Consider the following 72089-nt stretch of genomic DNA (forward strand, 5'->3'; position numbering starts at 1 on the left):
AAACAAGCAGGGGTAGCCATCCTGATATCCAACAAAATAGACTTCAAACTAAAATCAATCAAAAGAGATCAAGAAGGACATTACATCCTCGTCACAGGAAAGATCGACCAAGATGAAGTTTCAATTCTGAATATATATGCCCCAAACACAAGGGCAACCACATATGTAAAAGAAACATTACTAAAGCTTAAACCACATATAAAACCCCACACATTAATAGTGGGAGATCTCAACACCCCACTTTCACCACTGGACAGATCTCCCAAATCGAAACTTAACAGAGAAATAAAGGACTTAACTGATGTCATGACCCAATTGGACCTAATAGATATCTACAGAACATTCCATCCTAACAAGAAAGAATATACTTTCTTCTCAGCACCCCATGGAACTTTCTCTAAAATCGACCACATACTTGGCCACAAAGCAAATCTCAACAGATACAAAACAATCAGAATAACCTCCTGTGTTCTATCAGACCATCATGGTTTAAAGCTAGATTTCAACAACAACAAAAACTACAGAAAACCTACAATCTCATGGAAACTGAATATTGGTATTGGTATTGGCATAAAAACCGACATGTGGACCAATGGAATCGAATTGAAGACCCTGACATTAACCCACACACCTATGGACATATAATTTTTGACAAAGAAGCCGAAAGTGTACAATGGAAAAAAGAAAGCATCTTCAACAAATGGTGCTGGCATAACTGGATATCAGCGTGTAGAAGGCTGCAAATAGATCCATATCTGTCACCGTGCACAAAACTTAAGTCCAAGTGGATCAAAGACCTCAACATAAATCCAGCTACTCTGAACCTGCTAGAAGAGAAAGTAGGAAATAGTCTTGAACGCCTTGGCATAGGAGATCACTTCCTAAATATAACACCAGTAGGACAGACACTGAGACAAACAATCAATCAATGGGACCTCTTGAAACTGAGAAGCTTTTGTAGAGCAAAGGATACGGTCAACAAGGCAAAGCGACAGCCTACAGAATGGGAAAAGATCTTTACCAACCCCACATCTGACAGAGGACTGATATCCAGAATATATAAGGAACTCAAGAAATTAGACATCAAAAGGACCAACAGTCCAATTGAGAAATGGGCTTTAGAACTAAACAGAGAATTCTCAACAGAGGAATCCCAAATGGCTGAAAGACATTTAAGGAATTGCTCAACTTCCCTAATCATCAGGGAAATGCAAATCAAGACAACTCTGAGATACCACCTTACGCCTGTCAGAGTGGCTAAGATCAAAAACACTGAAGACACTTTATGCTATAGAGGATGTGGTACTAGGGGAACTCTCCTCCACTGCTGGTGGGAATGCAAGCTTGTACAACCACTTTGGAAATCAATATGGCTCTTTCTTAGAAAATTAGGAATCAATCTCCCCCAAGATCCAGCTATACCACTCCTGGGCATATACCCAAGAAATGCTCAATCATACCACAAGTGCACTTGCTCAGCTATGTTCATATCAGCATTGTTTGTAATAGCCAAAACCTGGAAACAACCTAGATGCCCTTCAACTGAAGAATGCATAAATAAATTGTGGCATATATACACAATGGAATACTACTCAGCAGAGAAAAACAATGACATCACACGGTTTGCAGGCAAATGATTGGATCTAGAAAAAATCATCCTAAGTGAGGTAACCCAGACTCAGAAAGACAAATATGGTATGTACTCACTCATAGGAAGATGCTAGATGTGGAACAAGGATGACTGGACTGCTACTCACATCACCAGTGAGGCTACCTGGAAAACGGGACCCCAAAAAAAGACACGGAGAAATGGACGAGATCTACATGAACAGCCTGGTCATGAGTGGGAACAATGAAGGGTGACAGTCGAGGGAAAGAGAGTGGGAGATCCTAACTGGATCAAGAAAAGAGAGGGAGAACAAGGAATAGGAGACCATGGTAAATGAAGACCACATGAGAAGGTGAGAAGGGGAGGAAGCAGAGAGCTAGGGAGGCCCACGGAGATCCACAAAGATACCCCCGCAAAAGACTGCTGGCAATGGTCGCGAGACGGCAGGAACTGACCTACTCTGGTGATGGTATGGCCAGACACCCAGATAGTGTTGCCATAAACCCCATCCAAGGACTCAGGAATCTGAAGGCAGACATCCACGGCTGGGCCCCTGGTGGAGCACTGGGAGTCTAATTAGTGAGAAAGAAGAGGGTTTATATGAGCGAGAATTGTTGAAGCCAAGGTCGGATAAACCACCGGGACAAATAACCAAATGAATGGAAGCACAGGATCTATGAACCAAAGGCTGAGGGGCCCCCAACTGGATCAGGCCCCCTGAACGGGTGAGACAGTCATTTGGCTTGATCTGTTTGGGAGGCAGCTGTGCATTGGTGCCGGGTCCTGGGCTCGTTGCATGAGTTGGCTGTTTGAATCCTGGGACTTATGCAGGGACACTTGGCTCAGTCTGGGAGGGGAGAATGGACCTGCCTGGACTGAGTCTACCAGGTCATCCCCGGTCCTCGGGGGAGACCTTGATCTGGAGGAGGTGGGAGTGGGGGGTGGGCTGGGGGGAGGGCTGGGCGAGAGGGGGAGAACAGGGGAATCTGTGGCTATTATGTTGAACTGAATGGTGTTGTAAAATAATAATAATAAAAAAATTCCTTGAATTATTGAAATGACATTGTCGAACACCTGTAGAGCATTTGTCAAGCATATACAGAGCTCTAGATACCAGTATCCAGAAGTATAAGGGAAAACAATCACAACAAAAATGGCAAGAACAATAAAACACACTTAAGCCTCCTAAAAAATGACATTCTTTCTTTTACAGTTAAATTTCATTCAGGATTGTAGAAACTTATTTTAGGATATCTGTGATTGTTCACATAAAATTCTATCTTAACAAGAGACATTTGTATGGTGCAAGTATGCACCAGCCTGCACATTGGAATATGCTTCTCATCCCTCCCCATTTTCAAAATGATGTCTTATCACTTTGATCTTTCTTGAGCCAGATTCTTCTTCAGTACTTAATAGTTTTCCATCTGTTGGTCCTTCCCCTGTTTCTTGGCTATAATGAATTTCCAGAACCTCTAATATACTCTGATATAGCCTCCATCTCCCTAACAAGAAGACAATTTTGAAGTTTATTTTCCTATCATAATGAAGATTTACAGACATATTAAAAATAGTATTGTTTTTAGAAACTAGCACACAATTGCTCAAAATAACTGAGACTACACACACACACACACACACACACACACACATAGACACACACACATGCACGCACTCACATACACACACACACATACACACAGTGGCTTGATACTTGAAGATAAATTATGTGGCACTGAAGAATATATCTCCTATGAAACTTTGTCTCCTATTTTTCTATTTGGAGAAATATTGGTAGAATTATCATGGAACGGTAGAATTAAAACCAATTCATGCTGTGAATATTGCTCTGTATAAATAAAATGCTGATTGGCCAGTAGCCAGGCAGGAAGTATAGGAGGGACAAGCAGAGAGGAGAATTCTGGGAAGTGGAAGGCTGAGGCAGAGAGATGCTGCCAGTTGCCACCATGACAAGCAAGATGTAAGGTACCGGTAAGCTATGAGCTACTTGGCAAATTATAGACTAATAGAAATGTGTTAATTCAAGATAACAGAACAGCTATCAAGAAGCCTGAGCCATTAGGCCAAACAGTTTAAATAATATAAGTGTCCATGTGTTTATTTTATAAGTGGGCTGTTGGACTCCCGGGGCTTGATGGGACCTGGAGAGTAAACTCCAGCTAGAAATTCATGTGTTAGATATCCACATTGCATTTAAGGAATCACATGTAAGTTAATGGAAAAGAAAGGAAAGGAAGGAAGGAAGGAAAGAAGAAAGAGAGGAAGGAAGGAAGGAAGGAAGGAAGGAAGGAAGGAAGGAAGGAAGGAAGGAAGGTAGGAAGGAAGGAAGGAAGGAAGGAAGGGAGCAAGGAAGGAAGGAAGGAAGGAAGGAAAGAAGGAAGGAAGGAAATAGATGGAAAAGAAGAAGCCCACAAAGTTGTTGAAAATTCCATGCAACAATTTTATTAAAACTAGAAGGCCTACTGACCTATATGATTACCTCTCTAACCCCAGAATTAACAATGAATGCTTCGTTTCATTACTTATAAAACCAAAACTTTCTTTAGGACATATTAGTGTATCTATAGCTAAAGAAAGCATGCTTAAGAGAACAGGGAGGCACTTGTAAAATCCGTATGACTGCAAATTTATCATTAAGACAATGAATTCCTAAACTTGAAATAGAAGAAGCAATGCGCTTGAGAGGATGACAAGTTTGCAGCTATCTTAGAGAAGGTCAGACTAGGGGCAGCAGGCCTTGGGAAACTCACCAGAGGATGGACTGCCCCTTCACCCCAAGCCCTGGGAAACCCACCAGAGGATGTGCTGTCCCTCCAACCCAAGCCCTGGGAAACTCACCAAAGGATTAGGCTGGGCAAAGCAGGCCCTGGGAAACCCAGCAGAGGATGTGCTCTTCCTAGTCTCAGACAATTAAGAGTCACATAAAAAATGAATTCCAATTATTTCCTGCCATAAACTAAAGAATATGATAGATTATATACCATAGCTCTCAGAGGTAGCAAGTTTCCTGCAAATAAGAAATGGGGTGTCTTATTATCAGAGAAAATGGGTCTGCTGATGATATAGATTTCTAGAGGATATAGTATTTCCTTGCAGCTGAAACTCTCTGATCAGTTCAAACCAAGCATCTCTAAACTAAAGCAAGCTTGTAACTATATAGAATTAGAATTCCTCCAGATACTCTACCCATACTGCTATAAAAACCCTGCTTGATTGCTAAACAGGGCCTTCCCTGCTCAGTTGGTAAGTCAGACTGATGGACAGATCCAGGTTTAAACTGGTAAATAAAAAGACTCTTTCCTTTTGCATTTGGGTTGTCTCTTTGTGGTCTCTGGGGGACTCTGGATACCACATGCTCAAGGTTACTCTCCAGCAAACAGAGGAATTTAACTCAAGCCAGTGTTGCTTCCATGTTTGGCATTAGAGGAAGTTGCAAACCAAAAAGAACTTTGGTCCTTGTAGTTTTGCTAGGTTTCCTTTCACCAGAGACTGGTCAGCATCCAAGGTCCCTGTTGTACTTCCTGTCACCCATCATCCCATGGTGGCCTGACACTGCCTTAAGCATTTAGAGGTGGTAGAGAGTACTGAAAGGAAAAGGGTGTGATCAGCTTTAATGTGTGTTTTCCACTGTCAATATTGCCTAGGAAGTATCTTTTGTGATTTGGTAGATTTCTAAATCTAGTCATCAGAAATTTAAAAATAATTGTTGAACATACCAGCTACCATAAAGAACCCTTTCAAGAAGTAGTTCATCCAGAAACAATTAAATGAGAGCTGGAGTGGCTTGGACCTGCCTCAACTGAATGCCCCAGACTCTGCTGACTCCCCATGAAAGGCATTATAATTTTGGAGGAGGGAATGAGAGGTGTGTTGTGGGGTGAAGCTGGGGGAGGGCAGGAAAAGGGAAGAGAGGGGGATCTGTGATTGGTATGTAAAATGAATACAAAATTTCTTAATTAAAAAAATCACCTGTGGATTATAAAATTGATACAAAATATAACACCAGAAATTATTTTTGTATTTTGTATGTATGTATGTATGCATTTATTTAAATGAATTAGTTAATTAAATTATTTATTATGAAACCATAAACACTTTCTTGTTTTTAATTTTTAAATTCATTTAACATATCAACTACAGATCTCCCTCTCATCCCTCCTCCCACTCACCACTGCACCTCCCCTTCCCTCCCTAGTTTCCTCCTCCAACAGAGTGAGTTCTCCCATGGTGGGACAGCTAAGCCTGGTACATTCAGTTGAGGCAAGACCAAACCCCTCCTCCCTGCATCAAGGTTGAGCAATGTTTCCAACCATAGGTAATGGGATCCAGAAAGTGAAGTCATGTACCAGGGATAGATTCTGATCATGTTGCCAGGGGGCCTTTAAACAGACACAGCTACAGAACTGTCTCCCATACGTAGAGGGTCTAGTCAGGTCACATGTAGGTTCCACAGCTATTGGTCTAAAGTTTGTGATTTTCTGTGAGCTTGGATCAGTTGTCTCTGTAGATTTCCCCATTGTGATCTTGACCCCACTTGCTCATATAATACCTCTTTCCTTCCTTTGTCTGGACTCCCTGTTACTTGGCCTTGAATTCTGATTCTTGCTTCTGTTTCTATCAGTTACTTGATGAAGGATCTATATGACAGTTAAGATATTCACCTATGTGATTACCAGGGTAGGCCAGTTCAGGCACCCTCATCACTATTGCTAGTAGTCTAATTTGGGATCATCATTGTGGGTGCCTGGGAATTTCCTTAGGACCAGATTTCTTTCCTACCTCATAATGTCTCCCTCTATCTATCTAATACATTGTTCTTCCCAGTTCAGCTCTCCCAGTGTGGTCGAACAGACAAGAGCCCCCATGTTAACTTCCTTCAGCTTTTCCTTGTTTGAAAAAATTCAGCCATAAAAGAAAACATGAAAGACAAAAAAATCACAGTTAAATGAAAGTAAGTAGAAAAAAATCATTCAGAATTCAGTAACTCAGATGCCAAAAGACAGATATGACATGTATTTTCTTATATGTATATATGTGCAGTTAAGTCAATGATAACTCTCTTAGGTAGGGTTTCTGTGCCATGAAGAGACATCATCACCATGACAACTGTTATTAGGAAAATATTTAATAGGTATTGCTTGTTGTTTAGAGGTTCAGTCCATTATCATCCTGGTAGGACATGGAGGCATGTAAGCAGACATGGTACTGGAGGATTAGCTCAGAGTCCTGTATCTTACAGGCAACAAGAAATGGTTTTAGACACTGGGCAATATCTTGAGCATATCTGAGACCTCAAAGCCCTCCTCAACAGTGACATTCTTTTTTTTTTTTCTTTTTTGAGACAGGGTTTCTCTGTGTAGCTTTGTGCCTTTCCTGGAACTCGCCTTGTAGACCAGGCTGGCCTCGAACTCACAGAGATCCGCCTGCCTCTGCCTTCCGAGTGCTGGGATTAAAGGCGTGCGCCACCACCGCCCGGCAACAGTGACATTCTTACTCCAATAAGATTATAACTACTCCAACAATGCCACACCTCCTAATAGTGCCATGTACTTTGGAGGCCATTTTCTTACAAACCACCACATTCTACTTCCTAGTCCACAATCTTATCAATGTTTAAAGCCCAAAGTTAAAAATCTCTTCTGATATTCATGCAGTCTCTTAACTGTAATTCCCTGTAATCAAACAGATAACATACATCCAGCATATAATGGCAGAGTATATACATTACCATTCCAAAATGTAGGAAAGAGGGCATAATGAGGAAATACTGGACAAAAGCAAAATGTAAAACCGGTTGAAAAAACTTTAAACTCTGTATTTCCATGTCTGATGTTAATGTCTTCAGATCTTCAACTCCTTTCAACTTTGTTGACAACAACACACATCTTTTCTTAGGATGGTTCCACTCCCTGTTAACAGGTCCCACGTATCTGCCATCTCTAACATCTTGTGGTCTGCAAGCCAACCCAGGCTTCCCCTTCACAGCTTCACAAAATGGTAGCTCTAGGCCTCCATTCGGGGACACCCCTGACACATGTCTGGCAATTTTTCCTTAGGCATGGAGGCAAATTCCATAACCCCCTTTTTCTATTCCTGAATCTAAAGACAGTACAGTGCAAGGTCAACAAAATGAAAGGAATCAATCAATACCCACATTCAATAATAACTGGAAATATTGAAGGTCTTACTTGCCTATAGTAAGACCCACAGTAATGAAAATGATCAACTAGTGGGGTGTATCAATATTTTTTTCCAAGAAATGAAGCTAATCACATACACAAAAAAAACAGATACTACTTTAAAATGCTGGAATGGAAAGGGTACTCAATGGCAATGGAACAATGAAACGAGCAATTCCTTCTGTTCAAAACAGATATCAGACCAAAGTTAATGAGAAAAGACAAAGAATTTAATTGTATACTCATTAAAGTAACAATACCTAAAGAAGATATTATTTTTCTATATATATCACAAAAGAAAAGAGAGGAGAATAGAGGGTTCAAGAGAGCTGGTATAGGCACCAGGTGCAGAATAGAATTTTTGAGTGACAGTGTACATGGTGTCCAGGAGAAAATTGCAGTGTCTTTCTGCAGGAGATTTTTTTTGGTCAGGGAATATGTTTCAGCTAACAGGGTCCTGAATAAGTCCTTCCTGTGTCTCTCAAGGGGAACATAAATTAGATATTCCTGTAGAAGTCAGGAGATAGGTTTTGACTTTGAGATGACTGTTTAAATCCTTTTGAAATGAGCAATCATTACATGTTCTTGGGTCCCTCTACAATATTTTTGAACTTTTTTTGTGGTTTCTATCAACCTCCGCATTTTGTCAAAAGTTAGCGGGTACTGTGGGCACAGAGGTAATTATTCTTTCAGGCATAGCTTGTCATGTAGTTTTAAGGGCAAGAATGAAATATGTGTTTCTGATGACTTGTCACATTCCAATATTATTTTAAGGACTATGAGGACTAAATGGAGTTACTGATCATTTACCTTTGCAGTAGGCAATTTGCCTTTCCTGCCTCCATTTTTTACTTTCCCTGTCTAAAATCTGATCCTAAACTCCATGGATTCCCATCCCCCACTTATCAATTATAGAGGTACTTTAAATTCCTTAATAAAGGTGAATTCTTAAGTTGACTTCATTTTTGATGATGAAACCATCAAATTGTATTATATTTATATACTAACAGGAAGTAAATTTTTTAGTATCCCTTTGTGACGTATGTCAGAAATATTTTGGCTGCCTTACTTATGATGGTTTCTCTCTGAATACTAATCCCTCCATTGTGTTCCCTACCTGTAATTTCCATGGCTTCCACCTATTTATCTTTGTTTTTCAGTTATAAAGTGCTTCATCTAATGACTCATTAGTGGCCATCCAAATACTGGTTTTATTTAAAGAAAAGTTCACATCCCCAGTCATTAGGTATATGCATATAAAAAACACTTTGAGATTTCATTTTCCACAATCAAGATGGCCAAGAGGAATAAGAAAATTCACAACACATGCTAGTGAGGATATGGAGTAAATGAAATACTTTTTCATTGCTGGTAGAATGCAAACATATAACATATAGTGTAGAAATCATTTTTGGGGCTCTCTAGGTAGCTGGGAATAGATCTACTTCAATATCTAGGTGTACCACTCTGCACAAATACCAAAAAAACCCCCTCTACATTCTATTACATAGACACCTGTTTCATATTAGTCAGAAATACGAAATAGCCTATATGTCCATAAAATGGGTAATGAACATGTACTATATTTACACAATAACTCAGATTTAAAAACAAAACATGAAATCGGGGAACTCATATTTAAATAGATGGAACTTGAAAAGCATGATCCTTAGTGGGAAAACCAGTACCCCAAAGACAAATATAGTATGTAATCACTTAAATTTATCCAAATTTAACATTTAAGTGCTATAAAGGCATATAAAAATGCTGTGGAATGGTCCTTGTATACACTCTGTGAATATGTGTCTCTATGATTTTCTTAATAAACAAGCTGACTGTCCAACAGCTGAACAGAATAAAGTTAGGTGGGAAAGCCGTCTAAAAATGATGGGATGAGGAAGGGTGGAGTCAGAGGGGTTGCTAGCCAGACACAGAGGGATTAGGAGATGAATGTGCCATGCTAATTAAAGTATTTACATGTGACAGAGCATAAACAAGGAATATAGGTTAATTTAAAATATAAGAGCTAGTTAATAATAAGCCTGAGCTATTGACCGAATATTTGTAGTTAATATAAAAGTTTCTGTATGATTATTTGGGACTGAATGGTCAGGACAGGAAATGTCTGTTTATGTAAGAATCTTAAAATCCACAGAGATAATGCGTGGAGTAAGAGACTAGGAGTTAGGTAATGTTTCCTTGAGGAAATGGAAATAGTATAAGTAATTCTGGAGACAAATAGTGAAGTGATACTAGAATAGAATATTAAATATAGATGGGGAGAGAAGAGTGTGGAAGATATAACATGGTAAGAGAGATTGCTAAAACTATGGACCATATGCAAGGCGGTTGAGAAACCTATACCAGTAGACTTCTTAATGTATAATATATCAATAAAAGAAATGTTGATTAGTTTGAACTGTTTGGTAGGCACCCAGGCAGTGGAGCTGAGAGCTGTCCTTGGTGCTCAGGCTGGCTTTTTGGAGCTTGGGTCCTATGCTGGGACACTTTGTATGGTGATATTTTATTTTGTACTAAAATGTTATTTGTATGTTAATAAATAAAGTTGCCTGGGTGTCAGAGCAATTAGCAAGCCATAGGAAAGCTGGGCAGTGGTGGCACACGACTTTAATCCCAGCACTAGGTAGGCAGAGTTAGGTAGATCTCTGTGTGTTCAGGGAAACAGCCAGCATTGGAGACACATGCCTTTAATCTCAATACCAATCATAGAAAACCTGCAGGTCTGTACAGATAGGCAGTCACGAGGCAGTCATATGGTTGGGTTTACATTCAATGAGAAGGCAGAACCAAAAGTCTTTATAAAAACTTTAACACAGGAAGTAGCTCTCTTCCGGGGAGGTATGATCACTGCAGGAGGAAGGATAAGGTTTTAGCTCTTTGCTCTTACCTCTTACCTCTTGGCTTTCTTCTTTGCATTGGTTCTTTGTTTCTTATTTAATAAGATGGTTGGTTACATCTACATTTGGTGCCCAACGTGACAAGAATCCATTAAAAATCACTTGGCTTGGCTTGGTGGCAGGTCCAGTTTCCGGCCTGGGCGGCTCAGCTCCCTAGCTTAGGCCCAGGTTTGACTGACCCACAGCTGGAGCTACTTGTATAAAGCTGGTGCTACAAACAACACAGGCCTGCCCTGCTGAACAGGGCCCCTGCCTGTAAAGTCAAGGAACGTGTTCGGGCCTTAAGGAAGCTGGAGTCCAGGCTTGACTTGGCTCAAGTGGGAAAAACATGGCTGGATTTAAGCTTCTAGTCAGAACTTGTAGCTACGCTTTCTTGCTCTCTCTCTCTCTCTCTCTCTCTCTCTCTCTCTCTCTCTCTCTCTGTGTGTGTGTGTGTGTGTGTGTGTGTGTGTGTCTCAATTCACACCTCAGACACCAGGTGGCTGTTTTGATATTCCCTCAGATTTGTACTGTTCTATGCAGACTTGGTAAGTCAATTAAGATATCTATTTAAAGAGATTATTTTTCTGCATTAAAAAATGGGCTTTATGTGTACATTTGAAGAAAATTGGGCTTTGTTTGAAATTTTAGGCACTCTGACAATGGAACAACTATATGAGAATAATATTGATCTAATTATTCAGTTTACTACTTTTCTTATCCTCATTTTACTATTTAAAAAGATAGTCAATTTAAGTGCCAGGATAACATTCTTAGAAAAACCTGTTTAAACTTGTAAATTGAATTATAGAGAAATTTAAATTCAGACAGAAAAATTAATAGTAAAGTTGCTTCAAAATTTGATCATAATATTACAGAAAGAAAACCTGTTTTCACACAATCACCCTTAATTTATCTGGTAGCCATACAGCAGCTACCTGGAGAAGAGAATGGACAAAATACTTGGATTCCAATTGAAATGTTAGACTTATGAGGTAATAACATCTTATGGCATGTATTCCCCATATGTAAAGGAAATGTTAAACACCTGGTCAACTTGTAATAGGATTCTACCACAGGACTGGTGGGAGCTGACACAGGCTGTTCTTGAACCTGGAAAAAAATCTCCAGTGGAAAATGTGGTTCAAGGAGGAAACTAAAAATATAGAAAAACAATGGAAGAATAAAGGAATACAAGTCTTCCAGGATCAGCTTATTGGAGAAGGCCAATATGCTTCAGTACAAACACAATGTTTATATGATGTCCAAACCCTAATTCTATGTCGAACAGCAGCAGCCTTGGATGTATGGGACAGAATTGAGGAACCAGGAAAAAAAACTGAGTCATTTACAAAGGATATACAGGGCCCAAAAGAATCTTTCACAGATTTCTTACAAAGATTGACTTCAGCAGTATAGAGAATGGTCCCAAATTCAGAGGCTCGTCAGATAATAATTGAATCTTTGGCCCTTGAGAATGTAAATGCAGCATGCAAAAGAATAATCAGGTCATTAAAGCAGGATCTGCACCCTTGGAAGATTGGATTAGAAAGACGGTTAATGTTGAGGGTCATGAGCATGATGATATGTGGGTAGGAGAAGCAATTTCAAAAGGTTTGAGAAATGTTAGATGTTTTGAATGTGGAAAGCAAGGATATTGAAAAGAGACTGTAAACAGGTCATTCCTAGAAACAATGTTTCTTCAAGGAACACTGGCAACAGAATGCCCTTTCCTTCTGGAGTATGCAGAAGGAGTGGTAAGGGAAATCACTGGACCAACAAATGTAGATCAACAAGGGACAGACAGGGTAATCCTTTGCATTGGGCTTCAGGGAAACTCCCAGAGGGGCCTCAGGCAGGCCCTCACAGTAAATCCAGTTCAAACATTTCCTGCAGTTGTAGAGGAAACCCCTACTCAAAGCAACCAAATAACCAAATGCCTCTTGGAATAAATCATGCTGGTCGGGATGATGAAACAAAGAAAATAGAAAATTCAGGAAAAAACATAAAGGAAAATATTTGGCAAACTACTATTAATGAACAAAGACCAAAATTAACAATAAAAATAAATGGTGTTTTGTTGTGTGGTCTGGTAGACACAGGTGTGGACATTACCATACTTGCACCAGAATTTTGGCATCCAGCTTGGCCTTTTCAGGAGGTAAACGTTCAATTGTTAGGAACTGGGACATTATCTTGAGTCAAACAGAGTGCAAGATGGCTCGAATATATAGGTCCAGAAGGCCAGAGAGGAAAATTAAAACCATATGTGACTAGCATAGCTATGAAACTGTGGGGTCAAGACTTGTTACAACAGTGGAATACTCAGATTAACATCCTTCCAATCTCAGAAACAAATCATAAACTAGTACATGTTTCTGAGAGAAATATTAGAAGATATTATTCTAATGAGTGGTCACCAGCCATCTATGTTATACAAGAACAGGGTACAACAATTTATAATCTTCCATAAAACAACAACAGCTCTACCTTTAAAATGGTCAACAGACAAGTATATATGGGTTCAGCAATGGCCTTTAACAACAGAGAAACTCCAGGCTTTAGAAGAGCTGGTAGAAGAACAGTTAAATGCTCAGCATATTGAAGAATCAACCAGCCCTTGAAATTCTCCTGTATTTGTTATTAAAAAGAAATCTGGTAATGGAGAATGATAACAGAACTTAGAGCAATTAACAAAGTAATTCAGCCAATGGGCTCTTTACAACCTGGAATTCCTTTGCATACTCTGTTACCAAAAGGATGGCCTCTCATAGGTATTGTTTTAAAAGACTGTTTCTTTTCAATACCCTTACAAGGAAAAGACAGAGAAAGATTTGTTTTCACAGTCCCTACTTATAATAATTCTCAACCGGTTAAAGGATATCAATGGAGGGTCCTCCCACAGGGAATGTTGAATAGCCCAACTCTGTGCCAATATTTTGTACAACAGCCATTGGAAGTGATACGTAAAAAATTTCCTAAATCTATAATTTATCATTATATGGATGATATTTTACTAGCTGACTCAAATGCAGATACTTTAGAAAGAATGTTTAAAGAAGTAAAGAAAATTTTGCCTTGCTGTGGATTACAAATTGCTCCTAAAAAGATACAAAGAGGAGATTCTATTAATTATTTAGGATATAAAATAGAGCTACAAAAAATACTCCAAAAGGTGCAAATTAGGAGAGATAGACTACAGACTCTTAATGACTTTCAAAGATTATTTAGAGATATTTCTCATCTATAATCTATTGTTGGGGTAAAAAATGATGAACTAAATAATTTGTTCAAAATCTTAGAAGGTACAAGGACTTATATAGTCCAAGAGAATTTGTGGTGGTATTCTAATTGTACTGAAATGTGATTTTGATTGTATGTTAATAAATAAAGTTGCCCGGGGGTCAGAGGAGCTATTAGAGCCATAGACAGAGTGTGACGGTGGTGGCACACACCTTTAACCCCCTAGGTCTCTGTGTGTTCAGGGATACAGACAGCATTGGAGACATATGCCTTTAAGACCTGGGGGGCTGTACATACAGACAGTGACGAGGCAATCATGTGTTTGGGTTTACAACCAATGAGAAGGCAGAATGACTATGAAACGACTGACACACAGGGAAATAGCTCTCTTTCGGGAAGCTAAGACCACCACAGGAGGAAGGGTGAGATTTTAGCGCTGAGCTCTGATCTCTTGGCTTTCTCTTTTACATTGGTTCTGTGTTTCTTATTTAATAAGATGGTTGGTTACATGTACAAGAATTATCACCTGAAGCTGAGGAAGAATTAGCCTTGGTAGAAATGAAAGTACCTCAAGGACACATGGATCATATTGATCCAAAGCTGGATTGCATTTTGGTTATTTTACCTTCTAGGCATTCTACAACAGGAATATTAGTGCGGAGGGAAGATATTATATTGGAATGGATATTTTTGCCAAATAAACCAAATAAAAAATTAAAAACATATGTGGAATCAAATCTCTGACTTGATTTGGAAAGGAAAATTGAGACTTGTCAATGAGCAGGAATAGACCCTGCAGAAATTGTAGTACCTTTAACTAAGGAGGACATTGGAAAATTATGGACAGAAAGTGAACCCTGGCAAAACGCTTGCAGTAACTTTTTGGGAGCAATTAACAGCAAATATTCCAAAAGCGATAGAATTAATCTTATAGAGAGCTGATTGGATCTTGCCTCGAATTGTATGGGAAAAACCCATATCTGGAGTTTGTACATTTTATACAGATGCCAACAAACAAGGAATGGCAGGTTACAAATCTGAAAATTTAAGTAAAGTAGTTCAAAGTCCTTATAATTCAGTTCAAAAATCAAAATTGTATGCTATTTTGTTGGTATTAATGGAATTTTCAGAACCTCTCAGCGTAATAACTGACTCTCAGTATGCTGAAAGAGTGGTATTCCATATTGAGACTGCAGAATTTATCCCTGATGCTTCAGAATTGACTTCACTATTCATTAAATTACAAGATACAATCAGGAAAAGTAGTCATCCTTTATATATAACTCACATCTGATCCCATACTGGACTGCCAGGCCATCTAGCACAAGGCAATGGTAAGATTGATAAATTATTGATAGGAAATGTCCTGGAGGCCTCAGAATTTCATAAAGAAAACATCATGCCAATAGAAAAGGTTTAAAAAAAGACAGACATACAGACTGGCACACACACCTCAATTCACTCTGTCCACCACTCTAATTTACAGTAACTTTGGACACCCCCTTCCTTTATTATAACTAACCTATCATCAGAAATCATACTTACTTGATCATTCTAACCATTCATAAACTTTTAGGTGCAAACCACCATGGTCTGTGGTGTTGCCACTATGCTGTTAATGTGTATGCTAATTCTCAAGTATTTCATCCCTTAACATCCTTCCTTGCATGGCAGACACCAAATTTAATTCCTCTCAGAATGTTGACTTTGTGTAATATCCCTGTACCAGAACAAATATCCATTTCTGTTTTGTCAATAACCCGTACTCCCAAAGAGCAACAATCCACAATACTGCCTGGGATTTGAAATGTTAATGTTCACCCTGGAAGAGGACAGAGATAAAGTGACAGGACAGATTGAGGGAACAAGAGGAGGGGCACTATGTGGCCAGGGCAATACAGGGTAAAACAAAGGAAGGATGGTCTTGATCTGATAGCTTTCTGATCTGATTCCTCAGAGTCAAAGACTATAGATCGATATAACAATGTTCTAATCCATACAGATTTCCAATAATTAATGGGCAAAGATTATGTCTGTCTATGAAACACACAACAGGGCCCAGAGGGAGCTGACCTTGGTTGCTGCATTGTCCTGCTGACCATTCCTCAGGTGGATGTGACAGGCATTTTTGGCTCCTTCTTCTCTGAGCAGGACCTGCTGCTGCACTGACTTAACTCATCACATTCCCAACCCTCAGCCTGTACTAGTGAGCCATCAGCTCCCTGCAATCACTCGTGCGTGCATGTTTGCCAGGCTGTAAGGTCTCAATAATCTTTTCTGAACCTAATGACATAAAGCGGGCATCCATGAGCTTTAAGCTTTTCTTTTGCTATTATGGAAAAGGAGGATCTTCATAAATACCTGTATAAATTGATCAGGATCAAATTCAAGATGTTTTTGTGGGCAATATGGACTACATAGTCTTAATTTATATCCCACTTTAGATCTGCTTACGAATGGCTGCTTAGGAAAAATGTAACTCAAACTAGAGAAGGTACAAAATGCTAGACATTGAAGCAATGGCAGGAGAAATCACTAACAAATAAAAGATGCTGCATTTAAAACATTCTGCATTAGTCAGGTTCAATTATTTTTATTTATTTTTTTTATATTTAAGGTATTAAGTTGTTCAAGTAAAGTTAAATCCTTACCATGGACATAATAATTGTTGGTTTCATGAAAGTGTTGGGTTGCCATTCAGTGATGAAATTTCTTTATTCACTTTTTAAAAAATCCTTGCTGTGATGTAGATTTTATGTTAATTATTTATTTTTGAGACAGTCTCACTTATTATAGCTTGCTGGTCTGGGGATGCAGTTTGTAGACCAAATTGGGGTTATACTCCAAGATGTCTACCAGCTTCTGCCTCTTGAAGGCTGAAAGTAAAATTATGTACCATCAGGATTAGCTGGATTTTATTGTTTTAATTATGTATGTGTTCTCTCTCTCTCTCTGTATGTGTGTGTTTTTCTCTCTGTCTCTGTCTTTGTCTCTCTCTCTCTCTGTGAGTGTGTGTGTGTGTGAGAGTGTGTGTGTGTGTGTGTGAGTGTGTGTGTGTGTGTGTGTGTGTGTGTGTGTGAAGAAAACACACATGTAGAGGTGTTAATGGAGTGCAGTGGCTCTGTGTGCTCTCAAAGCTAGAGTTATAATGAGGTTCCTGACTTTGGGCTGGGACTGGACTCGAGCCCTCTTGCAGGGTATGAGCTGCTTTTAACAGCTGAATCATCTCTTCAGCTCTCCTATTCACTTTTATGACTTGGTAAGTCAGATCCCTTCTAAAAATGCAAACAAACAAATGAACAAAATCTAGATAACCTCCTGAATTTTAAATATGTACACATTCCACTTTTTAAGTCTCTGTAACATGATATTCACCTAATACTACATGATCAAAAACTAAATGGGAAAAAGAAATTCATAGGGAAATATTGAATCACCTTTGAAATTAGAAACCTGAACTGTGCACTATTAAATAATTGAAGGGAAATATCGGCAAAAATACAAATGTGACTTTGAAAGAAAACATATTTTCCATCAGTAATGTTGGATACTCCAAATAGACATAATGTACTCCTTTGGAAGTACTGTCCCTGTTAAGGGTTTCCACTCCAATTTGAAGAGGAAGACATAAGAAGAACACAGGGATTCTTCTAGGGAATATTTCATTGCTGATACTTGGGTAAACAAAGCCCTAGTGTTTTCGTTATTCAGCTCCAACTTCCACATAGTCATTGTAGGGAGAGTGCCTTTAAGAACCTCATTAACTTGTGCTGTGGAAATAGGGGAAAGAGAAAAGAGCAGCTGCTGTAGCAGCCAAGTGAAAAACAGCTGCCATTTTCCTAGGTCAGAGGTGCACAGTCTCTTACAATCTAATCTTACAATAGGAAGGACAGCTGTCTCAGCTCCTGTGCATACATATCCTTCTTCCTGTCCGATGGCAGCACTTTCAGGAGTTCTCCTGGTGTGGCTGAATTTGCTGCAATGTAGGAATGAACAGATAAGGATGTTTGTATCTTTATTCATGCAATACTGTGAGGAGGGGATGGCCAGCCTGAAACCACCATGCTCTGGACAGTCAGTCCCTCTGTAGCTAGTGCCAGGTTTAAGATCTTTAAAGTATGTTGAAAAGATACTCCTGTCATCTTGCATTGTCAATATACCTTTCAAATATTGATTCCTAACATGAGAAAAGCCAGGGAAACTATAATGCAGTAGAGCTTTCTTTTGTAAATTTGAGAGGATGCCTGGCAGCAAGTTTTCACTAAGACTTAGCTATTCTGTTATTAGTAGCCTTCAATAGCACTACCAGACCAGGAAGTGGCTTTGTAGAATAGGCTGGCCTTGAATTTATAGCTTCCCACCTGCATCTTCCTCCTAACACTGACATTAAAAGCTGTTCTATTATGACTGATCTGATTTCCAGATTTTGTACAGTAGTCACAAAAGTCAAGGATTAGCTAGAAGCTAGCAAAACAGAAAACCAAATGATTTTCCTTTGTATCTACTTACACATTGTAGGTGACGGTGGCATTAGCACTCTGAAAACACCTAATGAAATCCCTGTATTTTAAAATAAAATACAGTTTCAATCCTACAAGTTATGAGTAATTGTGGATATAAATGTAAAATTGTAAATATGTTGATTTTGGAGGCACTGTGTTGTAGACTTCTTGACTAGGACACAGAAAGTCAATTGTTTAGTGTAAAGGCCTGTACTAAGGATCCTCATTTGGCAAAAAAAGGTCTAGAATATAGCAGCTTGGTTTTACAGTGTTTTTTCAAAGTATTATAATTTGTTTTCACACATATCTATGAAGTATAATCAAAACATGATTCTTTTTTTTTTTTGATGTTGAATTTTCTTTGAGACATGGTTTCACTGGGTAGCCTCAGCTGTCCTGGTACTAGCTGTATAAACCAAGTTGGCCTTTGTCTCAGAGAGATCCTAGATTTCATCAAGTTGGAAATAGAGAATAACCATGTTAATAGTATCTAAGAATTAAATTAACTGTATGAGGTGTGTGAATGAATCTATAATGTGAAACTCTATTGGTAAAAACCACGCCTTTGTAATGTGTGTCTGTGATTTCAGTTCTACCATTGTCAATAGTTTTAGCTCAGTGAGTTACTTAACTTTCTGTGTATTGCTTATCACATCTGTATAATGAAGAGTGTTTATGCTGACCTAATTCATTTGTTAGTAGATATGTTATTATCTTTTGATATGTTAGATATGTTATTCATTTGTTAGTATGTAGATATTTAGAATAGTCCTTGCAGTATGGAATTAACAGATCTTAAAATTCAACCAAAGGATACAGGGTACACTATCTGGGAATATAAAGAAATGCATAGTTACTGTTTTAGTCATTCCTGACCGAAGTCATATTTGTTTAGAATCATTTTCTCCAAAATCCCTGTTTTTATTGCACATAATTCTAGTTTACATGCGACAGTTATTTTATGCATATCTCTTGCCTTTTCCTTGGCTCTGAATATTGGAGTCCTCTCTTTTCTTTTCTCCTATATGTAATTTTTCTGTCCTCCATCCTTTCTTTATTTTGGAACTTTGAGAAAGAGTCTTATTCTGTAACATAGGGTGTCCTCAAAGTTGTAGCAATCCTTTGGCTTTTATCTCTTAAATGATAGGACTATATGTGTGAGCTAATATGCCCAAAATATTCCCCGCCCCATTTTAAATGTGCTTTTTGCTTTTATCATTGATTAGTTTTACAATTAAAATTTTAGAATCAAATTCCAGGCATGGTGACACATGCATTTAATTGGAATTCTTTAAATGCAGAGGCACATAGTTCATTTTGAGTTTAACTCCAGCCAGGTCCAAGGAGTACATTCCAGGTCATCTAGGATTACATATTGAGATCTGTCTAGATAATAACAAAAGTAAATAAAAAATTAAAATAATGGTATCAAATATTATTTTTGTCTTTCTACATATTGAGTGGGAACAGCAGGTGTCTGGTGCAGCAGGTTATATCTCAAATGACAGAAAAGAAGCAGAGAGAGCTAACTTGAAATATGAGCTTTTTGAAAGATCAATGACACATAAAGTTTTTGCCTTATAATTGTCAGCTACAATGTAGGAAATAGTAAAGATGCTTCAATGTCATTGTATTTGAGAACAAAGTTCTCTGAAGAAAGCCTGATAAAAGTATATCCCATGAAATCCGGGAAAAGATTACTAAATGAGTCCTTAAAAGTCTGTACTATATATAGATAGATCTTAAACAAGGAACCATGGATAACTTCCAAGGGAGGGGAGAGAGACCAGGGTGATAAGAAGTGTGAAAGAGGAATTGTGGATCAGAAAGTATTACTTGTTGGGGAGAATGGGAGAATAAGCCAGAGTTGGAAACATGTGAAGGGATTAATAGTGAGAAAAACCTCCTGAAAAAGTACTTTTGCAGAGCTTCCTAATAATAATAATGATAATAATAATAATAATATATACAAATGCACACACAAATATAAAGAGTTTAAATGGATCAACATGTCAGTTCTAATGCCAATACCATGCAGTTTTTATTACTATAACTCTGTACCACAGCCTGAAATCAGGTATGTGATAGCTACAGCAGTTCTTTTATTGTTTAGCATTGTTTCAGGAATCCTCCATTTTTTTCCATTGAAGTTAGGTATTGTTTTTTTAATGTCTCTAAAGTATTGTGTTGGAATTTTGATTGGAAATGCAATGAATCTTTAGATTGCTTTTGATAGGATGACAATTTTACTATGTTGATCATACTGGGTGTCCTCACTAAGCATTTTAGTATGATGATTTGTACCTAGTCTTATTGTATCTTGTAAAGCAGTGTTCAGCTAATATGCTAGGGAAGCCTGCTTTTTTCTGAAGTGAAACAGAGGAAGAACAGATATGGGCAAATAGAGTGGAGACTGGGAGGAGTGGAGGGAGGGGAAATTGCCTTAGGGTGTATTGAAAACTGAAAGCTAAAAAATACAAACAAAAAATATTGAATTTAAAAACAAAAAAAAGTTTAAATGACATTTCCATAATGGGTGCCCAAACCCCATTTAGACACCACAGTAGAGCAAATAGAGTTCAGTTCAAAAAATGATTAACCTTGTTGGTGTTGTCCGCTAATGAAATTCCAAAGAACTACAGATGGCTTTTTCATTGTTTATGATTATCCTTTAATATTAGTCACTGACCCCAGTGAATAAAATACCACATACCTGAGTCAGAGATCAGGGAGAAGCAATTTGTACCTAATTGGGACCTTTGTCCTCAGTGGCTGGCCTTCTTACTGATAAAAGATGCTATGCATGCTACCAGAGGAGAAAAGCATTCATCACTCTAACACAGCTATGAACTTTGCAAACTACACTGATGACTGGCCTGATAACACATGTTCAGCGTTGTAAAAGTGGCATAACTTTAAAGGGAATAAGAAGCCCCTTTCTGATTTAAAATACTGAAAGTGTTGTTAATTGGTTTGCCACCACTATTTTGCTCAGCCAGCTTTCTCACAGAGCCTAGTACCTTAGACCTAGGATGGGAACACCCACAATTGCATGTTCCCTCCCCAAACAATCAGCAATTAAGAAAATGCTCCACATGCTTGCCTACAGCCTGATTTATGGAGGCATTTATTTTTAAATTGGGGTTCCTTCCTCTCAGATATCTTCAGGTTGTGTGAAGATGACAGAACACTATCCCATACATTTTAACCCTTGTCAAGTTGACACATAATATATCTCACTTGTAAGCCACTATTTTTTCTTTTTAGGTCTTCCTCATATTCCCACATTAATAAACATCTCACAATATAAATCATTTAAAAGCCTCAAAGGCTCATGCCTTATAAATTCAGTATTTTAAAAAATATCCAGTGTCTGTATAAGTCCCAGGTTTCAAACAGCTATCTCATGCAGCAAGCCCAGGACCTGGTACCACTGCCTAGATGCCTCCCAAACAGATCAAGCCAATCAACTATCTCATCTATTCAGAGGGCCTGATCCAGTTGGGGGCCCCTCAGCCTTTGGTTCATAGTTCATGTGTTTCCATTCGACAGGGACGCTTGGCTCAATCTGGGAGGAGGGGACTGGACCTGCCTGGACTGAGTCTATCAGGTCGATCTCAGTCCTTGGTGGTGGCCTTGATCTGGAGTTGGTGGGAATGGGGGATGTGCTGGGGGGAAGGGGAGGGGGACAGGAAGGGGGAGAACAAGAGAATCTGTGGTTGTTATGTAGAACTGAATAGTATTGTAAAATAAAATTAAAAAAAAAAGAAAAAAAAATATCCAGTGTCTTTTAAAATAAAAATTCTCTATGAGGCTCCCAAATTTCAATTTTTTTTAAAAAAAAAGTTTGAAATATCTCAAATGTGGGAACCTGTAAAATTAAAAAAAAAAACAAAACTCTTTCTTCAAGAGGGAAGAAACAAGGAACAATCTGAACAAAGCAAAGTCAAACTTCTATGTGTAAAAACTCAAAATATGATGTCTGAAATCAACTCACTATCTTCAGGGGTCCTCCCTAGAATCTGGGTCACTTCTTCAGCTCTCTTCTCTGTAACATACACATAGCTTGTCTTCTAGGTTCTCACTAGCTCCACTACACTGCTGCTACTGATCTTGGTGGTCATCACCTGGTATTCATAGCCTCAAAACCCTGGGCAGCCTTGCTGAAACTGGGTTGCACTTTCACTAATAGCCTCTCCTGGGCTCTCTTCAGAGCCTCCACCACAGCCATACAATGCCAAGTCTCAGCTACTCTCCATGACTCCTCCATGCCTCCAAAACCAGTGCCACTTAGGTTAATCTTAAATTAGTAAGATCAGTAGCCAACAGGAGGTTCAAACATGTTCAGTTCTGGAGCACAACTTTTGTCTGCTGGCCAGGAGGAAACACTTCCCAGAATAATTCACTTTTATGATGCTGCAGGTCACTCATTGATGAAAACTGCTTGTTTAGCCCCATGTGGCCAGCATCCACTATCCAGCAAAGCAAATGGTTCACTTTAGTACTTCTGATATCTCCTTAATTACAGCTGATTCTTCATCCCCAGCTAACCAGAACTACCAATTCTTAGAGCAAATGGCCAGGTATCATCTTTGCTTCCATCTGACACTTCACAAGCCAGGACAACATTGTCTTCACTGCTCTCAATATTCTTATATCCCAAACTCCAATACAATAGTTCACTGAGCTCTTAAAACCAATATCTTTTATAGCCAAGTTAGAAAATCTTTCTAAACACTTCCCCAAACAATACAGTCTGGTTTGTCACAGCATTAGTACACTATCCTGGTACAAACTTGTCATAGTTAGGCTATTGCCTATAGCCCAATCATGGTGACATTTCTTTAAAATACAGAAATTTTCCTCATGATGACTTTAGGTTTTGTGATGTTGACCTGAGTCTATCCATCAAAGTATGTACTCCTCAATAATTTGATAAAAATACATATTAGACCTTTCAAAGAAAAAATATTTATGATTATTGTGCATGAATAATGTAGTGGAGTGTGGGTATGCACATGTCATAATGTGAATATGGATGACAGAGGAAACCTTGTGGAATTAGTTTTTCTTTCAAAAGCTACATGAGTCCTGAAACCAAACTGAGGTGGTCAAGCTTCTACAAGAAGCACTTTATACACTGGATCATCTTACTGTCCACAAAGATAGGTCTTAATCCTAGCAATCAACAGGCAGGGGCAGAATTGACTCTATGAGTTCCAGGACAGTATGGCTCTGAAAATTACAATAGACAAGATAATGATTAAGAGGGTAGTCAGAAATCATTTCTTGGAACCCAGCATTTTCCTCTATGTAATTCTCTATCAGATTCAATGTCTTGCTGACAAAGGTTTTCTCTCCTCCTTGTGCTTCCCCTTCAATAGATATTTGTTCCTTTCTTGTTCTGAACATTCTATGTCATGCCATTTGTTCATTGCTGGTCTTTATTTCTAAGCTAATGGAGTCTTATTCAAAAAGTTCATCAAAACAGCTATGTCTTTTAGAGTATTAAGTATATTTTCTTCTAACAGCTTTGACATTTCAGGTAAGACATTGAGGTCTTTGATCCATTGGGGTTTTGGAACTCAGATTAAGGGTTATTTCTTTACATGTGAGTGCTGGAACCTGAACCCAGGTCCCCTGAAACAGCAATCACTGCTTGAATTCCAGTGCTACATTTCCATTAGCAACATAATTTGTTTAAACACCTTTATTTGCTTTGAAAATATTTGTTGAGGATATTTTTTGCTTCTATAAATGTCAAAAATGTTGGCCTGCCAATTTCTCTTTTTGTTTTATGGTTCACTGGTTTTGAAATTAGAGTAATACTGTCTTTTTATAAGAAGTTTAGTGGTGCAACTACTTGTTATTAAATAATATTGAATAAGCATCACCTATTTGGGTTATATCCTTGACTATGTCTATAATTAACTAAAACTTAATGGTGGCACACACTTGTGAAGACTTATTTTCTTGGTTGAGTCATTTGAAGTGAGAAGACCCAACTTAAATCTAAAACTTTTGAGCTGGGGTATCCACCTTAAGAACAGATGATAACAGCTGCTGGCAGCTTATCTAAAGGTCATGGAATAAAGAAGTTCTTGTTCTTTGCCTACTTGCCCTTATTGACAAGTTCATTCCTTTACTGGCATTAGAACCTACTCTTGTGAGATTCATACATATACTGAAAACAAGCTGAGATATTCAGCTTCACAGAATTAAGTGTTTTCCTTAGAAGATTTGCTGTGGTCATAGTGTCTCTTTATAGCAATAAAAATTCTAACTATGATACACATTGCAACAAGGGACTGGGGTATTGTTGAGATAAGCCTGTATGGTGATATTTTGATTTTATTTGTATGTTAAAAAACTTGCCTGGAGATCAGAGGTCATAGCCATTAAGCAGAAGTCCAGCAGTGGTAGCACACACTCTTGACCTGTTCACATGTCAGGTAGAGTCCCTGTGTGGTCAAGGACATAGCAAAGCAAAGTGACCTGGACTTTTAATCCCATAGAAAACTGGAGTTCTGTATATATAGGCAGTGATGAGGAAGTCATGTGGCTGGATTAGAGTCAATGAGAAAGCAGAAAAGAAAGGCAATAAAAAGATAATCACATAAGAAGAAGGTCTCTCTCTCTGGGGGAAGCAATGGCACAAGGTGGTCAGATAAGATAGTGCTCTGATCTTGCTCTGCTCTGATCTCTTGTCTTTTACTCTGTATTTGGCTCTGTGCTTCTTATTTCATAAGACCATTTAGAATTTGTCTACAGGCCTGTCCATGCTTTTGTTTAGGGTAAGATAATCTTTGAATTTGGGTAAGGAAAGCAGTTGAATGCTTTCAGTGCTGCATAAAGGGCCATCCTTGTAGGAGCATAGAAGACAGTGGTGCTGAATGTGATTTGATGAACTTGGAGGACCAAAAGGTTTTGAAGGAGAAGAATGTTAGAATGTCTTAGAGACTGGTCTTGTAATATTTTGGTGAAGAAAGAGTCTGTTTTTGCTCTTGTTCAAAGAATCTGCCTGAGGCTAAAGGAAAATAATTTGTATTAACTCTGTTGACAGAGTAAATCTCAAAACAGCCTACTATAGACACTATAGTGTGGTTATTAGTGATTATAACCACATGAAGATTTATAAGGAAAAGGAGCAAGCTGTGCAAGATAAATTACAAAATGTAATTTTTGAGGTGAAAAAGAGCACCAGGAAGTGAAATGGAGTTAAATCCCATGTTCTAGCAGATAAATAGATTAAAGAATGTGATATGTCTTTTAGATATATTTTACCTTAGACTACTAGCAATAGTGGAGAGGGTGACTGAGCTGGCATACACTGGTAATCAGATTGGTGAATACCCTGTCATCATAGAGCCTTAATCTAGTACCCAATGGAAGCACATGTAGAGATCTATAGACAAGCAAAAGGATGAACTCCAGGAGTCTAGTCGAAGAGTGATAAGAGGAATTCAGTAAGCAAGGGGCTTCAAGATTATGATGTGGAAACCTACAGAGACAAACAAACCAAGCTAGTGGGAACTCATGAACTTTAGACCAACATCTGTAGAGCCTGCATGGGACTGGAAAAGGCCCTCTGCATAATTGAGACAGTTGTGTAGCTTGGTGTGCTTAAGTGGCCCCTGGCAGTATGATCAGGATCTAATCCTTGGTGTATGAGCTGGCTTTTTGGAGCCATTACCTATGATGAGATATCTTATATAGACATGATATAGGGTGGGAGAAGGCTTGGACCTGCCTCAACTGAAAGTATCAGGCTTTGCTAAGTCCTCATGGGAGGTCTTACCTTTTTGGAGGCGCAATAGAGGGTAAGGTGAAAAGGGAAGGCTGGGGGAGGGAGGCAGGAAGAGTGAAGAGGGAGGGATCTGTGTTTGATATGTAAAATGAATTAAAATTTCTTAATAAAGAAAAAATAAGAAATGGAATATAGATAGTGATGACCTCAGAGCAACATCTCAGCCAGCTATGTCTCCTAATTGTGAAAAGGAACTAAGGAAAAGCTTAGAGACAGGTGAGGCAGTTCATACCTTTTATCCTAGCACTGTGAATGCAGAGACTTGTGGATATTTGTGTTTGAGGCCAGCCTGGTCTACAGAGCAAGTTTCAGGACAGCCAAGCTTAGGCAGTAAAGAAAACAATGGAAAACAGAGATCTGGTGAAGATGTAATTGAATGAGGGGGCCATGTTCCATCCTCAACAAGCAGCATAACTTGGCATCTTTGGTCATGTGTTTCTGGCTTTAGAGTTAAGCATAGATGAAAGTGGTTATGGGGTTTGCCTGCACACATAAGAAAAGTACTGAGGCCAGGCATGTGTCAGGGGGTGTCCCTGAATGCAGCCAAGAGGTATCATTTGGTGAAGCTGTGGAAATGAAGCCTGTATTGCCTTGGAAAACCCATAATGTTAGAAATGTGCGAGTTATATGATACCTGCTGAGGAGCACTGATAACTGGGAATAGAAGAAGCCCAAGAGAACAAGAGTGTTGCAGTCAACAAAGCTGAAAGGAGCTGCAGATCTGAAATGGTTCAGACATCAGATATGGAGAAGCAGAGTTTGGAATTTGTGCAGATGATTTTCAGTGAGCCACTTCAATTAAATGATTTCTGTATAAAAGTTACTGTGTTCATGATGTCTTCTTATAGCAATAGAAATCCTAACTAAGACACCAGAAGATTTAAAAAAAATACAAACACTCCTTTTCTGTTTCACTTAAAAGAAATTTAAAATCAGGTAAGTGGAATGAAAGGAAATTGTTCCTTGAGTAAACCGACTCCAGCAGCTGGCAGAATCTTCTATCTTTTCTCTCCATTTAGACTTACTTGCTGTGGGCATCTTGTATTATAGAAAGGACAACCAATTACCCACTGTTGAAGAAATGAAGGAAGACAAAGTATTTTTACCTCACCAATTTTCTTATCTAAAATCTTAATCTGATTAATTTATTTTGTCTTATGAGTGTATACTTTCCTATGTGTGTTTGATAAATCTGTTTATATTCATTACCAAGAATGTGGTCCCTAAAACTCCTGCTTTGTTTTTAAAAGTGGTGCTCCAAACTTTTCTTTTTTCTTTTTTTTTATATGTATAGAATGCTATTCAGCACACAGTAATAACTGTGGTCAGATATGGAAATACTGACAAGTATCCAAGTAAATAAACTCAGAATTTTAATAAAGTAAAAAAGAATATAGTACTAATACAAAAATACACAATGGTACACCATAATACAAGCATTCTTTTTTTTCCTTTTATTTTATTTTACAATACCATTCAGTTCTACAAATCAGCCATGGGTTCTGCTATTCTCCCCCCTCCTACTCCCTCCCCTTCCCGCCAGGCCGCCCCCCATTCTCACCTTCTCCAGGAAGAAGCCTTCCCCGAGGACTGAGATCAACCTGGTAGAATCAGTCCAGGCAGGTCCAGTCCCCTCCTCTCAGATTGAGCCAAGTGTCCTTGCATAAGTCCCAGGTTTCAAAGAGCTAACTCATGCAATGAGCACAGGACCTGGTACCACTGCCTAGATGCCTCCCAAACAGATCAAGCCAATCAACTGTCTCACCTATTCAGAGGGCCTGATCCAGTTGGGGGGCCCTCAGCCTTTGGTTCATGGTTCATGTGTTTCCATTCATTTGGCTATTTGTCCCTGTGCTTTATTCAAACTTGGTTTCAAAAATTCATGCTCATATAAACCCTCCTCTTTCTCACTAATTAGCCTGCTGGCGCTCCACCCAGGGCCTAGCCGTGGATCTCTGCATCCAGATTCCTCAGTCCTTGGATGGGGTTTCTGGCACAACTATTTGTGTGTTTGGCCATCCCATCACCAGAGTAGGTCAGTCCGGCTGTCTCTTGGCCATTGCCAGCAGTCTTTTGTGGGGGTATCTTTGTGGATTTCAGTGGGCCTCTTTAGCCCTCTATACATTGATATCCAGTTATGCCAGCACCATTTGTTGAAGATGCTTTCTTTTTTCCATTGTACACTTTTGGCTTCTTTGTCAAAAATTACATGTTCATATGTGTGCGGGTTAATGTCAGGGTCTTCAATTCGATTCCATTGTTCCACATGTTGGTTTTTATGCCAATACCAAGCTGTTTTTATTACTATAGCTCTTTAGTAGTGCTTGAAGTCAGGGATCGTGATGCCTCCAGAGGTTGTTTTATTGTACAGTATTCTTTTGACTATCCTGGATTTTTTGTTTTTCCATATGAAGTTGGGTATTATTCTTTCCAGGTCTGTGAGGAATTGTGTTGGTATTTTGATGGGGATTGCATTGAATCTGTAGATTGCTTTTGGTCAAATTGCCATTTTTACTATATTAACCCTGCCTATCCATGAGCATGGGAGATCTTTCCATTTTCTGACATCTTCTTCAATTTCTTTTTTCAGGAACTTAAAGTTCTTGTCATATAGGTCCTTCACTTGCTTGGTTAGTGTTACCCCAAGGTAATTTATGTCATTTGTGGCTATTGTAAAGGGTGATGTATTTCTGATTTCCTTCTCAGCTTCTTTGTCAGTTGTATGTAGGAGAGCTGAAGATTTTTTTGAGTTGATCTTGTATCCTGCTATGTTGCTGAAGGTGTTTTTAAGCTTTATCAGTTCCTGGGTGGAATCTTTGGGATCACTCAAGTATACTATCATGTCATCTACAAATAGAGAAATCTTGACTTCTTCCTTTACAATTTGTATCTCCTTAATCTCCTTATGTTGTCTTATTGCTCTGGTTAGAACTTCAAGTACTATATTGAATAAGTATGCGGAGAGCAGACAGCCTTGCCTTGATCCTGATTTTAGTGGAATTGCTTTGAGTTTCTCTCCATTTAATTTGATGTTGGCTGTTGGCTTGCTGTAAATTGCCTTTATTATGTTTAGGTATGTTCCCTGTATTCCTGACTGCTCCAAGACTTTTATCATGAAGGGGTGTTGGATTTTATCAAAGGCTTTTTCAGCATCTAATGAGATGATCATATGGTTTGTTTCTTTGAATTTGTTTATATGGTGTATTACATTGATGGACTTTTGTATGTTGAACCACCCTTGCATCACTGGGATGAAACCTATTTGATCATGGTGGTTAATTATTTTGATGTGTTCTTGCTTTCCATTTGCCAGTATTTTATTGAGTATTTTTGCATCAATGTAATCAATGGAAATAGAAATTGGAAATAGAAAATGTGAGTAATCGATCGGGAACTTCAGATGCAAGTATTACCAACAGAATGCAAGAGATGGAAGAGAGGATCTCTGGCATTGAAGACACAGTAGAAGAAATAGATTCAACAGTCAAAGAAAACACTAAAGTCAACAAAGTCATAAACCAAAATGTCCAAAAAATTTGGGACACCATGAAAAGTCCAAACCTACAAATAATAGGGATAGAAGAAGGAGAAGAATACCAATTCAAAGGCACAGAAAATATATTGAACAAAATCACAGAAAAAAACTTTCCAGACTTAAAGAAGGAAATGCCTATGAAGATACAAGAAGCCTATAGAACACCAAATAAACTAGACCCCCCCCAAAAAAGTCCCCTTGCCACATAATAATTAAACAACTAAACATACAGAATAAAGAAAGAATATTAAGTGCAGCAAAGGAAAAAGTCCAAGTGACCTATAAAGGCAAACCCATCAGAATAATACCCGATTTTTCAATGGAGACTTTAAAAGCCAGAAGGACCTAGACAGATGTAATGCAGACACTAAGAGCCCATGGATATCAGCACAGACTCGAGTACCCAGCAAAATTTTCAATCATCATAGACAGAATGAACAAGACATTCCAAGCAAAGCCAGATTTAAACAATACTTATCCACAAACCCAGCCCTACAGAAAACACTAGAAGGAAAATTCCAACCGAAAGAAGTCAGATACACCCTTAAAAATACAGGCAATAGATAAAGCCACAGCAGTAAACCCCAAAGAAGAGAAATACACACACACTACCACCAATAATAACCGGGACGAACAATAATAATTGGTCATTAATATCCCTTAATATCAATGGACTTAATTCACCTATAAAAAGACATAGACTTACATAATGGATATGAAAGCAGGACACAACTTTCTGCTGCATACAAGAAACACATCTCCAATTCAAAGACAGATACTACCTAAGAATAAAAGGCTGGGAAAAGACTTTTCATCAAATGGTCTTAAGAAAAAAGCGGGTCATTGTTTTTCTCTGCTGAGTAGTATTCCATTATGTGTATGTGCCACAATTTATTTATCCATTCTTCAGTTGAAGTGCATCTAGGTTGTTTCCAGGTTTGGGCTATTGCAAACAATGCTGATATGAACATAGCTGAGCAAGTGCTCTTGTGGTATGATTGAGGATCTCTTGGGTATATGCATAAGAGTGGTTTCTGGCATGACAATTAGGGTGTTTGGCCATCCCATCACCAGAGTTGGTCAGTTCCAGCTGTCTCTTGACCATTGCCTAGAGGAACTCTCCTGCATTGCTGGTGGGAATGCAAGCTTGTACAACCACTTTGGAAATCAATATGGCGCTTTCTTAGAAAATTGGGAATCAATCTACCCCAAGATCCAGCTATACCACTCTTGGGCATATACCCAAAAAGTGCTCAATCATACCCTTAGAGCACTTGCTCAGCTATGTTCATATCAGAATTGTTTGTAATAGCCAAAACCTGGAAACAACCTAGATGCCCTTCAACTGAAGAATGGATAAATAAGTTGTGGCATATATACACAATGGAATACTACTCAGCAGAGAAAAACAATGACATCATGAGGTTTGCAGGCACATGGATGGATCTAGAAAAAAATATCCTGAGTGATGTAATCCAGACTCAGAAAGACAAATATGGTATGTACTCACTCATAGGAGGATACTAGATGTGGAACAGGGATGACTGGACTGCTACTCACATCACCAGTGAGGCTACCTGGAAAACAGGACCCCAAGAAGGACACGAGGATTGCCCAATGATGGAGAAATGGCTGAGATCTACATAAACAACCTGGACATGAGTGGGAACAATGAAGGGCAAAGGTCAAGGGAAAAAGAGTGGGAAATTTCAGTTGGATCAAGAACAGAGAGGGAGAACAAGGAATAGGATACCATGGTAAATGAAGACCACACGAGAAAAGGAAGAAACAAAGTGCTAAAGAGGCCCACAGAAATCCACAAAGATACCCCCACAAAAGACTGCTGGTAATGGCCAAGTGACAGCCGGACTGACCTACTCTGGTGATGGGATGGCCAAACACCCTCATAGTTGTGCCAGAAACCCCATCCAAGGAATGAGGAATGTGGATGCAGAGATCCATGGCTAGGCCCTGGGTAGAGCGCTGGGAGTCTAATTAGTGAGAGAGAGGAGGGTTTATATGAGCGAGAATTGTTGAAACCAAGCTTGGATAAAGCACAGGGACAAATAGCCAAATGAATGGAAACACATGAACTATGAACCAAAGGATGAGGGGCCCCCAACTGGATCAGGTCCTCTGAATAGGTGAGACAGTTGATTGGCTTGATCTGTTTGGGAGGCATCTAGGCTGTTGTACCAGGTCCTGGGTTCATTGCATGATTTAGATGTTTGAAACCTGGGACTTATGCAGGGACCCTTGGCTCAATCTGGGAGGAGGGGACTGGACCTGCCTGGACTGAGTCTCTCAGGTCTATCTCAGTCCTCATGGGAGACCTTGCTCTGGAGGAGGTGGGAATGGGGGGTGTTCTGGGGGGAAGGGAAGGGGGGCAGGAAGGCAGAGAACAAGGGAATCTGTGGCTGTTATGTAGAACTGAATAGTATTGTAAAATAAAATAAAATAATAAAAAATATAATCATGAAAAAAAAAGAAACAAGCAGGTGTAAACATCCTGATATCCAACAAAATAGACTTCAAACTAAAATCAATAAAAAGAGATCAAGAAGGGCATTCCATACTCTTCTCAGGAAAGATCCACCAAGAAGAAGTTTCAATTGTGAACATTTTTGCCCCAAACACAAGGGCAACCACATATGTAAAAGAAACATTACTAAAGCTTAAACCACATATAAACCCCCACACATTAATAGTGGGAGATCTCAACACCCCACTTATAACACTGGACAGATCTCCAAAATTGAAACTTAACAGAGAAATAAAGGACTTAAATTGATGTCATGACCCAAATGGACCTAATAGATATCTACAGAAAATTCCATCCTAACAAAAAAGAATATACCTTCTTCTCAGCACCCCATGGAACTTTCTCTAAAATCAACCACATACATGGCCACAAAGCAAATCTCAACAGATACAAAACAATTGGTATAACCTTCTGTGTTCTATCAGACCACCATGGTTTAAAGTTAAATTCCAACAACAACAAAAACTACAGAAAACCTACAATCTCATGGAAACTGAATAATGCTCAACTCAATCACCAATGGCTTAAGGAAGAAATAAAGAAACTAAAGACATCATAGAGATCAACGAAAATGAAGACACCACATACCCAAACTTGTGGTACACTATGAAAGCAGTGCTAAGAGGGAAATTCATAGCACTTAACGCCCACATAAAGAAGTTGGAGAAATATCACACTTGTGACTTAACAGCTCACCTGAAAGCTCTAGTACAAGAAGAAGCAAAGTCTCCTAGGAAGAATACATGCCAGGAAATTATCAAAGTGAGAGATGAAATTAATAAATAGAAACTAATAGAATAATACAAAAAATTAATGAAACAAAGAGTTGGTTCTTTGAGAAAATCAACAAGATAGACAAGCTCTTATCCAAACTAACAAAAAGACACAGAGAGAGAATCCAAATAAACAAAATCAGAAATTAAAAGGGGGACATAGCAACAGACATTGAGGAAATCCAGAGAATTATCAGGTCAAAGAATAAATATGACAGTGCAAGGTCATCTGAATACATTTCACTGACAATTATGAACTATATATGTGCCTTTTTCCTCCATATTTGTAAATAAAATAAACACAGTCTAATAGTATTCATTTGAGTTTTAGCACTCACAGTGTATATGGGAAAGGCAGGAAAAAAATGACATTGTCAAGTATTACTTCTTTCTTTATCAGGAAGCCTGAGTAGGATCCTTCTACTTTAGCAATTACCTATTACATTTCATACTAAAATAAAAATTGAAAACTTCTGCTCTACTGAACACAGTTACTTTTTCCTTATTTACCTTTTTAAACAGCCTTTCCCTAAATTTCATTTTGTTGGATGGTAGGTGGAACTGTGAGCACAGGAGTCATTGAAACCTCGAGTTTAATGGGCCATGGAATTTTGAAATGTGGAAGAGGCCTGAAGTTCTACCAGAATTACCTAGTCCATTTTCAATCACTATAGCTTCATTTTATGCAGAATTAAAAGATTTAACATAAGCTGGTATTTTCTCAACAATTTAAGTGTTAGCCTGGAAGGGTAAGAATGTTATAAAATTACACATGCTAAACAAGCAGTTACAGATTCTTGTTTGAGAAGTGAAGATTGAAGTAAGAATCAGTTGTTTTGCTCACTCCAATTGTCAAGACCAAGCTTATTTCATTATGGTGACATTTTATTTGTACTGAAATGTGATTTTAATTTTATGTTAATAAATAAAGTTGCCCTGGGGTCAGAGCTATTAGAGTCATAGCAAGAGCGTGGTGGTTAGAAGAGCTAGGTAGATTTCTGTGTGTTCAGGGATATAGCCAGTTTTGGAGACATACGCCTTTAAGACCGGTAGGGCGGTACTTACAGACAGTGATGAGGCAGTCATGTGGTTGGGTTACAATCAATGAGAAGGCAGAACAGAAAGACTATTTAAACACAGACAAACAGGAAGTAGCTCTCTCGGGGAAGCTAGGAGCACTGCAGGAGGTAAGATTTTATCTCTGATCTCTGACCTCTCGGCTTTCTCTTTTACATTGGCTCTGTGTTTCTTATTTTAATAAGACCATTGGTTACATCTACATCTGGCGCCCAACGTGGGGCGAATCCATTAAAAACTGCTTGGGGCTGGCTCCCTAGCCCGAGCAGGTGGCTCCCTAGCCCCTGCCCAGGTCTGCTTGGCCTCAGGCCGGACTAACTGTGATCTGCTTGTTTAAAGCCAGTGCTACAAACAACTCTGGCCTGCCCTGCCAAACAGGGCCCCTGCCTGTAAAGCCAAGCCTTGACTCGGCTCAAGAGGGAATAGGTGGCTGGATTTAAGCTTTAGCCGGCTACACTTTCACTTTCACTTTCACTTTCACTTTCACTTTTGCTTTCTCTCTGTCTCTCTGTCTCTGTCTCTCTCTCTCTCTGGATTCACACCTAGGACACTAGGTGGCTGTTTTGAAATTCGCTCGGATTTCTACTGTTCTACGCAGATTTGGTAAGTCATAAAGAAAACTATTTAAAAGACAAATTTTTTCCACATTTAAAAAAATGGGTTTCCTGTGTACATTGGAAGAAAATTGGGTTTTGTTTGAAATTTTAGGCAGTCTGACAAAAGAACAACTATATGAGAAGATTAATGTTGATCGAATTATGCAGTTTATTACCATGCTTATTCTCATTTTACTATTTAAATAGACCAATAACCCCTAAAGAAATAGAAACACTCATCAAAAGTCTCCCAACCAAAAAAAGCCCAGGACCAGATGGTTTCAGTGCAGAATTCTACCAGACTTTTAAAGAAGAACTAATACCAATCCTCTTCAAAGTGTTCCACACAATAGAAGCAGAAGGAGCACTACCAAACTCTTTTTATGAGGCTACAATTACCCTGATACCCAAACCACACAAAGATGCAACAAAGAAAGAGAACTACAGACCCATCTCCCTCATGAACATTGATGCAAAAATACTCAACAAAATATTGGCAAACCGAATCCAAGAATACATCAAAACAATCATCCATCACGACCAAGTAGGATTCATCCCAGGGATGCAAGGATGGTTCAACATACGAAAATCAGTCAATGTAATACATCATATAAACAAACTGAAAGAAAAAAACCCACATGATCATCTCTTTAGATGCTGAAAAAGCCTTTGACAAAATCCAACACCCCTTCATGATAAAGGTCTTAGAAAGATCAGGAATACAAGGAACATTTCTAAACATAATAAAAGCAATTTGTAGCAAGCCAACAGCAAACATCAAATTAAATGGAGAGAAACTCAAAGCGATACCACTAAATTCAGGAACAAGACAAGGATGTCCACTCTCCCCATATTTATTCAATATAGTACTAGAAGTTCTAGCAAGAGCAATAAGACAACAAAAGGAGATCAAAGGGATACAAATTGGCAAGGAAGAAGTCAAACTTTCACTATTTGCAGATGATATGATACTATACATAAGTGACCCCAAAAACTCTACCAGGGAACTCCTACAACTGATCAACTCCTTCAGTAAAGTGGCAGGATACAAGATCAACTCAAAAAAATCAGTAGCCCTCCTATACACAAATGATAAAAGGGCTGAGAAAGAAGTCAGAGAAACATCACCCTTTACAATAGCCACAAATAATATAAAATACCTTGGGATAACACTAACTAAACAAGTGAAAGACCTTTTTGATAAGAACTTTAAATCTCTAAAGAAAAATTGAAGAAGATATCAGAAAATGGAAGGATCTCCCATGCTCATGGATAGGTAGGATTAACATAGTAAAAATGGCAATCTTACCAAAAGCAATCTACAGATTCAATGCAATTCCCATCAAAATCCCAACACAATTCTTCACAGACTTGGAAGGAAAAATACTCAACTTTATATGGAAAAAGAAAAGACCCAGGATAGCTAAAAGAATCCTATACGATAAAGCAACCCTTGGAGGCATCACCATCCCTGACCTCAAACACTACTATAGAGCTATAGTAATAAAAACCGCTTGGTACTGGTATAAAAACTGACATACAGACCAATGGAATCGAATTGAAGACCCTGACATTGATCCATGCACATATGAACACCTGGTTTTTGACAAAGGAGCCAAAACTATACAATGGAACAAAGAAAGTATCTTCAACAAATGGTGCTGGCATAATTGGATGTCAATATGTAAAAGATTACAAATAGATCCATATCTGTCACCATGCACAAAACTCAAGTCCAAGTGGATCAAAGACCTAAACATAAATCCAGTTACACTAAACTTAATAGAAAAGAAAATAGGAAGCACACTTGAACGCATTGGCACCGGAGACCATTTCCTAAATAAAACACCAACAGCACAGACCCTGAGCACAACCATTAATAAATGGGACCTCTCGAAACTGAGAAGCTTTTGCAGGGCAAAAGACACAGTCAATAAGACAAAAAGACAGCCAACAGATTGGGAAAAAATCTTCACCAACCCCACATCTGACAGAGGATTGATCTCCACAATATATAAAGAACTCAAGAAACTAGACATCAAAGTACTGAACAGTCCAATTAAAAAATGGGCTAAAGAGTTAAACAGAGAATTCACAAAACAAGAACTACAAATGGCTGAAAGACATTTAAAGAAATGCTCAACATCCTTAATCATCAGAGAAATGCAAATCAAAATGACTCTGAGATACCACCTTACACCTGTTAGAATGGCTACGATCAAAAACACCAATGACAACCAATGTTGGAGAGGATGTGGAGCAAAGGGAACATTCCTCTACTGTTGGTGGGAATGTAAACTTGTACAACCACTGTGGAAATCAGTATGGCGGTTTCTCAGAAAATTAGGAATCGAACTACCTCAAGACCCAGCCATCCCACTCTTGGGCATATACCCAAGGAATGCCGATTCATACCATAAAGATACATGCTCAGCTATGTTCATAGCAGCACTATTTGTAATAGCCAGAACCTGGAAACAACCTAGATGCCCATCAACGGAAGAGTGGATGAAAAAAAATGTGGTACATATACACAATGGAGTACTATTCAGCAGAGAAAAACAATGAAAGCATGAAATTTGCAGGCAAATGGATGGAACTAGAAAAAATCATCCTGAGTGAGGTAACCCAAACCCAGAAAGACAGTTATGGTATGTACTCACTCATAGGTGAATTCTACATATAAAATAAAGAACAATCAGGCCACAACCCATAGAACCATAGAGGCTATATATATAGCATGGAGGTCCCTAGGACGACTGTGACATATAATAAATTTCAGTTTTACTCAATTATTGAAAAAAAATAGCCAAATGAATGGAAACACATGAACTATGAACCAAAGGCTGAGGGGCCCCCAGCTGGATCAGGCCCTCTGAATAGGTAGGTGAGACAGTTGATTGGCTTGATCAGTTTGGGAGGCAACTAGGCAGTGGGACCAAGTCCTGTGCTCATTGAATGAGTTGGCTGTTTGAAACCTGGAACTTATGCAGGGACTCTTGGCTCAGTCTGGGAGGAAGGGACTGGACCTCCCTGGACTGAGTCTACCAGGTTGATCGCAGTCCTCGGGGGAGGACTTGTCCTGGAGGAAGTGGGAATGGAGGGTGGGCTGCGGGTAAGGGGAGGGAGTGGGAAGGGGGAGAATAGGGGAACCCATGACTGATATGTAGAACTGAATGGTATTGTAAATTAAAAATATATATATATATAAAAAAAGAAAAAAAAAAGATAGTCGATTTAAGTGCCAGGATGACAGTTTTAGAAAAACTTGTTAAACCTGTAAAAATTCAGACAGAAGAAATTAACAGTGAAGTTGGTTCAAGATTGGATCATAAGGTTACAGAAAGAAAGCCTGTTTTCACACAGTCACCCTTAATTTATCCTGTAACCATACAGCAGATGCCTGATCAAATGGCTACACAAAATATTTGGGCTCCAATTGAACTGATGGATTTTAAAAGGTTTAAGGAGGCAATAGTATCTTATGGCATGCATTCCCCATATGTAAAGCAAATGTTAAACTCTTGGTCAACATATAATAGGATTGTACCACAGGACTGGCGGGACCTTGCACAAGCTGTTCTGGAACCCAGCCAGAGACTTCAGTTTCTAACGTGGTTTAAGGAGGAAGCTAGAAACATAGAAAAACAATGGAGGGATAAAGGAATACAAGTTTGTCAGGATCAGCTTATTGGAGAAGGCCAATATGCTTCGGTACAAACACAATGTTTATATGATGTCCATCCCTAATTTTATGTCGAATGGCAGCCTTGAATGCATGGGACAGAGTTGAGGAACCAGGAAAAAAACCTGACTCATTCACAAAGATTATGCAAGGCCCAAAAGAATCTTTCACAGATTTTTTAGAAAGACTGGCTTCAGCAGTACACAGAATGGTCTCAGAATCAGAAGCTAGTAAGGCAATAATTGAAGCTTTGGCATTTGAGAATGTGAATGCAGCATGCAAAAGAATAATCAGGCCGTTAAAGGCAAGATCTGCACCTTTGGAAGATTGGATTAGAGAAACAATTAATGTTGAGGCTGATGAGCATGATGATATGTGGGTAGGAGAAGTAATTTCAAAAGGTTTGAGGAGTGTTAGATGTTTTGGGTGTGGAAAGCAAGGACATTTTAAAAGGGACTGTAAACAGGTCATTCCTAGAAGCAATGATTCTTCAAGGAACAATGGCAACAGAATGCCCCTTCCTTCTGGAGTATGCAGAAGGTGTGGTAAGGGAAAACACTGGACCAACGAATGTAGATCAACAAAGGACAGACAGGGTAATCCTTTGCCTCAGTTTTTGGGAAACTCCCGGAGGGGCCTCATGCAGGCCCCCATAGCAAAACCAGTTCAAACCTTTCCTGCAGCTGTAGAGGAAGTCCCTGCTCTGAGCGATTAAATAACCAAATGACTATTGGAATAAATCATGCTGGTCAGGATGATGAAACAGAGAGAATAGAAAATTCAGGAGAAAACATAAAGAAAAATTTTTGGCAAACTTCTATTAATGAACAGAGACCAAAATTAACGATAAAAATAAATGGTGTTTTGTTGTCTGGTCTGGTAGACACAGGTGCTGACGTTACCATAATTGCACCAGAATTTTGGCATCCAGCTTGGCCTCTTCAGGAGGTAAACGTTCAACTGTTAGGAATTGGGACATTATCTCAGGTGAAACAGAGTGCAAGATGGATGGAATGTATAGGTCCAGAAGGACAGAGAGGAAAATTAAAACTATATGTGGCTAACATAGCTATGAACCTGTGGGGTCGAGACTTGTTGCAACAATGGAATACTCATAGTAAAATCCCTCCAATCTCAGAAACAAATCATAAACTAGCACATGTTTCTGAGAGAAATATTAGAAGGCATTATTTTGAGTGGTCACCAGCCATCCATATTATACAAGAACAGGGCACAACAACTGATAATCTTCCAAAAATACCAACAGCTCTACCTTTAAAATGCTTAACAGACAAGCCTGTATGGGTTCAGCAATGGTCTTTAACAACAGAGAAACTCCAGGCTTTAGAAGAGCTGGTAGAAGAACAGTTAAATGCTCAGCATATTGGACAGTCAACCAGCCCTTGGAATTGTCCTATATTTGTTATTAAAAAGAAATCTGGTAAATGGAGAATGGTAACAGACCTTAGAGCAATTAACAAAGTAATTCAGCCAATGGGCTCTCTACAACCTGGAATTCCTTTGCATACTCTGTTACCAAAAGGATGGCCTCTCATAGTTATTGATTTAAAAGACTGTTTCTTTTCAATACCCTTACAAGAAAAAGACAAAGAAAGATTTGCTTTCACAGTGCCTACTTATTATAATTCTCAACCGGTTAAAAGATTTCAATGGAGGGTCCTCCCACAGGGAATGTTGAATAGCCCAACTCTGTGCCAATACTTTGTACAACAGCCATTGGAAGTGATACGTAAAAAATTTCCAAAATCTATAATTTATCATTATATGGATGATATTTTATTAGCTGACTCAAATGCTGATACTTTAGAAAGAATGTTTGAAGAAGTAAAGAAAATTTTGCCTTGCTGGGGATTATAAATTGCTCCTGAAAAAATACAAAGAGGAGATTCTATTAATTATTTAGGATATAAAATAGAGCTACAAAAAATTAGACCCCAAAAGGTGCAAATTAGGAGAGATAGACTAAAGACTCTTAATGACTTTCAAAGATTATTTGGAGATATTTCTCATCTACAAACTATTGTTGGGGTAAAAAATGATGAACTGACTAATTTGTTCAAAACCTTAGAAGGTGACAAGGACTTAAATAGTCCAAGAGAATTATCACCTGAAGCTGAGAAAGAATTGGCCTTGGTAGAAAAGAAAGTACATGAAGGGCACGTGGATCGTATTGATCAAAAGCTGGATTGCATTTTGGTTATTTTACCTTCTAGACATTCTCCTACTGGAAAATTAATGCAGAGGGAAGATATTATATTGGAATGGATATTCTTACCAAATAAACCAAATAAAAAATTAAAAACTTATGGGGAAAAAAATCTCTGACTTGATTTGGAAAGGAAAATTGAGACTTCATCAATTAGCAGGAATAGACCCAGCAGAAATTGTCATACCTTTAACTAAGGAGGACATTGAAAAATTATGGACAGAAAGTGAACCTTGGCAAAGAGCTTGCAGTAATTTTTTGGGAGAAATTAACAGCAAATATCCCAAAGGCAACAGAATTGATTTTATAAAGAGAGCTGATTGGATCTTGCCTCGAATTGTACGGAAAAAACCCATATCTGGAGTTTGTACATTTTATACAGATGCCAATAAACAAGGACAGGCAGGTTACAAATCAGAAAATTTAAGTAAAGTGGTTCAAAGTCCTTATAATTCAGTGCAAAAATCAGAATTGTATGCTATTCTGTTGGTATTAATGGATTTTTCAGAACCTCTCAACATAGCAACTGACTCTCAGTATGCTGAAAGAGTGGTATTCCATATTGAGACTGCAGAATTTATCCCTGTTGCTTCAGAATTAACTTCACTATTTATTCAATTATAAGATACAATCAGGAAAAGGAGTCATCCTTTACATATAACTCACATCCGATCTCATACTCGTCTGCCAGGCCCTGTAGCACAAGGCAATGATGAGATTGATAAATTATTGATAGGAAATGTGCTGGAGGCCTCAGAATTTCATAAAAAACATCATGTCAATAGTAAAGGTTTAAAAAAGGATTTTTCCATAACCTGGCAACAAGCCAAAGAAATAGTAAAGAAATGTCCTACTTGTTCCTTCTTAATCAAACGCCATTACCAGCAGGATGTAACGCAAAGGGTACTCAGAGGAATGAAATATGGCAGATGGACGTGTTTCACTTTGCAGAATTTGGAAAATTGAAATATGTACACCACACCATTGATACTTATTCAGGATTTCAATGGGCAACTGCTTTGAGTTCTGAAAAAGCTGATTCTGAAGTCACTCATTTGCTAGAAGTTATGGCCATCATGGGTATACCTGCACAAATCAAAACTGATAATGCTCCATCATATGTCTCTGTTAAAATGAAACAGTTTTTTGCTTATTACAAAATAAAGCATATTACAGGTATACCACATAATCCTACAGGTCAAGCAGTTATAGAAAGATCAAAAAGAACTCTAAAGAATATGCTAAATAAACAGAAAGGAGTAACAAAAACCCCCAGAAATAGACTACATAATGCTCTATTAACTTTGAATTTTCTGAATGCCAATGAGAAAGGAACAACAGCTGCAGAGAGACATTGGGTAATAGAAAAAACTACAGAATTAAATCAGCCTATATACTTTAAGGATGTGCTGACCTCAGAATGGAAACCAGGGTATGTATTACATTGGGGACGAGGTTTTGCTTTTGTTTCTACAGGAGAAGATAAGCTGTGGGTACCATCAAAATTGATAAAGCTTCGATTTGAACAAGAGAAACCTCTTAATTAGAGGAGATGATAGTTCATCAACCAGCATGAACATCCAATTTAAACTAACTTGTACCAGTAACACATGCCTTTTCATTTAATCAGATAATAACTTGCCAAAAGGGAATATCCCCAAAATTAGTCTTGGGGAAAGGTGTTTGTTTTTGTCTTTTAGGAGAATGATGGTTAAGGAATCTGAAGAACACAAGACAAATAGACAACTGAAGAAAAGGAAGAAATCATCTATCCCAGGAAACAGAGTGAAACGGCATATGGGTATATATTATCTAAAAAATTTTATGTCTTCCTAAATGTTTGTTTCTGCTTTTCTCTAAAGATTTAACACTATTGGTCTTCTAATAGTCCAAGTTCAATTAAAATTTAAAGCTGACTTTGGAGTTAGAGAATGGCTCTCTCCTTCTTTAAACTCAAGCATGTTGTTAAAAGGAAAATGCAAACTCCCTGTATCATGCCAGAATAAAAGAGCCATTTTCTGCTGTGGGACAGTACAAAAGCCAAATCAATTAAGGGACTATTCTATTACTAATCTCAACTCTTTGATTCTATTCTGATTCTTTAAACTTTTCTTAATGTATAAATTTTATATCAAAATTTACAAGATTAATACACACACACACACACACATATATATATATATATATGCATATACATTTTAAACTTTGTAGAGATATGAATGGTCATATAGTGTACTAACTAATTCTAGAAAAAAGGCTTCAATTAGCTGCATATATATGTCTTTTATCAGTTTTCTGCAGGAAATCACGGCCAGGCCTAACATCAACTGAAGTCTCCAGGAAGAAGATGGGGCCCCACAACCACAACAACAACAATTCCACGTGGACAATAATAATATCACTAAGCTGACAAACATAATCTACAGATCAGCTTTGAACTACAAGGTGCTCAGAGCAATTTTGGGATGACTAGCTGAGATGATCCAGTCTCAAAGACTACTTGAATAAGGACTTCAGATAAACCCTCAACTTTGGCATTATACACAGACTGGATAATAATGAAGGATATAGTTACCTTTCCTAGAATTTGACAATTAACCTAAAATTTTTCTTTCAGGATAAAGATAACTTCGCCCATACCCAGCAGGAAGCAATTTTAAGAATGACGCCCACATTCCCAAAGAGGTAGTGTGGGGCGGGTGGTTTTTTTTGGGTCTTTTTTAATGGGTTTTGGGTCTGGGATAATTTTCATTATTTAGGGGGGTTGGTTACAAGTTGTTGTCAAGGGTTAGGAAAAAGGCTAAGCAAAGGAGATTAGATTTAAGGTTCTTGTTTAAAAAAAAAAGAAAAGAAAAAGACAATTACTAGTTTTAAATACTTTACATTATTACCAACTATTAGGATATAAAGAAATGAAAGTTAGTAATTAGACATTACAATAGAAATTGTAGTCATATTAGATATGTTTTAAAAATTGAGCAGATATATTTTAGACAGGTCATCTTCAAACCCTTCAGAGATCTACTGAATATGGCATTTAAAATGTTTTAATAATTTAGAAATTTTTCTTTTTTGAGACATGTCGGCTCCTGGCAGTACCAATCTACTTCAGAGAAAACATGGGCATTGAAGAAACTGCATATGGAGTTAACTTTCATTGTGGCAAAAGTTAGCCACTGGACAACAAAGTATCCTCGAATCAACAGGAAAAAATGGACAGACAGAACACGAAACTAAGGACTACCAATTCCTGCCAAAACAAGTGTGGTTATGGCTTTATCAAAAGGCATCTTCTGAGGCCAGGACAATATGGCACCATCCCTGAAGTGGCCTTCACAATCCGGAAAAGGTAAGGTGCCCTTTTCTTTGAAGGCAGCTGAACAGGCAGTGGGCCGATGGCTTCTGTTGTGCAATGGAACAGCAACTGAAAGCTCACACCTCTCAATAGGAGGCTGGCATTTAATAGAGGGATGTGGAGAAGAAGGGGATGCTGAGATGAAGTCATATGTACACAGCCAAGAAGAATGGACAGCTGAATTCAAAAACCATCAACAATTTCCAGAATTTAAAATCCTGAATCATGACATGACATTAGTGGAATTCAGGTGCTTCTGGTACATGGACTGCTCTCACCCAATGTGAGGTTGAACTGTTGACCTTGTGTACAACCTACTTCACAAATGAGTCTGTCAGATACGATAAGCCTATAGTCTGAAGATGATGCCCCAACACTGCAGAGAAACCTCAGGTGACTGTCCAGGCAGCTGGCTGTTTCTGTCAACTCACACAATTTTTGGAAGTTGCTTTTGTGCTCTTCCTGTTTTTATTTTTGTTAGCTAATATTATTTCCTTCTTTGGTCTCTGAGGGAGTTGAAGTTTAGTTAGTTATAGTTGAAGATTAATTAGGATAGAAAGTGAATTAGATACATTTTGGACTTACTAAAATAGGATAGATAAGGGAATTATTTTCTCTGATTTGTCAAATACAAATGGACTAGACATCGTTTAGGTATTTGTTACTTATATATATTGTATATAGTTATTGTACTTTTGTATATAGTTTTTCTTTTGTTAGTTATAACCTTTTGCCTTTTTTCTTTTTATTAAAATAGAAAAGGGGAAATATGGTGATATTTTATTTGTACTGAAATGTGATTTTAATTTCATGTTAATAAATAAAGTTGCCCTGGGGTCAGAGCTATTAGAGCCATAGCAAGAGCGTGGTGGTTAGAAGAGCTAGGTAGATTTCTGTGTGTTCAGGTATACAGCCAGTATTGGAGACATATGCCTTTAAGACCTGGAGGGCGGTACTTACAGACAGTGATGAGGCAGTCATGTGGCTGGGTTTACAACCAATGAGAAGGCAGAACAGAAAGACTATTTAAACACAGACAAACAGGAAGTAGCTCTCTCTCGGGGAAGCTAGGAGCACTGCAGGAGGTAAGATTTTATCTCTGAGCTCTGACCTCTCGGCTTTCTCTTTTACATTGGCTCTGTGTTTCTCATTTTAATAAGACGATTGGTTGCATCTACATTTCATTGTGTCATTGTTACTTTTAATGTGATGAGGAATATATTCCCATGACACTAAATCCCATGTCACAGAAGATTCATGACATAGTGTCTTTCCTCAGTGTGAAAGGCCATCTCCTGCCATAGAGGATGGTAGATGTAGTCACTGCATAAAGCTTCCATGTTATGACACAAAGAAATGAAATCCCTGATGATATTTGGCAATAATGTTAGGAATGATTGACAAATTAACACAGAAATTTATATTGGGATATGTGAATCTACAAGGCATAAAACTGTCTTGTGTAAAGGAAGATATTCATATTACTCTATTTCAAAATTTATCTCAGCATGAGAGCATCAGAAAGTTGTGCTAATTGTGTAAAGACTAATATGAAACAATTGACTTGTTATTTTCATATAAATATTAATCTAACTCATCAAATGAAGTTATGAAAAATATGACTCCTGATTATTGGAACAGGATGGTGTAGGTGATAGGGGAATATTTAGATAAAAATTACTTAAATTATTGGAATGACATTGTCAAACATCAGTAGAGCATTTGGAAGCATGTATACAGCTGTGGAGACCAATACCTGAAAGTATAAGGGAAAACAACCACAACAAAACCTGCAAAAACAACAACAAACCACTTCAGCCTCGTAAAAATGGCATTCTTTCTTCCCTTAGTTAAATTTCATTCAGGATTGTAGTAACTTATTTTAGAATATCTGTACACTTTCACAGAAAATTCTATCTTAACAAGAAACATTTTTCATTGTGCAATAATCCACCAGCCTCTATAACCTAGTATGTTTCTCATCCCTCCCCACTTCAAGATGATATCTCATCACTCTGATCCTTCCTGAGCCAGAGTCTTACTCAGTACTTAATACTTTTCCATCCATTGGTCCTTGATCTGCTTTTTGGCTGCAAATGAATTTCAAAAATTTCATATGTACTCTGATATAACCTCCATCTCCATAATTAGAAGACTATGTTGAAGTTTCTTTTCCTACCACAATGAATATTTTCAAAGAGTTTAAAAAGTATTAATTTTTTTAAAAATAAAACAATTGCAGAAAGTAACTGAGACTACACATACCCACACACACCCACACACACACTCAATGGCTTAAACGTGAATCTGAATTATGTGAAACTGATGAAAATATCTCCTGTAAAACTTTGTCTCTCACTATTTTATTTAGAGATATATTGGCAGAATTATTACAGAACAGTAGAATTAAAAGCAATTCGTGTGTTAGACATCAACATTGTATTTAAGGAATCATATCCAAATTAATGTAAAATTAAGAATACAAAGAAGGAAGAAAGATGTGAAGGAAGGAAGGAAGAAAGGAGGGAGGGAAGGAAAGAAGAAGTTCACAAAATTGCTGTAAATTCCATGCAACAATTTTATATTAAAACTATAAGGCCGACTGACTCATGGGATGGCCTCTCTAACCCCAGAATTAACACCGAATGCTTTGTTTCATTACTTATAAAACCAAAACTTTATTTAGGACGTATTTGTCAATCTATAGCTAAAGAAAACACACTTAACAGAACAAGGAGGTCATAAAATCCTTATAACTTCAAATTCATGATTAAGACAATGAATTCCTTGAAGACAGAAAGAAGAAATGCCATCAAAGTTACTTTCCTGCAAATAGAGAAATTTAATGCAAGCTGGTGTTTGGCGTTAGAGGAAGTTGCCAACTGAAAAGAACTTTGGTCCTGTCGGTGTTTCCCTGTCGATATTGCCTAGGAAGAATCTTTTGCGATTTGCTGGATTTCTAAATCTAGTCATCAGAAATTTAAAAATAATTGTTAAACATACCAGGTACCGTAAAGCACCCTTTCAAGAAGTAGTTCATCTAGAACAATTAAATTACAGGGGCAGGGGCTTGGACCTTCCTCAGCAGAATGTACCAGGTTCTGCTGACTCCCCTTTTTGGAGGAGGGAATAGGAGGTAGGTTTGGGGGGGGAGTGGGGGCTAGGGGGCTGGGGGACAGGGATGGAATGAGGAAAGAGGGGGATCTGTGATTGGCATGTAAAATGAATTTTTAAAAATTCTTTAAAAATCACAGGTGGAGTAAAAAATGACATATAAAATGGACAAGTTTTAAAGAAAGTTTACCAATTTTGATATTTCAACTTAACAGAGACCATAAACATTCTAAACAATTATTTCATATTTACCACTACTTTCCCTTTTAACGAATATTGCTGTATGGCTGCATGATTTAATTCTTTACAATTATACATTCTACATAATTCATACAGAAAATAAAATGAATTTTATAATGGAAAAAATTAATTCCTTTGTCATGTAATATATGGTCATGTCTTCATTCTAGAGAGGCCAATGGTCTGCCCCTGAAATATACTTCCAAACACATGTACATTTTAAAGTTTAAATTTTGATGAAAAGACCCTAATTGGTATGTGGTTACATACTAACTACACATATGAGAAGTGTTGGAAAGCATTTTTCATGAATTATTTTTAAGAAAAATTAGCCTGTATACTCCAAGACAACCCAGAAATAAATAAATTTTGTGTGTTTGCGTGTGGATTTGTGTGTGTGTGCACACATAACAGAAGGAATGATATGAGTAGGTTATTCCTAAAAATTTCAGGAGTTTTTATTTTATTTCCTGCTTCTAGGATTTAACTTAGTCCATTGCATATATTTAGCAAGTTCTCTACCCCTGTGCTATATGCCTCTGCATTCAGATGGTTTTCAGGAGTTTGGCGTTATTCTCTACTTTTAAAGTCCTTTAAAATCCTAGTATTCACCCGCCATAATTATTGCACACTATTTTGAAAGGTAAATTCTCAGTGACACCTAACAATGTAGAACTGCAGTCTTAGGTACATGGGAGCATGAGAAATTGGGTCACAACTTCTAGACATGTGCACTACAGAGGAAATTCAAGGCTATTCTCTTGGTGAAGCCCTGTGCCAAACAAGAAAAGGATTCAATGGTAAAACTGACATATGATTTTCAGATATGTACGTTGTCGCTGGAATAAATATATGGGTCAGAAAACTAGTAACATAACATGGGGATGTATTTAAAGGGGGCAAGGAAAGGAAGACTTTAAAACTGTTATAAGGAGTTAAGAAAAATTAATAGTACAGACTGTTTTAAATGAAGAGGGAATAGACGGTCAAGGTAGAAGAAGAATATTGAGAAGGATGAATAACACTGATTTTTAAAAGTCACATGTAATGACTCTGAGATACCACCTTACACTTATCACAATGGCTATGATCAAAAAAACACTAATGACAGACAGTCAATGTTGGAGAGGATGCAGAGCAAGGAGAACGCTCCTCCACTGTTGTTGGGAATGCAAACTTGTACAACCACTGTGGAAATCAGTATGGCAGTTTCTCAGAAAATTGGGAATCAATCTACCTCAAGACCAAGCCATACCATTCTTGGGCATATACCCAAGGAACGCTCACTCACACCACAAAGATACATGCTCAACTATGTTCATAGTCACATTATTTGTAATATCCAGAACCTGGAAACAACCTAGATGCCCCTCAACTGAAGAATGGCTTTAGAAAATGTGGTACATATATACAATGGAGTACTACTCAGCAGAGAAAAACAATGACATCATGAAATTTGCAGGAAAATGGATGGAACTAGAAAATATCATCCTGAGTGAGGTAACTGAGACTCAGAAGGACAAATATGGTTTGTACTCATTCATAAATGGACATTAGATATAAAGCAAAGGACAATCAGACTGCAACGCACAGATCTAGGGAGGCTACCTAGCAGGGGGGACCCTAGGATGACTGTGGCTTATAATAAGTTTTGATTTTGCCCTATCACTGGGCAAATTTTAGTAAAACATTTTGCTATGAGAATAAGAATTTGTACTGTATCAAGCTGATGAAAGAAAATGCTGGATATGTAAAGATACTTTTAAAAAATGTCTTAGTACATAAATACTTTAAAAATACCTTATTAATGATCCAAGTTTGGATTTTATAAACAGTGCTGCTCTGGACACTTATGAATCTGTGAAATGTGACTGCTTCTGAGAGCAGAGTTATTGTCTGGGAATATGGTTTTCATAAGGAAATCAAAACTTTGAAAGCAGCAGGGTGGAAAAATTAATTTGACTAATTTGAAAAACAATCTTGTGAATAAATAATAAGTTTTAAGTTTCAGGCTAGTTCTATGATTTTGTGAATTTTGAAACACATATAACTATCCTTTTAACCTTTAGTTCACCGTTATGTATTTATTTATTTATTTATTTTTATTAAAAAGTAGTATTTTACTGTGGTCTATTAGGAATCCAATGAAGGTTTGATCTTGAATTCTCTACAACTCCTGACAAATATGTGCCCAAGAATTCATACTAAAGTGTTTTTGCTGGGGCTGGAGAGATGGGGATTGAGAGAGTTAAGAGCACTGTCTGTTTCTACCAAATGTCCTGAGTTCAATTCTTAGCAACTACTTTGTGACTCACAAACATTTATAACGGGATCTGAAACTCTCTCTGGCATGCATGCAGTCAGAGTACTCATACCTAAAAAAATATATAAATAAATAAAATTTTAAAAAGTTTTGGCTTAAAAATATGATTGGTTATAATTCTAGGGATGTGCAGATGTTGGAATGCCTTTTAACCCAAACATATTTACAATTTATCATGGACAATCTTTATTACCCTAAATACCCCCTCTGATATTGCAACCAAGATATTTGAAAAGTGTTCTGATATATGACTTTTTTTGTTTGGTTAGGATATAAAGTCAATGTAAGAGCTCCCACATTTGAAATTTTGGTTTTTGAGGCCAGGGTACACATATGAGGTTCCATAAGAAAATATCTTTTATCTCTTTGAGGTGAACCGTGTGTTTTTCTGTCAACAAATTAAAGTAGTCACAGTTAGAATAGGGAATCAGTATAGAAATGTAAGGACAGAAAATGAATAATAAAATAGTCTAAATAAACAGCAAAATGAAAAAAATCTGTCAAAATTTTAAATGTAATATAACAGAAGTAAAAAACACTAATATTGAAGTTCAAGAATTCATAGTTAATGGTTTTAGGCTACACTTTATAACAGAAATATGACAGGCAAAACGATAGTTTAGAAACAGAATTATCTGTGTTGTAGGAAAGGCACACCTTACAAGAAGTTAATACAAAGGTATGGAGCAAAAAGCTCACCAGCAGTAGAAAAGATAATCAGACCATTTTAATGGTGGGATACAGGTTAAAACATTTGCAAAGCAACCACCCTGGGAGTACTCCTCAGTGGTTGCTTAAGGAGGAAGAGACTTGTCCAGTGTGCAGAACAAAAGAAACCTAGGGAGAGGAGCTATCCTCAGGCTGACTTCTGAGCCCTACCCACATTCAGAGGCTATCAGGATGTACCCGTTGAGGCAACTATTCTTCCACCATTTAGAGACCATCCCCATAGTACAGATCCAGTTTTCTTTTCGTTTTTCTAAAGATTTATTTATTTATTTATTTATTTATTTATTTATTTACTTATTTATTTATTTTGCAATGTTCTTCCTGCATGCATCCCAGATCCATTGTTATATCCCTCCTGAAACCCAGCACATTTCTTCTGGGCCATTTGGAAGTGCTAATGGCCATCACTGAGGGTGGCTTCTTCATCAAGGGCTATCAGGAGTACTGCCCTCTTCTTGGAGTCTGAGGCAAATAAACACAGGCACCTTCACACTGAAGGAATGTTTTAATGAACAAAGAGCTACAAACCTTCTTCAGCTAATGAAATTCTGTTTGCAACATATATTGTAGTGTAACTGATGTAAAAATGTGTGGAAGAAAATGCACCCATACAGGATCAAGTGATTGATTACTCATTCCTTTGTACTGTATGTGTGCCATCACAAAATATTTCTCTTGATTCATTTTTTTTAATTCAGTGAGCCTTGAGAGTTTATCATTGATCTTTAAACATTGTACAGCTAATGGGGTCCTTCTTCATCAGTCCTCCCTGTGTCTCTGAATGGGAACATACAGCAGATTTGCCCTGTAGAAACCAGGCAATACGTTTTGGCTTTTAGATGACTGTTTAAATCTCTTTGAAAAGCTATCTCATATTGTTGGGTTCCTCTGCACTAATTTTTGGAACTTCTTGCAGGTTTCCATTAACCTTTCCATTTTGTTGAATGCTAGATGGCACTGTGAGCACAAAGATAATTACTCTTTCAAGCATAGCTTGGCACATCGTTTTAAGAACAAGAATGAAATCTGTGATTGTGATGACTTGTCACACCAATTTTATTTTAGGGCATCTGTGAGGACTAAAAGGCACTACTGCCCATTTTCTTTTGCTGTAGACTCTTTCACTTCCATACCTCCATATTTTTTACTTTCTGTATCTAAAATATGATCATAAACTTCATGGATCAATATCTTCCGCTTACCCACCATACAGATTCTTTATATTTCTTAATGAAGGTATATTCTTAAGTAGTTTGAATTCATTTTTAGTGATGAAAGTACCAAATTGTATTATATATATATATACTGCCAGGAAGTACATTGTTTAGTATCCCTTTGTGATGTATGTCTGAAATATTTTGGCTGCTCTGCTTGTTATGGTTTCCCTCTGAATACTAATCCTTCTATTGTCTTTCCTTCCTCTAATTTCCTTGGGCTCCACCTACTTATCTTTGTGTTTAAAATATAAATAGCTTCATCTAATGACTCTTTAGTGACCATTCAATTGATGGTTTTATATTAAAGAAAAAGATCCCATTCGTAGTCATCAGGTATATGCATATGAAAATCATTCTGAGATTTATTCGTCCCCTAAACTGAATGGACAAGAACAAAAAGGAAATTGACAGCATGTGCTGGTGAGGTTTGGATTAATAGGAATCCTTTATCATTGCTTGTAGAAATGCAAACTTTAGAGTCACTCTTGAAATCATTGTGGGGAATCTTTGGGAAATTGGGAATAGATCTACTTCAAAATTTAGTTGAACTGCCCCTGGGAAAATGCTGCAGAAAACTCTATATCCTATTACAGAGACACTAACTTCACTCATTTTATTCAGAAATATGAAACAGCCTCGATGTACATTAATGGGTAATTTATATGTAGTAGTACACTTACACAATAGAATATAGCTCTGATTTAAAAATATGATAGTATAAAGCTCACATTTAAATAAACAGAACTAGAAAAATGTCATTATCAGTGGGCTGCCCTGTACCCCAAAGACAAATATAGTATGTCATCATTTAAATTTTTTTCAAATTTAGCATTTAGTCATTACAAAGGCATGTAAGAATCCTTAATTCCACTGATGTACAGTGTGGACTAAGACTATGAGGCAGGGAAACCTTTCCTGAGAAAGGAAAAATAGCATAAGTAATTTTGGAGACACGGGGGCTGATACTGAAATAGAATAGTAAATGAATATGTGAGAGAAGAGGAGATAGGGATAAATAATCAAGAGGGATACCTGAAACTGTGGACCATTTGCAAGGTGTTATAGGAACCTACTCCTTTAGACTTCTGAATATACAGTATATAAATGAAAGGCATGTCAGTGAAATCACCATATAATGGGAAGTGAAATCCCCACCTAGAAGTCTCTTGCTCCCAAGTGGAACATCCGGTGCCAGGTAGGCACTATATTTAATATATTTCTTTACCAAAGGATCTCCCAAAGAGCTAACTCCATTTCTCAGGCTATTGGTTGTTTTATACAAACAAATGCTAAGCTCCTACTTCCAAGTGCCAACATCTATATTTCTCACAGAACATGGAGAATTCGAGGTGGTTTCTTCACTGCTACTAAATAGTGTTTCTGATACCACAAGATATTATGAATGCTGGCAAGGAGACATTTAAGCACCAACCCAGATCCCAACCCTTCCATGTACAATATGGACTTGCCTACATGATACATTGCTGTAATAGTGGCACAAATGTTGATGTGGTAAATGACCATTACTTGTTTGGATTTGAGGCCCATTCCATGACAAAGAACTCATGCTTGAGATTGTTCTTTTTGCCAAGTACATGGTATTAAGTAGGACATGGTACTTGGGGAAAAGAAAAGATATTTTTTTTTGCTAATGAATTAAGCAATACAATGAATCCTAATGACATTCTGTTATAAGTCTTAATCAGTATATTGATCACTCCTGATCAGAGAAGCTACTACCTGCAGTAAATGAGAACAAATGCAGAAACTCATATCTGGACAATGTGTATAGAGTGAGACACCTTGCATCACCCAGTCCTAAATGTGATGTCTCCATCAAAAGTCTCCATTCAGGGTTCAGCACACTTTGTAGAAGAGAGGTAGAGAGATTCTACAGCCAGTGATGCTGGCAGGAATGTAACCAAGGATACAATGCCTTTCATATATATCAGGACTGACATGTGTGAACTATGAACTCATATAGATTGTGACATCGTCCACAGGGTCAGCACACATCCAAATTAATTGGGGTCCCAGCACTGGGAAAAGGAAGTGGGCATTGTCTCCAACCTCTAATAAAGGAGATGTCTACAATTTTCAACTCCCAAGCGAAAAAAAAATTATTTAGTTCAGTGGAGTCTCACTGGGCAAATTGACCACACACAAGGTAAGACTTCATTTCCAGAGGTAGAGAGCCAATTATATAAACACAATATTTTGGAATTATTTATTAATTCACGATACTCTGTCTTCTGTTTTTACCTCACTTATAGTTTACTTATATATTATGATTTCTCATTTTGTGTCTTAAATTACTTTCTATATGATTGTGTCTCTCTATGTGTCTTTGTACTTGTAGTTTTTTTTTCCTTTTTATTTGTCCATTTGTTGGATTTGTTCTATTCTGGTTAGTTTTTTTTAATTTGCCTCTATGTTTTCAAAATAATAAGAGAGTGTGAGGTGTTAGATGATTGTAGAAGTGGCAAGGATTAGGGATGAACCCATGAACAGAATGTATTGTCTGATATAAGTCTACTTTAAAAAATAAATAATAAAAATACATATGATGGTTTTACGTTAATTCATCTTAATACATTAAAATTCAATGTGTCATTTTCATTGGTCAGAGGAAAATTTTGGAAGTCAGTTTTCCTTATGCCATGAGGCTTTCTTGGATGTAATTCAGGCTTGGCTGGAGGTGATGTTACATGGTTAGCCATCTCGCTTGTGGCCCAAATTAATTTTTCACAGAAATGTCAGGCTTGAACTCAAGGACTCCAACACATTGTGCATAAATACTACAATTGATCTACTCTGCTATACTGAAAAGCTTTTGAAAAGTATAAAATTCATGTGGGCTTGAACCATGGACCTCCACCGCACTCTGCATAAATGCTACCATTGAGCTACACCCGTATGCCATAAAGGTTTTCAAAATAGTAATAATCATTTGCTCTGATTTGTAGTGTCCTTTCATCAGTGCTATAATCTGAACTGATTTCTATCATTTTTGTCCCACTGATATCTCAGACAAAATAATATCTTTTCTTTTCTTTTTCTTCGTGGTTTCAACTAAATTCTTTTGTTGGTTTTGATACCAAGTCCCAAACTGCAGCCTAGGCTGGCTTCTAAATTTTGTATTCCAAAGTGACCTTATACACTGGTCCTCTCAGTTTATCTTTCCCAATGTGGACTTGAAGATAAGAGCCCCCCATGTTAAATTCCTTCCACTTTTCCTTCTTTGAAAAATTCAGCCTTTAAAAGAAAAGAAATCTTGAATATAACAGGGCAATGAAAGGAGTAGGAAAAGTATTCATACTGAATGTGGCAACTCAGATGCCAAAAGACAAATATGATGTGCATTTGCTTTATGTGGATATCAACCATTAAGTCAATGATAACTGTCTTAATTAGGGATTCTATTGCTTTGAAGAGACACCATAACCATGGCAATTTCTATAAGGCAAACATTTACTTGGGGTGGCTCATTAACAGTTCACAGTTTCCATCCATTATTACATCACATGGGACCGGGAAGTGTGCAGGCAGACTTGGAAGCATGCAGGCAAACATGGTTTTGGAGAAGTAGCCGAGAGTCCTATATCTTACAGGCAACAGGAAATGGTTTGTGACATTTTATGTTATCTTGAGCATATGAGAGTCATCAAAGCCTGCTTCCACAGTGACACACTTCCTACAAGAAGATAACATTTACATGAAAAAGGCCATACTTCTTCTTAGTAACACTCCATTTGGAGGGCCATTTTCATTCAAACTACCATAATAACCAAGCTACAACCACAGAGATTTAGGTTTATAAGAAAGGGTCCAAGTGTGATAGATAGGTCTCCCTACGAAAGGGAAATAAAATAGTTTCATATGGACGGATGATGTGGAGGTTGCTGGGGAAAGAATAATTCGGGAGTGTCAGGGTAGAATAAATAGGGCAGAGAAATGAATACAGGGAAAAACAGGTAAAATTAAAGAGCATTTGATGATTAGTATATAAACTTAAAGAGTAGAAGCTTCCTAATGTAGATGCATATATGAATGAGATTTAAATGAAATTGACAAATAATAAGGGACATGGAAGCCCAACCTGACATTTCTTGTCATGAAATGTTTCCAGTACCAAGACGGGGTTACATTTACAAAACTCACTGAAAATGGAGTAGTTGTGCTGGTGCCTACATAGAGCCTTCTCCCCTATATTCTAGCAACTTTGATACTGGTTCATACTTTGCAAACTACCAAAAGAGAAACATAAAGTTGAACTCAGCCTCAAAGCCTTTGATTGACAATAGTGTCCTGCCTACAAGATATGCTATTGTTATGGTGGAATATCAATGGTGACTTCAGGCTCATTCCATGTAGTGGAACTCAAACATAACACATTTTGTGGGGGGAGGAGAGTGACAGAGAACTTGAGAGTAGATTCCAAAGGAAATAGAGCAAACCAAAATACTATTGTTTTAAACAAACTTAGACATACACACACACACACTCAATTCCTTATCAATTAAATGACTCCTATTGACATTCTGCTATATGTACAGATCAGTGTTTGTTCAGCCATCATCAGAGAGGCATCATTCTTCATCAGATGGGAACAAACACTGATAACCACAGGCAGTCTGATATTGTACAGAGAGTGAGAAAGAACATGCAACATTCATTCCTAAACTTTATGCATTCATTAAAACAATCCCTTCAGGTCTCAGGGAACCCTGAAGAAGAGGAAGAAGAAAAGTGTAAAAGCCAGAGCACATGGAGGAAACCCAGAAAACAAGGCCTTATAAATCAATATGACCTGAGGTCAAAGAACTCTAAGAGACTGAGGCAGCATGCACAGAGCCTGCATGGGTATGCACCTGGTTCTCTACGTAGTTATTATAGCTTACAGTTTAACATTATTGTTGGATTCCCCAGTTTGCAAACAAGTATGTCTAAGTTTCTAGAGCTTTCTCTTTGATTCTTTTCCTTCTGTTTGTTTCTTTTTTCCATTTCCAGTGTTTTTGTTTCACCTTGTTATAATTTATTATATTTATTTTATTTTTCATTGTAATAATAGACAGGAACAGAACATGGGGAGGAACTGAGACCAGAAGAGGTAGGGTAAACAGTAATTAGGAAATATATTATTAAAAAAATATTTTCAATTAAAACATCCTCAATCATTGAGTCTATTATTATAAACACTTTTAATTCTCACATTCTTTGTTTCTAGTGTGAATGAAAATGTATGGAAATTTAAAAATGTTACTACATGCATTTAATCATTACAATTATGTCTCTATGGCAGACAGACAACAGATGAAGGCCAATCTGAGCTACATAGTGGGACACTATGAAAACAATACCAAAACCAGGAAAAAGGAAACAAAAAACAAGCAATGCAATACATCACTGAAACAAATACTTTTCCTTGATAGATTTGGTTTCTAAGGTTAAAAATACAGGAAAAAGAAAAACAATTTAACAAATTATGGAGATATTTCACTGAAGGTATTAGATAGAAAGGAAGTGGATGAAAGTATTCAGACAATGTGGATATCCCACACACATGATCACATTTTTTGTATGTGATGGTTTCACTCTAGTTAGTGAAGGTATGTACCATATAGCAAGTGACTAAAAATTTAAAACAAATTTAAATATATTTTGTGATCTGTTAATAAAGTAAATTTTGTTAATTTTCTTCCTAGTAGAGTGGGAAGTTATATACAAGAAAATAGGAAAAGATAGATTCATGCATTCTTGCAGTATTATAGTAAGAATTTAGGTTCAATGAATACAGATGAGTGTAGACATTTAGAAGTGTTTGTGTTCATGTGTATTGATGTGACATATGTTTTACTCCATAAGAAGTAATAAATTTACACTGAAATGAATATGAATGACTATAGCTGTGAATAGAGATTCAGGATGTCTTCAATTATCTATTCCAATGTGGAAGTAGATACATATACTTGTGCAGCCACATTACACACAAAATTTGGAAAGAAAATGGCATTATACAAGTATGTTTGTGAGGATAGTCAAGTGAGTGGTTATCAAAAATGGAAAAAAATCTGCTGTTGGTTTTGACAATATTAGGTGATAGTCTATCTTAGCTTTTGTGTAGCTGTGCTTTAGCTAGTGGTCTGTTAATAAATTTCAACAGTTTTACCTGCAGGTTGAAAGGATGTTAGGTGAGACAGAGAAGGATGATAATGGTTATTAAGGGTATTAATAATCCAAGATAATTTGGTTCTCAATCTTTAGCATTCTAAATACCCAAAATCACAATATTCTCATGAGTCAGCCAAACTCCTATACTTTTACTTGAGGTCTGTTATTTTTTCTCTTGTATGTCTATGAGCTTCATTTTTCAGTTCCCCATGTTGAACAAGTAGGAAATATTGTGTATTCAGAAATATAATGTTGTTATGTGCTCCAGGGTTCTCAGCAAGCTTTCTTTGAAGCTGGTAAATATGAGGCTGATTGGGCCCCAGAGGAGTCTTTAGAGAATGCAAACAGATGTTGTATCCATTAAATAAGAAATACCAGGATTATATTAATATTAATTACTCTCATAATCCAGGCATGATTATAAGACTCCTTTCTTCTGTATCTCACATTATGTTTATATGCAATATATCAGGATTATACTACACAATTATCATAAGATCCAAGAATGTAGTGAGTTTCAGTGTTCTCACTCTCTATTCCTCCCCTCAAACTGATTGCTCGTGTTCCCATTCCCACCTTCCAGCAGTACACTCAGGAAATTTCTTCTGTTTCCCCTTCTCATGGAGATCTGGGTTGCCCAATTTGAGAACTGGAAAGGGGAGACATTTTAGTTTCAGTTAAAAACCTGGCAAAGGGAATCTCCCATAAATCTACAAGGATGACCCATTTAAAACTCCTAGCAATAACAGATAGTTATTCTTCAAGGGACATCTCCTGTGACCAGGAAAGGCCTTTAGTGGAGGGAGTGGAATTCCAATCCATCCACATAACCTTCAACCTACAGTCTGTTCTGTCTATGGGATGTGTTGTGGTAAGGCTGGCCTAGAGGTTGAGGGAGTGGCAAACCAAAGACTGGTTAGGCCTACAACTCATACCAGGAGAGTAAGCTCACTCTTGTCACTGCAAGGAGAACCAGGAACCACAGACAGGATGACTCAGAGACCTAGGGTAGAATCAAAGAGGACTGGAAGAAAAAGAAAATTCAGTGTAATCACACCTAACAATATTCTGCTATACTCATAGATTGGTACCTAGTCTATTTGTCATCAGAGAGGCTTCATCAAGCACCTGATAGAAACAGTCGCAGACTCAGAGCCAAACATTAAATAGAGCTCAAGGAATCCTGCAGAAGAGAGGGGAGAAAGGATTGTAGGAGCCAGAGTGGTCAAGAACACCACAAGAAAATCCACAGAATCAAATAACCTAAGCATGTAGTAGTTCACAGAAACTGAGCACACAACCAGGGGGCCTGCATAGGACTGAGCTATGCACTCTGCACATACATTAGAGTTGAGTAGTGTGGTCCTCTTGTGGGATTCCTAACAGTGGAAACCCGACTGTTTTATTGGCTTTTGGAACCCTATTCCTCACACTGGGTCACCTAGTCCAGCCTTAATATATGGGGAGATTCTTAGTCATATTGGAATTTGATATGCCATGTTTTGTTGATATTGAAGAGAAACATCATGCCCTTTCCTGGACAGAAAGAAGGAGTGGATTGTGGAGTGGGAACAGTCTCGTGAGGAACTGAGAGGAGAGGACACAGGGGAAACAGCCCCTGGGTTATTTTAAAAAAGAAATTTGTGTGGACTAGAGGAGTAAAAATGGCTGGTTGAAGAAGCAAACACCCCAACCAATCAAAATTATCATGCTGCGTCACATAACACTTCTTAGCCAAACTTACTATAGTCTTCCCATTTTATATAGCAATTTGTATTTATGAAATAGTAGATGTTCAGGGCATTCAAAATCATGTATTATTATTATTTTAGTTTTAGTATGAGCTCTACTGTCTGTTTTTGCATCATTTTGTTGTAATATGTATATTCCCCAAATTTTGTGTATTTTCAGCAGGAATCAAGAATATATAGGTTGCTCTGTATGGAGAGATGGCTTGATAGTTAGGAGTATTTGTTTCTCTTATAGGGGTCCCAGCTTTGGTTTTTAGCACTTTGGTACAGGTTTTCAGTGCATCAGTTCCAGAGGACCTGACGCGTCTTAAAAACTCTGTGTGACAGCAAAGTGGTGTTTTTGCATGCCTTTAATCCCAGCACTTGGGAGGCAGAGCCAAGTGGGGCTCTGTGAGTTTGAGGCCACCCTGGTCTACAGAGTGAGATCCAAGACAGGCACCAAAATTACATAAGGAAACTCTATCTCAAAAAACAAAACCAACCATTCAAATAAAAAAACCTCTGTGTGTCAATAGAGCCAACCCGGTTGGTCAGAGTTGTGGATGATCCAGCCATTATCTTGTGAATAATGAAGAACTGTCCCCATTACTCATCTGTCATTTGGCTGCATGGGTAGGGAAGAGACCTCCCCACTCTCCCTGCCCCCATTCAATGTGTGAGGCAGATGGGAGAACTGTCCCCATTACTCATCTATCGTGTGGTGGTATGGATGGGGGGAGGTACCACTCATGCCCCCCCAAGCACCCCCAATTTCTGCCTCAGGTGGAATAACTGGCACTAAGGTTACAAGAGTAGAAGAGTTGGTTGTGCCCCCAATCAGCTGCAGCACTCCAGAGAGTGGTCCCTACACCTTGAATGGGCAACACAGTAGGGCTGTTTCTGAAGGTATATGTAGGTGTGGAAGAACCTAACCTGAGAATGTGAAAGTGGGAGAACTGACCCCACCCCTTGCTCATCACTGCAAGGGTTGAACTAGCCAGGGCAATGCTGGAGAACTCACCCTGGTGGTAAAGACAAGGGAGAGCTGGCGGGCTGATCAACCCCAAACTACCCAAGGCCAAAGCAATGTTAAGTGTTGGCCCATCCCACATCCATTCCATCTGAGATCTGCTGGAGCACAGGGAGTGGTGGGACAGTCCTGCCTAACCAGGGCTAATGATCACCATGACAGAGGATAGCAACAGGATGCCCAGTGACAGCCCAGTGTTGATAGAGTAGCAGAGACTAGGGGCCTTGAACCAAACTAATGATTTTTGTGATGAAGTATTGCATGTAAACACAGATGGATAAAAGGGTTTACTGTGTCACTCTCTGTGTCACACTGCAGCTTCCACGATGGGATTTTCTCTTCTTCCCTTTTTTCTTTTTTATCTTAAATTATTTCTGGTCTTATTTTTGAGGGGAGAGGTTGCATGGCAGAAGGCTGATGATGAGAAGAGATAGGAGATTTGTGGGACTGGGATGCATGACGTGAAAGACAAAAAGAATAAATTACAAAAGAAGAGTGAAAAAAAGGAACTCTGCATTAACCTGGCATATATGTGGTACACAAGATACATGCCAACAACACACTCATACACACAGAATAAAATGAATAATTCTAAAGACTGTCAATGTTACTCTAAAGTATGCACAATTTTGAGTATAACCATAAAGATTTACAAAATAATAAATTTTATCTTAACATATTAACTGTCAATGGCAACAAGTGATATAATTAGTTGAACTCAGTAAATTATTTTTGTTTTGATTCTTTTAATACTTCAATACTTTATTGTTTTTTTTTTAATGAAGTTTTGGTTTAAAATGCAGGTACTGACAAATGGATTGCTTTGGGAATAAAATAAATGAGTCTCTGCTGATTTAAAAAACTGTAACTTTTTATAATTTTAAAAACTATATTTTTATGAAGGTAGTGAATAAATTTGACTCTTGTAATACATGAAGAGTTCATTTAAGTAAATTAGAAGATCTTCTCTGCAGGCATTCAGAAAAGAAAGATGTTTAATGAGAGGCTATATTACCCCTATTTGTAGATTAGGATTATTTTTATTATTTAAAAAAGTATACAGGTTCATTTCAAAATATTTTTCAGAATCAAAAATACCTCAATATAAATTAAATAAAAAATGCTACAAAAAGTAATACGTATTAGAAACATTGTCAGAGTACTGTGTGCTGTTACTAGGACAACTCAGTTGTATTTGTAGTTGATGTTGAGTCATAGGTATGTTCTCAGAAGGTGATTAAAGACAGATATCAAAATATAAATCTAAAGATTTTTTCCTTTGATATTGTGAGTCATAAGAGCAGATGGATAGAAGTGCCTGTTGTATTCCAGGCAAGAAAGAAGTCAGATAGACACACACACACACACACACACACACACACACACACACACACACACGTATATAAATTTACTATTGAAAATAATCATTCACCATTATATTTGGATCAGAATTTCTTCTTTCCAAAGTCCTACTAGATTTTCCCCAAATGTCTTCCTAACTAACTTCATACCCTTTTTTTAATTCTTAAAACAAAAATCAAATGAATAAAATTACATTAATATTTTAAAAAAATAGGAGATTACAAAAACAACAGAGCCCCAAAAAACACAAAATCAAACCCCATAACACACAAGCAAAAGACCAGCAATACCAAAAAATCCCAGGCAAAGCAATAGCAGACAAAAATCTACAGAAATACGATTATGTTTTGTGTTTACAATTCAATCCAGTGTGGGCATATTTTGTTGTCTTAAATGTGGTCGGTATACCCAGTGAAATGCCAGTGTGTAGTGGGAAGAGTTCTTGCTTAGCATGCACAGAACCCTGGGTTTTATGTTAACACTGCATGAACAGGAGCGATGCACACCTCTAATGCAAGCATTCAAGTGGTGGAAGCACACGGATCAGGAGTACAAGATCATTCTTGGTACAACATAATTTTCAGGCCAGCCTGTGACATTGACTCTGTTTAAATAAAAAAGAAAGAAAAAAGAGAAAGAAAGGAAGAAAAAATAAAACAAAATATTTAACAGACTTAAAATCAATTTCAGCTGAGTGTGGTGGCAAATGTTTTTAATCCTCAGCACACGAGAGGCAGAGTCAGGGGTATCTACATGAGTTTGAGGCCAGCCTGGTCCACAGTGAGAGGTAAAGGACAGCCAGGCCAACACAAAGAAACCCTGCTTGAAAAACCAAACTGCCCAACCAAATAAAATCAATGTTAATATACCAGCCAAAGACTTATTGCATATTGTATGCACACACAGCAACACAATTTGACAAGCATCAAATTATTTAATTTTAAAATTATACATTTATTTGTTATGTGTGCATTGGCACACACACACACACAGAGACAGAGACAGAGGGAGAGAGGGAGAGATGAACACACACATTTTATGATTCATGTGTGGAGGTCAAAGGGCTAATTAAAATAGGCATTTCTCTCCTTCCATCACATGGACCCCTGGTATTAAATTCAAGTTGACTAAGTTAGCAGCAAGAACTTTTATTAGCTGCCCCATCTTTTATGGCCTTAAGCACTGATTACTCTTTTTATAAATAAATATTTTTTTGTTATAACACACATTTAAATATTTTTAATTTATGAGGTAAATACATTTTTTCATTCCTTTCCTCCAAATTCTCCTTCATAACCCTCCACTCTCTCCATCAAATTAATGAGATCTTTTTCCATACATAAGTTATTTCATGTATGTTTTTATATACATATATTTATACAAATATATATTCATATATATAACCTGTACAGTCTGTATAATGTTACTTGTATGTGTGTTTTCATGGCTGATCATTTGGCATTTTACCATGAATTGATGTGCTTTTCCTGGGGAGATCACTGCTCCTACTTCCAGGTATCCACAGCTGCCTATCCAGTTTGGAACTTCCAGTGGTATCATCCTTGTTTGGCACTTTTTTTAGTCATACAATGTATTTTGATATTATTCTTATCCTCCTCAAAAACTTCTAGATCCTCTCCATCTTCCTACCTACCTAATTTCATGTTTCTCCTCCCTCTTTCCACAGCAGAAAAGAAAACATTCCTGATATTTAATACAATATGAATAAATCTAATATGTATAGAGTAACACTCATTGAGAATGTAGTGTGGTGGTAATCTAATTATACTGAAATGTGATTTTGATTGTATGTTAATAAATAAAGTTGCCCCGGGGGTCAGAGCTATTAGAGCCATAGCAAGAGTGTGGCGGTGGTGGCACACGCCTTTAATCCCAGAAAGCCAGCCTTTAATCCCAGGGAGTGGTGGTAGAAAGCAAAAAGATATATAAGGCGTGAGGACCAGAAACTAGAAGCATTTGGCTGGTTATGCTTTCAGGCTTTGGAGCAACACAGTTCAGCTGAGAGCTATTGGGATGAGGACACAGAAGCTTCCAGTCTGAGGAAACAGGACCAGCTGAGGAACTGGTGAGGTGAGATAGCTGTGGCTTGTTCTGTCTCTTTAAATAGACTAACAGACAGGAAATAGAGCCCTGATTCGGGAAGCTGGGACACCGCAGGTGGAAGGGTGAGATTTCAGCTCTGAGCTCTGACCTCTCGGCTTTCTCTTTTGCATTGTTTCTGTGTTTCATATTTAATAAGACGGTTGGTTACATCTATATCGTAGTATGGGAAATTCAGGCATAATTATTGCACATTAATTCATGCAACAAAATTAGCGCATGAAAAGTGAATGATATCAAAGATAAGTGATTCCATGGCCTCTATATGGGGAACCAAGCATGCAAGCAGTGTTGATATAAGTGAGGATGGCATGTCAGTGGGACAATTTCTGATAGCTGCCTAACCCCAAGTGCCATGAGATGATTTGCCTTTTTACTATATTGGCGAGAGTATGTTCCTTCTCATAGGTGTCATGATATGCTATTAGGTTTAAGACATCTGAGAATGGAATGTTCTTAGGGACAATCCCAGTGTGGATATCTGCCCATATATTGCATTGGAAGGCATGCCTCCATAATAAATAGGATCCACCTGGTAAGGGTGGAGATATCCCTAAAATTATTGATAAACTAAATTCCATAACACCATCCATAAAAGTAGGGCATAATGATTATTATTATATTCAAGTTGTGGAAGCTGTTGAGTGGCCTTTTTCTTGGACATTAAGATATCTAGCCATGCTGAGTTGTCTGCATAAAAATAATTTGCCCTGCTGGGCGGTGGTGATACACACCTTTAATCCCAGCACTCAGGAGGCAGAGGCAGTCAGATCTCTGTGACTTTGAGGCCTGCCTGGGCTACAGAGTGAATTCCAGGAAAGGCACAAAGCTACACAGAGAAACCCTGTCTTGAAAAACCAAAAAAAAAAAAAAGTAAGAAAAGAAAGAAAAGAAAAAATATGCTCTGCATGAGATGAGTTACTGTGAGGAAAAGACACGAATATGCATTCATCCTGTGATTTGGCAAAAGCATGTAAAAATGAAGGATGGGATGGGATGTTGACTTGCCTATTTTTGTTTTCCTTTTTGACAGGTTCTTACTATGTAGTCCTTTCTGCGTGGGGACACTGTGTAGCTATGTAGTTTAGGCTGGCCTCAAATGCAGAGAGATCTACCTGCTTGTTTCTTTGAATCCTGGAAATTTAGGTATGTATCTGACCTCAATGGGTCATTTTTAATAGGCTTAAGTGTACAGGGAAAAGAGACTAACATTCTAATTTTAGTAAAGATCACTTTCTTGGGGCCAAAGACTTGCAACCCATACAAAGAATCATACAGTGAAGAGGGATAAAGTGAGTTAGAAATGATAAAATATTTTACTCAGGTTCAACAGTTAATAAAAGTAAAGGGAAAATACATGATTCTTAACATAGCCACGGGCCCTAAAATGGCACAGTAGAGGAAACTATGACAATTAGTGAACTTTCTGCATCAGAATTGCTTAAATTGATGAAGATTTTTTTGTGTCTGTTGATATTGTTTTTGTTGCTGTTTTTAGACAGGAAGTCATTGTGTAGATCTGACTGGTCTGTAACTTGCAATGCAGACCAGGGTGGCATTTTAGTCACAGAGAGCCACCTGCCTCTGTTACTCAAGTGATATGATTAAGGGTTTGCATGACCACACCCCCAAATGTCAGGAACTTATAAATATTGAATGAAAGAGTTTCTTAAACCTTGCCTCCTGATGCTAAGTGTCATGGGACAGGATAAAGTGAATCTTAATGCTGTGGAAATTAGGAAACCAAGTAATATACTAAGTATCCCTCTTTGACACAAAAGTTATACAACTTATGTTAAATAAATTGCTCCATCATAGGAAATATTATATACACTCAGTTATTGCAATACAAAGTCCCCATGTGTTGCACAAATCTGAAAAGTTCTTATTAATAAAAAACAAAGGTATTGAGGTAAATGCTGAAGGATCAGAGAAGCAGAACAAGCCACAACTTCCATACCTCACCAATTCCTCAGCTCATCCTGTTTCCTCATACTGGAAGCCTCTGAGTCCTCATCCAAACAGATCTCAGCTGAGCTGTTGCTCAAAGCCTAAAAGCTTAACCAGCCTAGTTCCCTGGTCCTCACGCCTTATATACCTTTCTGTTTTCTGCCATCACTTCCTGGGATTAAAGGCATGAATCAACATGCCTGGCTGTTTCCAGTGTGGCTTTGAACTCACAGAGATCCAGATGGATCTCTGCCTCTGGAATGCTAAGATTAAGGGTGTGAGCACCACCATTTTCTGGCCACTGTATCTAGTGGCTGTTCTCTTCTCTGACCCCAGATAAGTTTATTAGAATGTACAATATATTGGGGAACACATATCACCACACCCATGAGTATCCATTAGTGGAATGCAACAGAAAAACAAGTATTCCTACAGTAATGAGCATATGGAAGGTGGTATTAGATGTCCTTATGAATATCGAGGGAATATTAGACAATGGAGGAAGAACAAGTATTACTGAGTGGACTGTAGATACATATGAACATGTTCAAAGGGTTTAGACTAACATGAGAATTCAGTTCATAAAGTGACAAATCAACCAATATGGCACCAGGGTCTGGCTCAAGCAGACAAATGGTCTCTCTGGGTTCATGCACAGAAAAATATGAGATTTGTATGAACATTGAATGCCTGGGAAAATGTTATGAAAAAGCCAAATTCTGTTCTACTAAGCTTCTGGGAAAATTTTAAGCTTAAGCAGCATTTTATAGAGGACATAAATACTAAATGATGCAGATGATAAAGTTAAAATTTGAGGTTCAGTGTGGGGGCATATGTTTTCAATCCCCACATAGGGAAGACAGAGGAGAGTCTCTATGCAATGAAGACCCTTTAGTTTTATATACTGAGCCCAGATCAGTCATGACTACATAATGAGAACATTATTTGTTGAAAAATTGTTTTTAAAACTGAAGTTTTTCTATGGGTAGTCAATTATCTCCCATAGAATGTTCAGTGTTCATTTTCACCTGTAAAAATCAAGCTGAGGGCAGATATTATTTACCCTTTCCTAGGCCTTTTCAGCTGTTCGTTTGGTCCATGGAAAGGCTAGGACCATGATATTTTGCCTGGAGCCTATTAGAGGGGTTGAACTGGATTGGCAGGTGTGGCAGGATAGGAAGGATTTGAGAAAGTGTGTATAAGAAATATTTACCTCATCCTCTCTCACAGGCTCAAACAATCCCTACCCCCCGCCCCCAAGACAGGGTTTCTCACTCTGTAGACCAGGCCAGCCTGGAACTCACAGAGATCTGCCTACCTCTGCCCCCGAGTGCTGAGATTAAAGTCATGCACCACTGCTGCCCTGGTGCAGGCAGATCTCTGTGAGTTCAAGGCCAGCCTGGTAGCCTGGGCTACAGAGTGAGTTCCAGAAAAGGCACAAAGATTCAGGAACCTTTTCATAAAAAACAACAACAAAACAAAACAAAACAAAAAACCAAAAACAAACAAATGAAAAAGAATTAATATTTGGGCTGGAGAGATGGCTCAGAGATTATACACACACACACACACAGACACACACACACACACACACACACACACACACTACCATGCATTGCTTTTCATACATTAATTTTAAAAAATATGTGGTGTGCATAAACAATGAAATAATATTCCGTAGCAAAAAATAAATAAATAAATCATGAAATTTTCAGGTGAATGGATGGAAGTGAAAAAAAAAATGACAGTTAGTGTTGGAACCCAAACCTCAAAAGACTAATGCTCCAAATTTTATCTCAAAACAGAGTTCTTCTTATTGTCCTTTGCTATGTATGTTCATATGGAACCCAAATGAAAAATAGGAAACTATACACTGGTCATTGTCATAGAGGGATGCATTTTCAAAGGAGGAGTAATATAATACTTGGGAAATTAATTCGAGAGGGAATTTCTGAGGCAGAAGGGTTATGTGTATAGTAGTGTGATCAGGTATGGAAAATGTGGAAGCACAGCAATGTTTAATTGAAATGAAGTGTCCATTAAGACGACACATGAGAAATTATATACTTGCTTATATACTAGTTCCAACAATAGTGAGAATGTTTGAGCATATGTGAAATAAAAGAATATAACAGGAATACTGGAAGCTAAATGTTTAAGCAGGAATAGGAGCCATGTGGTTCACTGAAAGCTAGTTGACTGAATGTTCAGTAAAACTAATAATGTATGAAAAATCCTTATTGTAGATGTAACCAACCATCTTATTAAATAAGAAACACAGAACCAATGCAAAGAAGAAAGCCAAGAGATCAGAGCTAAGAGCCTTACCCTACAGTTAGCCTCTTAAGCCAAGTAACCTCTCTGAAAGAGAGCTTCTTCCTGTGTGTTTATCTTTATATAGTCTTTCTGTTCTGCTTTCTCATTGGTTGTAAACCCAAACACACGACTGCCTTGTCACTGTCTGTTTGTACAGCCCTCCAGGTCTTCTATTGTATTGAGATTAAAGGCATGTGTTTCCAACGCTGGCTGTATCTTTGATCACACAGAGATCTACCTAGCTCTTTTACCAAGTGCTGGGATTAAAGGCATGCACCACAAATGCCCAGCTCTGCTATGGCTTGCTATTAGCTCTGACCCCCAAGCAACTTTATTTATTAACATACAAATAAAATCACATTTCAGTACAAATAAAATACCACCATACCTTATGAAACTGTAATATGTATACACATACACACACACACACATATATATACATATATATATATATATATATATATATATATATATATATATATATATAAAGAGGTTTAAACAGAAACACCTAAGATTAGTGAAAATGTTACTCCCAGAAGTAACATTTCAAAGTAACATTATCAAATGAAAGTCTTAGTGAAAGACAGGGCGACTTTCCCAGGAGTTCTTGGTCGAGAAGTTTAGAAATCATCTAAAACTATACCGATTATTGCAAATGTTCTTGGTTTCCCTTCAAAACTTCCTGGTAAGTCCATATTTTGAATACACAACACATTTTATTGGGTGGACATGGAGAAATCAACCTTGAATTAAGCAGGAAACTGTCCTTGGTGGCTAGCCTTCAGAGTGCTAGAAAATTCTATTAAGGCTACGTGAATAGAAAAGATAATGATTTTTTTCTTTTTTAAAAATATAACAAAAATCTTGATCTTTGGGAATTGCACAGCATACACCCCAATCTCACTTACGTCCCACTCACTACATACCTGTGCCTCATCCTTGTAGCATGTTCCCCAAAAGATCCCCCATAATTCATTAAAAAACAAACTAAAAACAAAACAACAACAAAAAAACCCACCTTCTCCTCCATACTGATGTCTCTCCAGCACCTCTTCATTCATCTGAGTGACATTGAGAGCTGTGGTGTGTTACACAATATACCCCTTTTCATTGCAATGAGTCATTGGTCTGCTTCAAGGCTTGTGGCCTTTGGTACACAATCATCACTGGACCCTCTTCACCAAAACTCCTCTTGGATATGCTGTCGCACAGTGCCATGGAGACTCTGTGGCTATCATTCTGCAGGACCAGTCCTTTCACATGCTCCATCAAGTCATAGATTAGGTAGATGTTAGGCTAGGCCAACCCAAGGCCTGGGATGTGGATGGGGTAGATGTTAGGGTAGGCCGAGCAAGGCCTGGGATGTGGATGGAGTAGACATTAGGGTGGGACAACTCAAGGCCTTGGTGGTATTTAAGCTGCCACTGGGACTTGCCCCCTCAGGTGAGTGTTGGAGCGGGGTCTCACATGCCCATGATGTGGAGTGAGAACAGATCTCCTGAGGAGGTCAGGTTTTCCTATGAGGAATGGGGCCAGTTCTTCTGCTGCAGAGCCTAGTCAGGTACAGGGCCGTCCATCTCAGCACCAGTGAATACTAAGGCTGTCTCAGCACAGCCCTCAGATTTCAACATCTATAGGTCCTATGACCCCCTGTGGTACTTGGGGCCATAGATGTCAACACAGACTCCAATTACAGTATGAACATGGACCCAGACATGGAGAGGTTGGAAAGAACTAGGAGGAGTAAACAGAAGAAAAAATGTTATCATGATATATTATATTAGAAAAGGATCAATTATCAATAAATGGAAAAAATACATACCGACACTATTTTGATATTTAAAACAAAATATAATTACAAAAACATCCCAAACCCCCAACAAAAAAACAGAAAAGTGACACACTCAGGTGGATTTCTCTGTCAGAGGGTACCTAAAGACAAATTCACCATACCATTTGCATATCTTATAAACATAAATAGATGAAATATCAAAGCTACATATTTCACAAATCATCAGTAGACAACATTTCAAAAATAAATATACTAACAAACAAGAAATACATAACACTGAAGCATGTTCACAATGTTTAAAGTAGCTCACCTGATAAGATCATAGAAAAGTATTATTTTGTACCACTGTAGATTGTATCTCTTTATGCAAAAGACATTCTGCCTTTCTACACACTGGCCATGCTTCTGACATGCCCACATCTCACTTGTGATCCTTAAGTGTAACACACAGACAGACAGACAGAGGCAGAGAGACAGACAGACAGACAGACACACACACACACACACACACACACACACACACACACCTCAATTCATTCTGTCTACCACTCTATAGTCACTTTTTTGGAAATCTCTTTCCTTTTTTATAACTTTTTTATAGCATCAGAAATCATACTTACTTGATACTTCTAACCATTCAAAAACTTGCAGGCAAACCACGATGGTCTGTGGTGTCGCCACTCTGCTGCTAATGTGTATGCTGACTCTCAAGTACTTTCATCCCTTACATCCTTCATTGCATGACAGACAGCAAATTTAATTCTTCATAATGCTGACATTGTACAACATCCATATACCAGAACAAATACTTATTTCTGTTTTGTAAAAAACCCATACTCCCAAACATCATAATCCACAATACTGCCTGGGCTTTGAAGTGTTAATGTTCACCCGGGAAGAGTACAGAGATAAAGTGACAGGACAGATTGAGGAAGCAATGATTGGAAAGGGCACTGTGTGGCCAGGACAATATATGGTAGAAAAAAAGAAGGAATACTGTGGGATGGACTGTATGTCAAATTGCTCTGATTGGTCAATAAATAAAACACTGATTGGCCAGTGGCTAGTCAGGAAGCATAGGCGAGACTAACAGAGAGGAGAAAGGAAAGAACAAAAGGCAGAAGGGGTCACTGCCAGCTGCTGCCAGGACAAGCAGCATGTGAAGATGTCGGTAAGCCACTAGCCATGTGGTAAGGTATAAACTTATGGAAATGGATTAATTTAAGCTATAAGAACAGTTAGCAAGAAGCCTGCAATGGCCATACAGTTTGTATGCAATATAGGTCTCTGTGTTTACTTTGTTGGGTCTGAGCAGCTGTGGAACTGGCGGGTGACAAAGATTTGTCCTGACTTTGGGCAAGGCAGGAAAACTCCAGCTACAAAAGAAGGTCTTGATCTGATAGCTTTCTGATCTGATTCCACAGAGCCAAAGACTGTAGACCCACATAACAATGTTCTAATCCATACAGATTTGCAGTAATTAATGGGCAAAGATGATATCTGTCTATGAAACACACAACAGGGCCCAGAGGGAGCAGACCTTAGTTCCTGCATTGTCTTGCTGACCATTCCTCAGGTGGATGTGACAGGTATCTTTGCCTCCCTCTCCTCTGAGCAGGACCTGCTGCTGCACTGACTTGACTCATCACATTCTCAACCCCCACCCTGTGCTAGTGAACCAGCAGCTCCCTGCAGTCATGCATGCATGCATGTTTGCCAGTCTGCAGGGTCTCAATAATCTTTTCTGAACCTAATGACATAAGGCAGGCATCTATGAGCTTTAAGCTTTCCTTTTGCTAGTATGGAAAAGGAGGGTCTTCATAAACACCTATATAAATTGATCAGGATCAAATTCAAGATTTTTTTTGTGGGCAATATGGACAAATAATCTTAATTTATATCCCACTTGAGCTCTCCTTAGGAAAGGCTGCTTAGGAAAAATGTAA

Source organism: Peromyscus maniculatus, chromosome 1 (genome assembly GCF_049852395.1).
Source record: "Peromyscus maniculatus bairdii isolate BWxNUB_F1_BW_parent chromosome 1, HU_Pman_BW_mat_3.1, whole genome shotgun sequence".
NCBI classification, from domain to species: domain Eukaryota; kingdom Metazoa; phylum Chordata; class Mammalia; order Rodentia; family Cricetidae; genus Peromyscus; species Peromyscus maniculatus.